Source organism: Oppia nitens, unplaced genomic scaffold (assembly GCF_028296485.1).
Source record: "Oppia nitens isolate AA-2021 unplaced genomic scaffold, nextdenovo-longstitch-racon4-pilon3 scaffold19_pilon_pilon_pilon, whole genome shotgun sequence".
Taxonomy (NCBI): Eukaryota; Metazoa; Arthropoda; class Arachnida; order Sarcoptiformes; family Oppiidae; genus Oppia; species Oppia nitens.
The window spans coordinates 466,567-527,514 of record NW_026533198.1 but is presented as its reverse complement, the minus strand read 5'-3'; the positions used below and the strand labels follow the sequence as shown (position 1 = coordinate 527,514).

Genomic DNA, 60,948 nt, shown 5'->3' with positions numbered 1-60,948 from the left:
AATATCGTTATAATATAATAATCTATAAATGATATATACAAGTAATATAAGTGTTTTACATTAATTTTCAAGTTTTTTTTCACAAAAGTGTTAACACGAAAAAAAACTTTTATTTTTGTGTGTGAAATATCAATACTATTGCTATATTACTGATATCGCGCAGCTAATTGATATCATTTATATATATATATATATATATATATATATATATATTTCCAAGTATTGCACATTAGTTTTTCAAAAAATAATCAAATGATTATTCACACACAAAACTACAGTATTATCGTCAATGTCTTGCATAATATTGGTTTCAATATAAACATACAATATATACAGATATATATATACAGCATATTTGACTATACATACAGAATATTTAGTATATTATAAAAATAGTATTTGACATTTGGGTTTGTTATGTCATATGAAATTTTTTTTAACAACAACAACACAGTGTGTGTGTGTCATCACAAATGCCAGTCTCATCTAAAAAAACTAAATTTTAAATTTATTAATATATAAAAAACAAATTAAAGTATGATATATGATATATATATATATATTAATATAACACATATAAAAAATTATTATTACATATTAGACTTGTTTAAAAAGTTTATATTAAAAAAATGCTATTTTTAGAAATTATAATAATAATAAAATATAATATAATATAAAATCAAGATAGCAAGTTGCTAATAATAAATAATTTATAAAATATATATAACATGATAGTTTATTATTATTATTATTATTATTATTATTATTATTATTATAATAATTGTTATATATCTAAGTTATTGTATAGTTCATTTGTGGAAACTATTTTTTTCATTATTTTTTGATTAAACTCACAAAAAAACTTTTATCAACTTTTTTTTTGCAAATCATAAAAACTTTTTATATTATAGATAAAACAAAACACAAAAAAAAATTCTAATGAAATGCTTTTTAATATTAAGTTATATTAATAAAACTTTTATATTTATAAAACATTGTACACAGGGGTTAAACTCCACATTTATTTTATTTTGTATATTATATATTTAAAATATATATATATATATATATATTAATATACTGTATATATAATTAAATAATTTTTTTATTGATATTATAAAAAATAAACTAAAAATGATATTGAAAATAATGTTAAAATAAATTTAAAAAATAGTAACAAGTTTTTATATAAAAAATTATTATAATTATTTAAAAAAAAAACAATTAATTTAAGTAATAAATGTTATATAAATTTTGGAATTTTTTAGCATGCTCACCCACCTAGAATAATAATAATAATAATAATAATAATATATTATCATAAATTACGTTTTTTAGCGTGTCATAAATAAATACCTACCCACCCACCCACTCACCCAAGTGGGTTGAACATGTTTAAAACAATGTAGATGTAGTACTATGTATCAATGTGTATTATAAACTGTACATATTTTTTTTAAATATTTTAATAAAAACTTATATAATCATGTACACTGTATAGAGTGTTAACTGTAGTAAATAGTAGTAACAACTAGTATTGCCTAGTAGTAGTAGAATAGCTGAATCATATATTTGTTGAAATAGAGGATTTTATACCCCTTTTTATTTTTTAAAAAATATTTTCCTCCCCCCGTTCCCAGAAAAAAAATTATTTTTCATATTTTTTTTAATTAGTAATTGTTTACAGATTTCAATATTAAAGTGTAATTTCTTCTTAAAATTTAGAATTTCATTTTATTTTATTTTTTGTTGTAATTATTTATTATGTCATCATAACATCAATCAGCATAAAAATAATAATAATAATAGTTGGAAAAAATGCAAAATATTAATTTAAATGACTTTTAAAAAAAATTAAAAAATTATTTAATTTCCACACACACACACACACAATAAAAAAATCAATTATATTCTATACAATTACTATACATATATATTATAATATTAAAATTATTCTACTAATTATAATTAATTATTTAATTTAACAAAATTGTTTTATTATTTTATTAATAATTATTATTTCCACCAATACTATAGAAATACATGCATAAAAATATTAATTATTATTATTATTATTAATATTATTTCCAGTGAACTAACTGGACAGTTGGCAATTCTATATTAGTATAACAACTATAATATACAACTATACAGTAGTAGTAGAATTGATGCGTAAGAATGCGCACCAAATACTACACACATTTTCAGAGAGAGAGAGAGAGAGAGAGAGATGACTGACTGACTGTGAGAGAGAGAGGTATAGTAGTAGTAGTACTACACACACAACACAACACAACACAATTGCAGAGAGAATTACAAGTCATTTAATATAATAATACATACTTTTAGTACTGTCTGTACTGTATGTATATGTAGTGTATATGTGACTCAATATATATATATATATATAACAATACATATATATTAAGCATATTATAAAGCATTTGATTGTATACAACACATACACTCAAACACACAGTGTATACACAACAACATCACTGACTGATTGATTGCTTCAGAGACTGACTATCTGTGAGTCAAACAATATATATGATATAACCATTGAATTGATCTGTTAATTGATCCGCCAATTGATCCACCAATTGATCCACCAATTGATCCACCAATTGATTTGTTGTTGTCATCATCCGATTTGAATACCACTAACCATCACTAGACACACACACACACATCATCGACAAGGAAGTGATAATCAATTGATGGTTTGAAAAAAAATAAATCTGCAGACAATTGATGGCTAATAATATCGTTAAAGACATTGCGATTGAATTATCAAAACAACAACAACAACGACAACAATACCAGTGTTGACAACAAATGTCACAAAATGTGTGCTCAAACAACCAGACATCATCATCAACGACAACAACAACAACTACACCAACAAACCATTGTAACCACAATAACCGATTGGAGAAAGAGGAGGACAATAGTGACCACAAACGGACTAATATTATCTCTAATGACAAACAAATCGGCGACAGCAGTGGTCAACAACAACAACATAATTGTTTAGTTAATAGTGATAGTCAGGTAAAGGAGGACATAGTCATCATAGGCGGCAACAGTAGCAGCACTTTCGGTAGTAGTGGTGGTGACAGTAGTGGCCAACAACCAGCCGTACAATTGACTAATTCGGCGTCCGATATGGTTCCGCTAGTGTCGTCCGCCATCGCCGCCGCCACTACCGACAATAACACAGTGGTGGCCAACGGTAATACCAATGGCATGACAAACGGTGACACAAATCAGTCGTCGTCGTCGTCATCGCCGCTGTTTAATGACATTCATCTCATCGACGACAAGAACAACATGAAGAACACTACTATTAATAATATTATTAGTGATAACAATAGTGATCATCATATCATCAGAAACAATAAATTCATTATTCGTAAACTAAATACCATCGATGCTACTAATGAGACCAATTTATGTGATAATATTATTAACAATGATTTAACAATTGTTAAAAGTGATGCTCAACAACAACAACAAAGTCATGTCCACCACAAACAAGAAGAAGAAGTAGTAGAAGAAGAACTGCTGACTAATCATAGTGTCGATAACAATAGTGTCAACAATGGCAACAATAACAACATCAGCGGCGGCGACAACAACAACACTGCCGTCATCAGCAACACCGAGGAGGTGGCAGCGGTGGTGGTGGTGGCCAACAAAGAGGACAAGGAAGAGACAGAGGAGACCGAAGAAACACCGGACGAGGCGGCCGAAACGGCACAGGACTCGTCTCCCGATGATCGGTGGCTAAAATTTGAAGAGATTGGTCGCGGATCGTTCAAAACCGTCTACAAAGGCCTGGACTCGCGGGATGGTGTAGCTGTTGCCTGGTGTGAACTACAGGAACGGCTCAACAAGAACGAGAGGCAACGATTTCGCGAAGAAGTGGAAATGTTGAAAGGTTTACAACATTCAAATATTGTCCGCTTTTTCGACTACTGGGAAGTAAATACACCGAAACGTAAATATCTTGTTTTGATTACCGAACTGATGACTTCCGGAACGTTGAAAACCTATTTGAAACGATTCAAAAAAATCAATCAAAAAGTACTGAAAAGCTGGTGCCGACAGATACTGAAAGGTCTGAATTTTCTACACTCGCGTACGCCGCCGATAATACATCGCGATCTGAAATGCGATAATATATTCATTACGGGAACTACTGGATCGGTTAAGATTGGCGACTTGGGTTTGGCCACTTTGAAAAACCGATCGTTTGCCAAAAGTATTATCGGTACACCCGAATTTATGGCACCCGAAATGTATGACGAACACTACGACGAATCAGTGGATGTCTATGCGTTCGGTATGTGTCTGCTGGAGATGGCTACCGGTGAGTATCCCTATTCCGAATGTGTTGGACCGGCACAGATCTACAAGAAAGTATCGTCGGGTACGCCGCCGTTAAGTATAACAAAAGTCGAAACACCGGAAGTCAAACAGATCATCGAAATGTGTATACAAGTGAAGAAAGAGGACAGACCTACAGTGAAGGATCTGCTGAAACATGATTTTTTCGAAGAAGATACCGGTTTTAAGATTGAATTTTGCGATCGGGATCAAAGTGTATCCAATTGTGACTCAAAAGTCGAGCTCAGACTTCGCGTAACCGACGCTAAGAAACGAAAACATAAGGAGAACGAAGCCCTTCAGTTCTACTTCGATATCGACAACGATTCCGTCGATGATGTGGCCAAAGCTCTGGTCAGTTGAAAAACAATTTTTTTTAATTTATGTATAATTGTCTTCAATATTATTAATATATATTTGTGTTACACTACTATTACTTCCTAATATCAAGTAATACCAGTCCTTCAATAGTAGGGTATTATTATTATTAACTTAAAAAAATTAATAATAATAATAAATACACAGTATATCGGGGACACACAGATTACACACCACACCATCGTTAGTCTAGTTTTGTTTTTTTTCTCTCCTTTTAAATATTATTAGTATTTTTGATTTGGCATTGATTTCGCAATAATAATGATAATCACTTCACTTATTCTCTCGTTTGGTCTAATTATAGACTCTTTTTTTAAATATGTATAGTCTCTCTCTCTCTCTCTCTCTCTCTCTCTCTCTCTCTCTCTCTCTCTCTCTCTCTCTCTAATATATACTGTATATATATATATATCTTTCCTTCCTTATCTCTCTCTTCCTCTCTCTCTCTCTCTCTCTCTCTCTCTCTCTCTCTCTCTCTCTCTCTCTAATGAAACTATAAATTGTATATTTATTTATAAATTCAATGCCCCGAACCCATCACTGCTGCCTAATATCCATGGCTTTACAGTGAGTGAGTGAGTGTGTGCTCACAATTAGCCGACAATCTTGACTTAGATTTATAGTATACTTATATATCATTTTTTATTTTATTTTATTTTGATTCCCCAGTTATTAATAGTCATCAATTAAATTAGTATTACTGTATTTAAAAAAATATTACTGCTATTATAGCTATATTTTTTATTTATTTGTTTGTTAAGTTTAGTTAGATTTGATTATAATATTAAGATTATTGTTTTTTATTATATATATATATTGCTATTAAAATGCATATATAAGCATAAAAACGGGTAAAATATATAGCTGTAAGCCATTGACTTCAATATTATTATTATTATTAGTTTACTGTACACTCAGACAGTACACATTTTTTGAAGTCAATGAATCAAAACATTTACTGTAGTTTTTTTACTGTATATTTTAATTATTTTTTTTCTGTTAAGTGTAAAGGGATTGCAGACATAATATATATATATATATATATATATATATATATATAATAAAATACTAGTTTTTTAAGGGGTAGACGACAGCACACTTACTTAAGTCAGTGTAACCTTAAGTTTGTTAAATAATTTGTTTTTTAAAAAATATATATTTAATATTAATGAGACGCCTTTTTTTACTCTTCCATTGTGTTGTGAACCCCCCTCTCAACTCACCACCCCCTTAAACAACCCCAACAACACATATATATATAAATAGGTTGAAACAGGCTTTCTGAGTACGGAAGACGATGTCCGAGTGGTGGCCCAATTGATCCGCAATAATATCTCCGTATTGCTTAAAGATCGGCAACAATATCTCCTCCAACAGCAACAGTCGGCAACTAATCAGCAAAAGTCGACAAAGTTTGAGTTAATACAGAAACTGAAACAACAGTACAAACACGCAGAAAAAATAACAAACGCCAGAGTCGATGATGTATTTACCGCTATTATCGAGAGGTACGGTATATGAGCGCTGAGCTGAGCTTATGTATAGTGAGAAACATAAAAAACAATTTATTATTACTTAAAATGAAATTATTTATGATATATAAGCAGTGATTTAATGGTTGAGATGACTTGCATAACGACTATGTTTTTTTTAAATGAATGTATTTATTATTATTATTATTTTTGTTGTAATTTTTCTTTTCTGGTATTTTTTTTTCTTATTAGACACGAAAGAGAGAGACGAGAGTTAGAGGAAAGACATTTCCACGAATTGAATCTGTTTTTCCTGAAAAAGCATCACTTGAGTAATGAAAACATTTCAAACGATGACAAAACAAATAGTAGTTCCCAATCGGAGACATCATCGACAACACTGAGCGTCGCACAGGAAGCTCATCGACCTCAGAGTCCAACAACGTCTCCCAGTTCTCCAAATAATGAAAGTCAAACCAGCAGTACATGTATATCGACGACAAACCAATTAAATGATGAGTTGTATAAAAAATTGGTTCAAAACCTGAATCCTAAAGCACTGATTGTTAATAATAATAATAATAATAATATTAATAACAATAATATTATTAATAATACCATTAATAATAATAATACAAATAATACTACAAATAATACCAATAATAATACCATTAATAATACCCTTAACAGCGATGATCTGCATATGGAAGAGCTTAACAATAAGCTAAACAATGTTTGTCCCACTTCTTCATCTTATAGTACCAATGATGGCACACAGCCATCGTCTTCATCATCGGCATCATCGGGAACGGGATGTGATATTAATGTCAACAACAACAACAATGCCAACAACAACAGTAGTGGTGGTGGTAATCAACTATCACTAACTGAAACTCAACAACAATTATTAATAAGACGTTCGTCGAGCTGTAGTTGTATTGATAGTAATGCAGAACTATTGTCACCGAAATACTGGTGTTTGACTAACCAGAAGATTAGATTATCAGATGACAAATCATCGGCGGCTGATGTCGTCATACCAGTTGTCGGTGACCAGTCATCGTCATCGTCGTCATCCACATTGGGTATCATCTATAAGAAGAATAATAAGAAGAAGAATACGCCAATAGTTTCATCGATGCCTTCCGTACTAAAGATTGATTCAATGTCTACAACAACGACGATAACCACACCATCGATAGCAACAACAGCAACAACACCGTCGCCGACCACTACCGCCAACACCACCACTACTACTACTACTACTAGTATATCGACCACTTGTAGCGATTCGGGTGCTTATTATACTACAAGCAGTAGCGGATCCAATGCATCCAATAGTAGTTCATCGACTAATAATAATAATAATAATAATAATAATAATAATGCTATTAGTTATGCCATTAATAATAAAAATACTAATAATAAGACAACAATATTAACAACAAAAAAGTAATGCCATTCCTGTATATTATATGTAAAGCTTAAGACAAAAAACAACACTTTTATTACAATAATTATTATTATAATTATCACTCGTATTGTAAATACATTTATAATTATTATTACTATATTTTTTAGTACAATGTTTTTATTATTATTATTATTATTGATGAAAGCCTTACAACAACAACAAAATTGAAGCTTTTTTTTAATTAATTAATTTATTGATTGTTCATAAAATTGTTTGATTTTTATTTCTGGTCAAAACTTAATGCCTTTTTTTATTTTCTACACAAAAAACTAGTTGTCATTTAATTTTTTTTTAATTATTATTATTATTAAATTATTTGTCTTAATTATCCCTATATTTATATATATATAATAAATGCTTATATCACCCAATTTTTTTTATTAATTATAATTTTAATAACCCATTAGTTAATTTTTTTTATTAATTACTTAATAATAATAATGTAAATTATTTATTAATTTTAAAAAACAAAAAAAAACTAATTTAAATCCCAGTTATTTTTTTTAATAGTTTTAACAGAAAGCAAACATTATGTTTAAAATTATTTTAAAAATTTTTTTAATCAATACAATAACAAAATAAGACATTTATATGATATTATATTACGGTATATAAATATTGTGTACATAAATACATCGATGATATTTACATCAAAAAAAAAAAATTTATTTAAATTATATAAAACATTTTCACACAAAAAACACGAAACAAACACTAAAATGTGTTATCATTTTGCTTGGACTGTGATTTTTATATGTAATATATATATATATACTGTATATTGCTATCCGTCGGGTGTGTGACCATCGATGATGAGCCGGCACTGACCCTAAACTTAGTTATATCATACAGTCGACTGTTATCACTATTATTATTATTATTATTATTTCGCTGATAGACTGAAAGTCTTGAATCGGTTGTTAAAAATGATAAACACGACGACAACTGATGGGTTAAATTGATGACCACATCCATCATCGATACCTATTGCTATCGTTGGCCGATATCATCCATATATTGTCATCCAATTGTGGTTTATATATATATATGAAAACATTATACAACTGATTGTCATTGAAAGAGATGAAGAACTGAAAGCCATGGAAAACAACTCCAGAAGATCAATGGTGTGAATATAAAGTGTGAATAAGTTATGTATCCATTTGATGAACAATCAACAGAACCCGATGGCTTGGATCAGATTCAGTAACGATAGTATCAATGCATACATACATATAAAACGATTGTTTGCCTATTGTTTTATTTATATATCATTCAAAAACAATAAAATTATTATTAATTGGTTATCAAATATCATCATTACATCTATAAGACACTATCAACACAACAACAACAACTAGATCTACCACTACTACTACTACAACAACTACTACTCATTTAATTAATGTGCAAACAATTATTTGCTTAATTAATTGATAATTTTAATATATTCAATATATATATATATAATTTTATAAAATATTATATATAAGTTATGATTTATATTATTAACTAAATATAATAGTCATTACCACACATATACTTTAAGAGAGAGAGAGAGAGAGAGAGAGAGAGAGAGAGAGAGAGAGAGAGAGAGAGAGAGAGAGAGAGAGAGAGAGAGAGAGAGAGAGAGAGAGAGAGAGATAGAGAGAGAGAGAGAGAGAGAGAGAGAGAGAGAGAGAGAGAGAGAGAGAGAGAGAGAGAGAGAGAGAGAGAGAATAATTGATTGATAGAGAGATAGTGATATGCATTAGACATATGGAAATAATTAATTAATTAATAAAAACCAATTAATTGGTCCCGAAGTGCAAAACAAATGTATCGATTGAATGATACCTTATTTTATGCAATTCTGTATATTATTATTAATATTATTATTATTTTATATATACTATAAGATCTTATATTATATAATAAGCTGTATATTATATATACATAAATTATTGTATACTTTTATTATATAAAAAAAATAATTAGATTTTTTTTGCCTAAACTTTTTTATATATAACTTAAAAGCACACTAACTAACTAATAGTAGTATAAATTATGTAATATATAAATATAAAAAAATTGATTTTTCTATCAATGGATTTGTGTGACAAACACATGGATTTGTGTGTTGTATGAACTGTCCATATGTCTGACGATTATTATTATTATTATTATTAGAAAAAAGTGTTAATTAATTGATTGATTTTTTAAAATTAAAAATAATTTGTCTTATTTTGTAACAATAAAAAAATATATAAATAAATTGTATGCAATATATTTGTACAAACATAACAAAAAGTTTTTTTTAAATAAAATTGAGGAAAAATAAATGAGAGGAATAAAGACAAGAAATGTAATATTAATTTATAGATATATTTATATATTATTATTGATTTACTGTATAAATGTCTTATAAATAAATGAAAAAATAATTTCAAAAAATATATATATAATTTGTTAATTCATTTACTGGAAACTGGTATTCATGGATCAAATACAGTGATCAATAAATTTTGGTCACAAAAAATAACTAATATTTAAAATTCTAAAAGAAAATTTAAAATTCACAAAAATTAATAGAATTAACTAACAAAAAATTACTTTATCTTAAATAAAACATTTTAACATCATATCGAAATTATTAATAATTAATATCGATGTCATTTTTAGTTGATATAAAAAGTAATTTAAAATAACTTAAAATTATATAAAGATTCAATTATGTTTTTTAATCATTTTCAAAATTGTATTAAAATCAGTTCAATATCATTCAATAAATTATTAAAATGATATTTAAGATTCTTTAAGATAATTACAGAATACATTTAAAATGAGAAAGTTTTCGGAATTCAAGATATCAAATTCGATGTTAATTCAAATTCGATGTTAATTCAAATTCGATGTTAATTCAAATTCGATGTTAATTCAAATTCGATGTTAATTCAAATTCGATGTTAATTCAAATTCGATGTTAATTCAAATTCGATGTTAATTCAAATTCGATGTTAATTCAAATTCGATGTTAATTCAAATTCGATGTTAATTCAAATTCGATGTTAATTCAAATTCGATGTTAATTCAAATTCGATGTTAATTCAAATTCGATATTAATTCAAATTCGATATTAATTCAAATCCGATATTAATTCAAATTTGATATTAAATCAAATTTGATATTAACTAAGTAGAAAATTTTAAATTTTATAAACTCGAAATTAAAAAATTCTTTCAAAACTCGAAATTCAAAAAATTCTTTCAAAATTCGAAATTCAAAGATTCTTTCAAAACTCGAAATTCAAAAATTCTTTCAAAACTCGAAATTCAAAAATTCTTTCAAAACTCGAAATTCAAAAATTCTTTCAAAATTCGAAATTCAAAAATTCTTTCAAAACTCGAAATTCAAAAATTCTTTCAAATCTCGAAATTCAAAAAATTCTTTCAAAATTCGAAATTCAAAAATTCTTTCAAAACTCGAAATTCAAAAATTCTTTCAAAACTCGAAATTCAAAAATTCTTTCAAAACTCGAAATTCAAAAATTCTTTCAAAATTCGAAATTCAAAAATTCTTTCAAAACTCGAAATTCAAAAATTCTTTCAAATCTCGAAATTCAAAAATTCTTTCAAATCTCGAAATTCAAAAAATTCTTTCAAAATCTCGAAATTCAAAAATTCTTTCAAAATTCGAAATTCAAAAATTCTTTCAAAACTCGAAATTCAAAAATTCTTTCAAATCTCGAAATTCAAAAATTCTTTCAAAACTCGAAATTCAAAAATTCTTTCAAAACTCGAAATTCAAAAATTCTTTCAAATCTCGAAATTCAAAAATTCTTTCAAATCTCGAAATTCAAAAAATTCTTTCAAAATCTCGAAATTCAAAAATTCTTTCAAAACTCGAAATTCAAAAATTCTTTCAAAACTCGAAATTCAAAAATTCTTTCAGACATTTCCACGAATTGAATCTGTTTTTCCTGAAAAAGCATCACTTGAGTAATGAAAACATTTCAAACGATGACAAAACAAATAGTAGTTCCCAATCGGAGACATCATCGACAACACTGAGCGTCGCACAGGAAGCTCATCGACCTCAGAGTCCAACAACGTCTCCCAGTTCTCCAAATAATGAAAGTCAAACCAGCAGTACATGTATATCGACGACAAACCAATTAAATGATGAGTTGTATAAAAAATTGGTTCAAAACCTGAATCCTAAAGCACTGATTGTTAATAATAATAATAATAATAATAATAATAATAATAATATTAATAACAATAATATTATTAATAATACCATTAATAATAATAATACAAATAATACTACAAATAATACCAATAATAATACCATTAATAATACCCTTAACAGCGATGATCTGCATATGGAAGAGCTTAACAATAAGCTAAACAATGTTTGTCCCACTTCTTCATCTTATAGTACCAATGATGGCACACAGCCATCGTCTTCATCATCGGCATCATCGGGAACGGGATGTGATATTAATGTCAACAACAACAGTAGTGGTGGTGGTAATCAACTATCACTAACTGAAACTCAACAACAATTATTAATAAGACGTTCGTCGAGCTGTAGTTGTATTGATAGTAATGCAGAATGATAGTTGTCACCGAAGTACTGGTGTTTGACTAACCAGAAGATTAGATTATCAGATGACAAATCATCGGCGGCTGATGTCGTCATACCAGTTGTCGGTGACGACTCTTCGTCGACCTCGTCGTCATCGACATCCACATTGGGTATCATCTATAAGAATAATAAGAAGAAGAAGAATACGCCAATAGTTTCATCGATGCCTTCCGTACTAAAGATTGATTCAATGTCTACAACAACGACGATAACCACACCATCGATAGCAACAGCAACAACACCGTCGCCGACCACTACCGCCAACACCACTACAACTACAACTACTAGTATATCGACCACTTGTAGCGATTCGGGTGCTTATTATACTACAAGCAGTAGCGGATCCAATGCATCCAATAGTAGTTCATCGACTAATAATAATAATAATAATGCTATTAGTTATGCCATTAATAATAAAAATACTAATAATAAGACAACAATATTAACAACAAAAAAGTAATGCCATTCCTGTATATTATATGTAAAGCTTAAGACAAAAACAACACTTTTATTATAATTATTATTATTATTATCACTCGTATTGTAAATACATTTATTATTATTATTATTACTATATTTTTTAGTACAATGTTTTTATTATTATTATTATTATTGATGAAAGCCTTACAACAACAACAAAATTGAAGCTTTTTTTTAATTAATTAATTAATTTATTGATTGTTCATAAAATTGTTTGATTTTTATTTTTAAAATAATTATTTTATTTCTGGTCAAAACTTAATGCCTTTTTTTATTTTCTACACAAAAAACTAGTTGTCATTTAATTTTTTTTTTAATTATTATTAAATTATTTGTCTTAATTATCCCTATATTTATATATATATATAATAAATGCTTATATCACCCAATTTTTTTTATTAATTATAATTTTAATAACCCATTAGTTAATTTTTTTTATTAATTACTTAATAATAATAATGTAAATTATTTATTAATTTTAAAAAACAAAAAAAACTAATTTAAATCCCAGTTATTTTTTTTAATAGTTTTAACAGAAAGCAAACATTATGTTTAAAATTATTTTAAAAACTTTTTTAATCAATACATTAACAAAATAAGACATTTATATGATATTATATTACGGTATATAAATATTGTGTACATAAATACATCGATGATATTTACATCAAAAAAAAAATTATTTAAATTATATAAAACATTTTCACACAAAAAACACGAAACAAACACTAAAATGTGTTATCATTTTGCTTGGACTGTGATTTTTATATGTAATATATATATATATATACTGTATATTGCTATCCGTCGGGTGTGTGACCATCGATGATGAGCCGGCACTGACCCTAAACTTAGTTATATCATACAGTCGACTGTTATCTGTATTATTATTATTATTATTATTTCGCTGATAGACTGAAAGTCTTGAATCGGTTATTAAAAATGATAAACACGACGACAACTGATGGGTTAAATTGATGACCACATCCATCATCGATACCTATTGCTATTGTTGGCCGATATCATCCAATTGTGGTTTATATATATATATATATGAAAACATTATACAACTGATTGTCATTGAAAGAGATGAAGAACTGAAAGCCAAGAAAACCTGTCTCCAGAAGACCAATGGTGTGAATATAAAGTGTGAATAAGTTATGTATCCATTTGATGAACAATCAACAGAACCCGATGGCTTGGATCAGATTCAGTAACGATAGTATCAATGCATACATACATATAAAACGATTGTTTGCCTATTGTTTTATTTATATATCATTCAAAAAACAAAAACAATAAAATTATTATTAATTGGTTATCAAATATCATCATTACATCTATAAGACACTATCAACACAACAACAACTAGATCTACCACTACTACTACTACAACAACTACTACTCATTTAATTAATGTCCAAACAATTATTTGCTTAATTAATTGATAATTTTAATATATTCAATATATATATAAGTTATGATTTATATTATTAACTAAATATAATAATCATTACCACACATATACTTTAAGAGAGAGAGAGAGAGAGAGAGAGAGAGTAATTGATTGATAGAGAGATAGTGATATGCATTAGACATATGGAAATAATTAATTAATTAATAAAAACCAATTAATTGGTCCCGAAGTGCAAAACAAATGTATCGATTGAATGATACCTTATTTTATGCAATTCTGTATATTATTATTAATATTATTATTATTTTATATATACTATAAGATCTTATATTATATAATAAACTGTATATTATATATACATAAATTATTGTATACTTTTATTATATAAAAAAAATAATTAGATTTTTTTTGCCTAAACTTTTTTATATATAACTTAAAAGCACACTAACTAACTAATAGTAGTATAAATTATGTAATATATAAATATAAAAAAATTGATTTTTCTATCAATGGATTTGTGTCACAAACACATGGATTTGTGTGTTGTATGAACTGTCCATATGTCTGACGATTATTATTATTATTATTATTATTAGAAAAAGTGTTAATTAATTGATTGATTTTTTAAAATTAAAAATAATTTGTCTTATTTTGTAACAATAAAAAAATATATAAATAAATTGTATGCAATATATTTGTACAAACATAACAAAAAGTTTTTTTAAATAAAATTGAGGAAAAATAAATCAGAAGAATAAAGACAAGAAATGTAATATTAATTTATAGATATATTTATATATTATTATTGATTTACTGTATAAATGTCTTATAAATAAATGAAAAAAATAAGTTCAAAAAAATATATATAATTTGTTAATTCATTTACTGGTATTCGTGGATCAAATACAGAGATCAATAAGTTTTTGTAGTTTAAAATTTGTTACCAAAAATAATAATAATAATAATCTTTAAATAAAATTTGAATTACTTTATCGATATCACCATGGACATTTATCTATCTATCTATTTGTGTCAAACTACCATGATAACATTTTTTTGACAATATATTTTTAAGGCAATGATTCAAAAAAATTTTCTACTCTAAAAAAATCTTTTATATATAATTAAAAAAAAATTACAGTTAAATAATAATTTCAATTTAATTTAGTAATTAAAATAATGATATTTTTATTTACTAATTTTAGTTTAGAAAATGTTTATATAAATATATTTATTTATTTTTTAAAATAATAATATGTTTGAAAATTACACACATTGGTATTAGCCATTATTTTATTATTTTCAAATTTTTAATATAATTTAAATAATAGTAATTTAATTACGGTATTATTTTTATTACAGTATTATTATTAAATTATTTATCTTAATTATCCCTATATTTATAATAAATGCTTATATCACTCATATTTTTTATGTATTAATTAATTTTAATAAACCATTAGTTAACATTTTTTTTTAAAAATTAATTACTTAATAATAAATAATAATAATAGTGTTAATTATTTAATTACTTTAAAAAAACAAAACAAAAATAATTTAAATTTACAATAGGTTTAAAATTTGATTGTTTAAAAACTTTTTTTTTAATCAAATACATTAATAATAACTTAATAACAAAAAAAAACATTTATATTATATTAATTTATAATATATTATATCATGAATATTGTATACATAAATATATCGATAATATTTACATCAAACCAACAAAAAATTTATATAAATTATATATACATTTGAATCGAAACAAACAAACAAAAAAATAATTTAATTTTCAAAAATGTGTTATCATTTTGCTTGGACTGTGATTTTGTTGTTGCTATCCGTCGGCGTGTGTGACCACCGATGAACTGGTACTTGACGTCGTAAACTGAGTGCTCTCATACAGCCGACTGTTATCACTATTATTATTATTATTATTACTCCGCTGATAGACAAAGTCTGAATCGGTTCTTAGCGACGAACACGACAACTGATGAGGTAATTGATGACGACATCCATCATCATCGTAGACATCATTGCCGCCGATACCGTTGCTATCGTTGGCCGTCTCGTCGATATTGTCGTCCAATTGCGGCTTATATGAGAACATTATCACCGATTGTCGCTGAGAGAAGAACTGAGCCAAAAACGTCCAGAAGACCAATGGTGTGAATAATGTGAAATAGATATAAGTAGTGACGTCGACCATACATAGGCCGGCTATGTGTCCATTGAAGAACAATGAACTACCGATGGCTTGGATCAGATTCAGTATCGACAGTATCAACGTATAGATATAAAACGATTGTTTGCCTATTGTTTTATATATAAATTATTCAAAAAAAACAAAACAAAAAATTAATTAATTGGTTATCAAATATCATCACTACATATACTTTATTAGACATCACAACTATAGCTACTACTACTACTACTACTACTCATTATTAATTAATTTGCAAACAATTATTTGCTTAATTAACTGCTACTTTAATTTATATACTGAATAAATAAGATTTATTTATAAAAATACATTTGTTTCCTAAAAAAAAGTTTTTTTTGTTTAGTCACAAAACTTATGATTTGTATGAGCTTTATATATATATATATATATATATATATATATATATCTGATTAATATCTGAAATGTTTTTTTTGAAAATAAAATTTTTGTCAAATTTTTTTCTTGTAATAAAAAAATAAAAATAAATTGTATGCAATATATTGTACAAAATAAACAAACAAAAAATTATTTTCAAAAAATGAGAGGAAATAAAGATAAGAATAATTTATAGATATTTATATATAAGATATAAATGTCTTTTGAAAAATAATTTTTTTTAAAAATAAATAATTAAAAAAATTGTTAATTCAATTACTCGGAAGTGGTATCCGCTGTCGGCATGGAGTCCACGGTAACAGAAACACTGCAATATAGACGATGGCAAATATAAGACACGTACAAAACCAGAATATCATTCCTCCGTGACTGAACAGATAGTATTCTTGTTCTTCAATATAAAACGATTCATCGGGTGATATAATCTCCAGACATCCCTGACATATACTGTAGGCCAGAGATATGAACGACGTAACCAACAGTACCCGTCGGATGGATGTCTGTGAGTCCAGATGGCCAAAGGCTAAGCCAAACACCAGTACTGATGTTTCGGTTGACAATAGAAAGAACCGAACGATAACCCAGAATACCTGAACCGAGGGATCAAATGATAAGATCAATTGAATAGTTTTTTTAGTCTTATAATTGTCACCAAAAAAAAAAATTAATTAATTAATTACTTTATCGGTAATATCACCGGCAGGTGAGGTAACATTGATTAGCATTGAGATAATACATCGCAACAGACTTGTGATGACATTGATCCAAACGAGTAGATAAAATGTGGCAAATATTGGCGAAGTTGTCTGTCGTAGCTTTTGTTTGGTAGTCTTCAGTCGAAGCAAAAGAAATGCCATAAACAGGACGTTCGGTACTAATATGATTGCATCCCAATAGCGAAGTCTGATCCCAGAGGACGAAGAAGAAGAAGATGATGAAGAAAAATCATATCAATTAAAAGATAAATATAAATAATTAAAAATAATTAAACAGAAACTAATCCATTGATTATATATCAATAGATTGTAATAAAAAAATTTTAGAAATGGATGACCACTTTATATCCGATCGGGTCACTCGTATATATATATATATATCAACCAATTGGTTGACAAAAAAAAAATAATAATAATTAATAACCAAAAAAAAAAATGTTTTAAAACAAAACAAAAATCAAACCTCGAATTTGCAATGTCTTCGTATAAAATCCTTTTACACCAATGAATGCTAGCATTGGTTATCACCGTATGATTGGTATCATTATTATTGATGGTAACGATGTCCGCCATAATGTTTGTGTCCACTAAAAAAAATCCCGTTTTTTTTGTTGTTAAGTTAACAAACAAAAAAGTGGATCAATAAAAATGTGACAATCAATCAATCAATTTTTCTTCAGCATATATATATGATTGATCCACTAATTCTTCATCAATGGTACGGTTGACTATACTGTATATATATATATATATGGATCAACTGATATCATCTAATAATAATAATAATAATTAACACCTATTTGTTTAAAACAAATTTAGTTTAAGTGGCAGATAATGACTGTGCGATTAATAACCAAAAAAAACAAAAAAAAACAAAACAAAACAAAAACAATGTTTACATAAAAACCATTGTTTTTAATATACAGTAATATTAATAATAAGTCATATACAGTAAACATTTCTATTTATGCAGTATAGGAGTGGGTACAATAAAACCTAACAACTAATACAGTAATATATTAATTAATTAATTAACTTAATTTGTTTCAAAAATTAAATTATTATTACACCATATAATAAATAAATATTAAAGTGTCTTAAATATTTAATTTTCTGATAATTTAATGCAATTAAAAATTAACAAAAAAATTGACGGTTGGTGTAACGTTATCAGGAAATTTAATGTAGCTTTATTATTAATAATTAATAATCATCCTGCAAATTATTAACACTTAATATTTATTTTGTTATTTGTTTTGAAATCTGTTTTAAGTATTATTTTAAATAATTCTTTTCTAACTAAAATATTAAAATTAAATTTGACTGAAAAATGTGATCTAATTATTTAAAACATTTTAATTTTTATTTATAGGTAATGTATTTTAGTAACTGTGTAATTATAAAAATGCATAAAATAATAGTTATGAAATCATTAAAAACTAGATTATAAAAATAATTTAATTAATAAAATTAAATAAAAACAGTATTTTTTAACTACTTTTATCACATTAATGCTTATAATATAATTAAATTTATAGACATTAATTTTAATAATTCGTTATTTTTAATTTAAATATTGTAATTTTAGTTAAATTTTGTTAAATTATTTATAAGATATTAGTTTATAATAACATTATTTTTAAATTTTTGAAGTTTAAACAATTAATATGAAAAATTACTTAATAAAATAAATCATTTTGTCTTTGTATTTGTTAATGTATGTAATGATTATATTTTTATGAAATATTAATAAACAAATATTTTTAAATACTTGTAGCAATCTAAAAATTAATAAAGTATAAAATTATTCCATTATTTATTAATTATAACAAAAAATATTACTATTTTAATTATTTCTAATTATACATTATTTTTATTTTTTAATTTGAATAAATTGAATAATTTGGTTAAAAAATTAGTTGATAGAATTCAGACATATTTAGTTATTATTAAAATTTAGTTATTATTAAAATTTAGTTATTCTTAAAATTTAGTTATTATTAAAATTTAGTTATTATTTATATTTAGTTATTATTTATATTTAGTTATTTATATTTAATTTGATTTTTATTTCCTGATTGCGATGCACAACCTTATTAATTAATTAGTGATTATAGTTATTATTATTTTTAATGTTTATGTTATTTCTTAAAATAATCTTTATAATTGATATAATATTAATATAATTGATAAATTAAAGATTAGTATAATATTAGTTAATTTGAAAATAATATTTTTAATATTTAATAAATTTGTTTATTTTAATGAACTTTTAGTGGATTTCATATAAGCATAGTATAAACAGTGCTTTCCTATACTGCATAAATCGAAATGTTTACTGTATTATAAACACATTTACACTGTTATGATATACAGTACTGTGTATAGAGTTTAACGTATTAATACATTTACATTAATAATAATAATAATAATATCATATCATATGTTGACGTCAAGTGTGTTATATGTTTACTATTAATATATACTTTTAATTTATATGTATTTATATTATAATAATAGTAATGTTTTTTTTGACAGTAAATGTCAGTACAGTTGTTGTAAAACATATATATATATATATAGTGTGTGGTAACTGATACACACCTACTGTTACTTCTTTCAAACAGATCCAACTCAACCAACCCAACCAAGTGATCAAATGAGACAATAATCCACAAGTGTTTCATCGACGACAACGACGACAGCTAACAACACAAACTGAAGACATAGACATCAAAGACCTCCCTCTAGAGCTCTCTCTCTCTCTCTCTCTCTCTCTCTCTCTCTCTCTCTCTCTCTCTCTCTCTCTATCCACTGAAGAAGTGGTCGTATAATGAATGGTCTCGAAAGGGAACCATTGGTAACATCTAATAGACCACTGTTTGGAGATGGATCTCATCATAGGGTTAGTATATAAGATGGATATTATCTGAAAATAACACTTCTTTTTTATTTATTAATTTATGTCTTCTTGACCACCATATATGGTAGGATCGGATTATCAATATATCATTATTTTCGTTGTGCGGTATTCTTCTGCTGATAGCCATCATTACATTGTTGACCATTCAGTTCAGTGCCATTAATCTGATAACAATTGTAGTCATCCTGTCGTTTGTTGCCTCACACGCACTGCTCATCCAATGGTATCGATTAGGTATTAAACTAAAAACAATTAACAAATAACACGAAGACAACAATCGGATTGGCATTTGGATTGTTGTCACGATTTTTTTGTGTTTAATTTGTATTTTCATTTGTTTGTTTGTTTGTCATCTGATCTAACAATCATTTTATATTTTATTATTTTGTATATAATTTACAGGCGATTTAGACCCGAAATTTCGTTACCTATTACTCTGGAATTCAATCAACATCTGTGTCCTCTGTATTGTTGCCATTGTCTACTATCACCGAAACAGTAGTACTAAGTGACTGTGATTGTCTAATCAATCATCATCACCATCACCACATCCATTACTACTACTACTACTACTACTACTACTACTACTACTATGAGGTTACTGTCTTAATAGATCCTATTAATCACATCATATTAATTGTCAATTTTTTTTTAAAAATTTAAATTTCACATAATTTTTTTTAAAATAAACAGTGATTTCAAAAACATTTCATCCAATCATCCGCTTCACGCTTACCGCAAATGTGTCGACCATTTTATGCCGATTGTCTATAATAGCAGCTACGATGTCTACTTCTTCAAAATTGAAACTATTCATCCGTTCGATACGAAAAAGTGGTCAAAAATAGCGGCAAATCTTGAAGAATATTTCAAAATTGTATTTGACATTTGTATTGTTTATATATACAGTATATTATATTTCATCTAATTGTTTGGTAATTTTCATCAAAAAAAAATTTGTTTTCTTTACCGAAGAAATATCCGAAAGGATCCTCCCATGACATCATCGACAACAACAACAACAACAACAACACACTAACATATTGTATATCTCCATCTCATTACATAACCAAAGATGAACTATCATTAGTTCATACAAGAAGTTTTATTTGTCGTATGCATTGTTCGCCACTATCGGTGGCCAAAGCATCGGAAGTTTGTCCACTGGTTTTGTGTCCGATATGTATAACCGAACGAAAACTATTGCAACCAATCAAATGGCAGACCTCTGGTTTGTGTTTGTCATAAGTTTTTTCATTTGAATTAGTGGTTATAATTAATTTACAATAATTTTTTTTGTTGTTGAAATCTATCGGTTGAAATATTAGGTTCAATTTTGGCCGGTTTTCTGGCACTTAAGTACGGCTGGGCTATCAATATTGGCGGCGGTTTTCATCATTGCAGTGCTAACAGTGCTCAAGGTTTGTGTCATATTTTTTTGGTAATATTTTTTTTTTAATTACCGGTAAATAATTTATTTTTGTTTTGTTTATAGGTTTCTGTTTGTTTGCTGACATTACGCTAACCATTCGCTATCTATGGCAAGAAGTTAGCGACAGATTAAACATTTTGATTGTCGACTGTGACGTACATCAGGGTAATGGCTACGCACGGGATGTCCTATCTATGAAACCGCCGGAACAGTTAGTATACAAAACAAATAGATTATAATAACATTTATTGTTGTTTTTTGAAATTAAATTTATTTTATTTTTTTTTAATAGGAAAAGGATATACATATTGGACTTATTTAACCCGAATATATTTCCGGGCGACACAATCGCCGAGACGGCCATCAATCGTGTTATTTATCTCAAGTCAAAGATCGACGACAAGGAATACTTATCATTACTTGAATTGTATGGATATTATTATTATTATTTATTTATTGATTTTATTTTGTTTCTGATAGTTATTTAATTATTTTTTTAAAAAAATTATTCACCAAAAAATAATTACCGATATTTTTTCCGTGTAGTCATATGGAGGCCATATTAACTACCGATCATTTTAAGCCCGATTTGATTATATATAATGCCGGAACTGATATCTTAATTGGCGATCCATTGGGTCGGCTAAGGATATCAGCAAATGTTAGTTTTGTATAGTATTTAATTATATATATAATAAAAATTATTTATTTATTTATTTAATAGGGAATTACAAAACGCGATGAAATTGTTTTTAGTTTTGCCAAACAATATAACATTTCAATAGTAATGCTATTGAGGTATAAATTATTATTTATTATTTGTATTATATTTTTGAATTTTTTTTGCTAATATTTATTTTTTTAATATCTTATTAAATGTCTTCAAACACATCCAGTGGTGGTTATCAAAGAAGTAGTGCTCAAGTGATAGCCCAATCAATTCGCAATCTGTTTGATAAACAAATATTGGATGTCATCAACAATTGATTAGAAAATTGCGATTATTATAAGTCAATTAATAGCTTTATTTTAAAAAAAAATATATTTGATATGATAGCTAATAATAATAATAATAATGATAATATAAAGATTATGTTAATTATTTTATTATAGTCTATAAACAAATGGATTTTATTATTTTACTTATTTTTGTGCATAATTTATAATAATATAGTTTGTAAATATTAAAAAATTGTTGTTTTAAAAAAATTGATAATAAAAATGTTTTAATTTAAAAGTAAGTACTCCTATCCATCACTACATGGGATGTCATACTCCCCATCTAACCATAACTGCTATAAAAATAATAATTGTTATTAACGTTATATTAGTACTCTATATAATCAACAAAATTGACCTTGATTCAGCTACTTTTATAATAAATATAAATAAATTGTTTTATTTTAAATATTTAAAAAACAATTAGTAAACAATCCAATGAATTAACTATAAATATTTAATTATATAATTAATTTTTCTAAATAAATTTTATTATACAGTATTCAATATATCTTAAATTTTTTTTAGTACTTATAAGATATTTTTTTATGATTACCGTAATCACTAATACTTGTATATTTCATTTGATAATGAAATGACATTTTTATTTATTATAATAAATTTATTTCACAGTATATATATACTGTATATCCCATATATGTACTAAAACTCATATATATGTATAAAAAATAGTATAAATTTAATAGTAATTATAATAATAATTCCTATTAATTAATTATATACCGTATTATACAATACAAGCCTAACATTACAACAGTATAACTATATATATATTTTTAATGTAAAAATGTCTGACAACTTATCGGCAGAATTAGTGTCCAGTTCGGCCTGTTTTGGCGGCCGACAGGAAGTCTACAGTCATCAGAGTCGCGAATGTCAGTGTCGGATGAAATTTTCCATATATTTACCGCCAAAAGTTGTCACTACCGACGGCAGCAATACCGGTGGCCAGAAAGTGCCGGTCATCTACTATTTGCCGGGTCTGCATAACAGCGAACAAGAGTTTATTATTAAAACCGGTTTCCAGAGATACGCTGCCGAACAGGGAGTGATAGTGGTCGGTACGGATACCAGTCCGCGTGGCGTCGACATTGATGGCCAGCACACGGATCCCGATTTTGGCAGTAGTGCCGGATTCTATGTGGACGCCACCGAACCGAAATGGCGCCAACACTATCGTATGCATTCGTATATTACCAAAGAGCTGCCCGAAGTTATTGAACATAATTTTCCGGTTATTGTGGGTTTGAAATCGATTTTCGGTCACAGTATGGGTGGTCACGGAGCACTGGTATGTGCATTGAAAAATCCAGGCCTCTATAAATCAGTATCAGCATTGGCACCGTTAGCCAATCCGACTAAAGATGGATGGAGTAAAAAATGGTTATCCGGTTATTTGGGCGATAATACGGGTAATGTTTGGGAGGAATGGGATGCATCGGTATTGGTTACCAAATACCGGGGTCCAGCACTTAATTTGCTTGTTGATTGGGTATTATTATTAGTAGTATTAGTACCTAATCTATACACTACTAAAACAATTATAAGGATGTATATCAATATATTATATATTTTTTGTTGTTGTAGGGAACTGTCGATCCATATATGCCGGCACTTCGGTGCCAAAACTTTGTGGACGCCTGTCTATCGGCTAATATACCGATTGACTATCATTTGCACGATGGCTACGATCATTCATCATTTCATGTGTCCACTTATATTGGCGAACATATTAGACATCATTCAACTATATTGTATGAATTGTTAGCTGAAGAAAAATAAATTAAACCATTGATGACTAACTGACTAATTGATGATTACTATATATATTAATAATTTTGATAATTTAATTAATTATTTAATTTTTAGTTTATAAAAAAACTAATAAATAAATTGAACACAATCATTAAGTTTAATAATGTAATGTTAGCTAGATAATTTTTTGTTGTTGATGATATTATACTGTATATTATATTTAAACATGTACTGGTAATTCAATTAATAATATATAACAATATATGAATAGGAAATTTTTTAATTAATTATTTATGATTTTGCATTATTATTATCATTAATTTTTGTATAATTATTATTATTCTACTGTACTATCGATTAAAAGTTTTTATTTTTTTTAAACAATAAATTTTAAATCAGAGAATTAATACATTTTGCTAAATTATATTTTTAAATATATATATTTTTTGTATAAAAAATAACTTTTTAATAACTAACTCGAAAAACTATACTATAAATTATTAATTATGAAAATTAAAATTATGAATACAAAAAAAACTATAAATAATTTATTTTATTTTTAATTAATAAGATATTTTATGTCTTATATATATAGTTATAGTTAATTTTTGATTTTAATAATCATTTAATTTATTACTTTTAAAAATTTTATAATTTTATTTTTAATTGCATATTAAAACTTTGAATCCAATAAAACAAATAAAAATAAAAAAAGTTATTTTTCAATGAATTTATATACATTTAAATGATAGTACTATTGACGTAAGTTATGCCTTAAAATTAAAGTCTAAAAACAAAAGTTTATTGTGTTTTAGTTATTAATAATACTTTTAAAAAGTTTTTTTTTATAAAAACATTTATATTATTTTTGGTGGGAAAACACATGAAAACATATGTTTTTATAGTATTATTATTTGATTTAAATATTAAAGTAATTTATATAAAGTTTTTTTTTTAAATATCAAACCAATTGATTGGCAAATAATAATAATAATAATAATAATAATAATAATAATAATAATAATCACAACAAACAAAAACAAACAAAAAAAGTTTTACAGAGAAGAAAACTAATGATAAAATCAATGGATCAGATGATTGTGTTTTATAAACCATTGTTTGGATAATTAAATGTCTAATCAATTGATTTGTCTTAAGATTATTAACCGATAACTAATTGGATTCAATTCGTTCATTCATTCAGTCATTTATAACTAAACAATGAAATCAAATCAAAGAGTGAAGAAGTTGTTGTTGTTATCGTCGTCGTCGTCACCGTCGCCGACAAAGACACCCAACAAGACATTGTCGTCATCGCCAACAATGATAACAAAGAAGACGAGGTCGTCGACGACAAAGACACCAAAACAGTTGTCGTCGCCGACAAAGACACCGAAGAAGCCGTTGTCGTCGCCAACAATAACAACAAAGAAGACGCGGTCGTCGACGACAAAGACACTGAGGAAGAGGTTGTCGCCGCCGCCGACAAAGATACCAAAGAAGAAGCTGTTGTCGTCGCCAACAAAGACACCAAAGAAAACGCTGTCGTCGTCGCCGACAAAGACATTAAATAAGACATCGTTGTCGACAAAGACACCGAAGAATAAGAATAAAAAGAAGACATTATCAAACAAAGAGTGTCTAGATTTGGCTCTTCAGAGATTGTCGTCCAATTCGACTCCCGAATCGCTTCCGTGTCGTGGATCACAATTTACCGATATATTCAATTATATCGAGAATAAGCTCATCGAAGGCAACGGAGGGTATGGATCTGATATCTTAATGAAAGTGATTGATAACGACTGATAACTGTTTTTTTGTTTTGATTCTACCGATGATGACCACTACTACTTCTAATACTTGATTGATTTTCAATCGACATCAGATGTATGTACATATCGGGAGTGCCCGGAACGGGAAAGACGGCCACTGTTCGCGAAGTTAAACGCAAACTGGAAGCCGACAGCAAATATCCGGCGTTTAAGTGGATCGAAGTCAATGGACTTAAACTGAGTGATCCGTATCAGTGTTATGTCCATATTCTTCACGTATGCGATTGTTATGATATGATTGGTTAATATATCTAATGATTATGTTTTTTCTTGAACTCAAAATCTTATACAGGAATTGACGGGCGAAAAGAGATCATCGGAAGCAGCGGCCGATACACTGAACGACCGATTCTCTGACTGCGATCCCGATCACGAGTTTGTCATCTTATTTGTCGACGAACTGGATCTGCTGAGGACACGCAAACAAAACATTTTGTATCATCTGTTTGATTGGCCCACTCGACACAATTCCAAACTAATAGTCTTAGCCATTGCCAACTCAATGGATTTACCAGAAAAACTAATGATAAATCGTGTGGCGAGTCGTATCGGACTAACTCGACTAGCATTTCATCCGTATTCGTGGCAAGAACTGGAATCGATTATCACTTCCCGATTGACTGGACTGTTGCATGTTTTCGATTCGGATGCACTGAAACTGATCAGCCGAAAAGTGGCTGCCGTTTCTGGCGATGCTCGCAGAGCGCTGGACATATGCCGTCTGGCTGTTCAAACTGCACAGTTGACCGCCGCCGCCGCTGCCGATGATGAAGATGACCAGCAGCAGCAGGAGCTACAGTCAACTGTTTCCATGGAAAGTGTCGATCAGGCACTGAAAGAGATATTCAATTCGTTGAAATTGGTTCGCATACGTCTGGCACCGCTGCAGGAACAGGTGTTTCTTCAGGCCGTTTGTCAAGATTTTCGGATATCCGGTGTCGAAGAGGCCAACTTCATAGATGTCTATCAACATCATATCGAAATATGCCGTTTCGAGGGCCACTACATACCCAGTACTGTCGAATTGGAGAAAATTGCCTACAATTTGCATACATCGCGACTGATAATTGTCGAAAAAAGTGTTTCACATCTCTTCAAGAAAATTCGTCTGAATATATCCGTCGATGACATTAATTTTGCACTGAAGATGTCTTGAAAAAAACAAAATGTTTTTGTTTTTTAAATACTTTTTTTAACACACTTTTTATTAATTAAATTATGTATTAAATTCATGTTAACTATTGAATTCAAAACAACAACAAAAAAATCAATACTTTCTATAGAATATTCTTGATTTAATTCATCTAATGATCTCATTAGACAATAACATGGATTTTAATTTTAAAATACTTACTATTAATCTATGATTAGATAAGTATTTAGTATTTTTATATCAATAATTTTTATGATATATTTTTCAATGTGTTTTTAAAATTATTAATTAAATTGCACAAAACAAACCAAAAATTGTTATCAATTATTAAATATTATTATTTTTTCTGTATATAAATATTTTTTTTATAATCGATTTAATAAAATATTTGAATATTGCATAAGAATTATTTAGTGTAAATAATTTTGTTTTATTTTTGAATACTAATATTGAAAAATAATAAAATACAATATAATTTTTGAAAAATTATTGAAGTATTTTATATAAAGTATTGTTAACTTTCTTTTTTTTATTATTTTTTTTGTTAATGTGTTTTTAATTTCATTGGAAATTTGGTGCACTTTTTGTTAGTTTTATTATTTTTATTTGTAAAGTTATATCAAATTTATATTTAATATTACATTAAACCTATAATTTATTGCTCAATACATTATTATACTGTATTTAGTCAATAACTAAAAACTAGTTAAACCCATAATTATAATTTTTGAAAGTTATAATACTATACTATGTAGTATTATTATTATTATTATTATTAACAAATTCAATTCTTGCGAAAGTTATATACAATATTAATATAATAAATATATATAATATAATATATTATATATACTGTATATAAAACATGTTATCAATTCGTCAATTTTATTATTATTATATTATTATTAAACTTATTTATAATTTATAATTTGATGTTTTATTTGATACACATAAATACTGTATAAGTGTTAGTAGAATATAAGATAATATATATTTATTCAAATAGTTATGTAAATATTAGTTAAAAAGTTATTAATTAAATTAAAAATATTTATTGTTTTATTTTATGTTAAATTATTTTTTGATAATTTTTTTAAGTAAACGATATTAAGTTATATATATATATATATATATAAATATTTGTATATTTTAATTATGTATTTTAATCACTAAATAATTTATTATATAAAAAATGAGAAAATATTATTATACAATAATAATATTAATATTATTAGTTTATTATATATGTATCAATAAAAGTGAATCAGTGTTTATTGATAATAATTTTAATGATTTTCTTAAAAATAAAATCTGTTTTCATTCAATCAACAAAACACATATATTTTATACAAATCTATTAAATCAATCGTTGATTAGTAGATATTTAAATGAAAATTCATGCTATTGTCTGATGAGATCATTAGATGAACTAAATCAAGAATATTCTATAGAAAGTAGTATTGATTTGTTGTTTTTTGAACAAAAAGATCTCTATTTGATAATTGAATTCAATAGTGAACATGAATTTAATAATAATAATAAAATTACTGATAATTTATTTAACAATCATTTTTCAATGAATATTAACTTTATTATAGTATTGAAAAGTGATTTACTTCCGGATCTCGAGTTAAAAATCTATCACAAGTTTAACAATTTTCGTTGTCTTATCATTAGATATGTCAGTGATTTGACTGATGTTAAGGTTTCATACATCAGACCCGTCATCAATGGTTGTCATTCATATAATGGTATATTGTATTCAATGGATCCCAATGTTAGACAAATGTTGACATCAAGTGTTTGCAATCTTAATGGTACTCAACTCAAAGTTGCTGTCAATATTGTAAGTATTTTATTAAATTTTTTAAAAATTATTTTTTGCTGTGAATCCTATGATATAATAATTTGTTGTCTAAAATCATTAAAAAAGGATTTGCCGTATTGTGATCTGGGATATGATTCCGATGGTAAATATGTGATGAAAAAATCAATTGAGTTCAATATGATTAAACTGATGGCCAACCGATTCAATTTTACCATTGAATTGGTTTACGCCAACCAAAGCTGGGGTAGTCTACAGAATGGGGTTTGGATGGGAAGTGTTGGCCATCTCTATAATAAAGTATTTTTTATTGATTTATTTGATTAACAAATTAATTAATTAATTAACTAATAATAGACTGCAGACTTGGCTATCTGTGACCTGACCCGCAATAGCGAACGGTCAAAGGCCGTAGACTTTACCAAAGCCTACATAACAGTTCCCGTAACGTTTGTGGCCACCAAACCGGGCCTGAAGTCGCGCACATGGATTACAATAACACCGTTTTCGACTAATGTCTGGCTGGCCATAGTCATGACATTTATCATAACAACCCTATTCCTACAGTACATCTATCGGATCAAACATCCCGGTGCTAATCGGGTCGACTCGATATCCATTACCCTATTCGGCACACTATTACAGCAATGTATGACCAAAAAATATATATATATTAATTTACCGGTAATTGTATTTAAATTTTATTTTATTTTTTGAAAACACGCACATAATTATAGCCATAATAATAATTGATTCAAAATATCTGTCGTTACGACTGATAATATGTCTTTGGCTAATGTCGACAATGATACTAATGAAAACCTATTCGGGAATATTTTTCTCAATACTAACTGTTCCCGAATATGATGAACCAATTGAATCGCTAGATGATCTGGTCAGGGCCAGCAAACTAGCCGATCGCTATTCAGTGATAACGGTTCCCAATTCGGCTTATTTCGATCTGTTTGTCCGCAGTTCGTGTTGTAGCGACTATTACTATATCGGGAAAAATATTAATAAGACATCCCGCGAACTACTGATGCCCGGCTCGACCAATACGGGTATCGATAGGATCAATGAAGGAGGAGGAGGACAGGGAGCAGCCAAGAGGAATGTCATATTTATCTATACATCGGTTCCCATATTCTATGGCATACGTAAGTACGCCAAAGTCGAAATGCATGTCTCGTCTGAAACATTGATGATGGATCAGATGGCAATGGCCCTGCAAAAGGGTTCACCATTGCTCCGGTCGATGAACAAGGCGTAAGTACAGTATATACCGTAGAAGCAAAACATTTTGTTTATTAATTTAAATATATATAAAAACTTTTTTTTTATTTAATGGGAACTACTTTTTCCAAAAAAAAAAGTATTGAACAGTTCACTGAAAATGGTTTATTTGATAACTGGATGACTGAGACAATGAATGCCGTCGGTGGTGGTGGTGGTGGCGGCGGCGGCGGTGGCCATACAGACAACAACTCACCGATAGTTTTAATAAAACAACTAAAACTAGAAGACATACAAACAATTTTCTACATTTGTCTAATTGGTCTCTTTATTTCAATCGTTATATTTTTCAGTGAATTATTAGTTAATTTACAAAACAAATCAATTAGATTAAGACAAATCAAATTGAGAGCTAAATACTTAACAAAACAATTATCGCGTATAATATTATTATAACAACAAAAACAAAAAATTGTATAAATCATTAAAAAAAATTGTTTATAAACTATATTTGATTACAGCTAAAAAGCTCATTAAAAAAATTTATAAATTAAATTCAATAAAAAATAAAATCACTAAAAAAACTTATTAAAAAAAATTATACACAAAAAAACTATATAAATTAATATAAAATTTATAATTAAATTATTGATATACAGTATAGATATACAATTTGTTATGATATTGTGGTTCAGTTTAATGATGGCAGTGATCGATGGGTTGGCTATCATCTTAAGTATTATCATCTCCTCCGTCATCATCATTATCATCATCAGAGGACACACTGATGCAATGGACAAGTGTCGCAATAGATAATCAGATTGGACTGAAACATATTGAACTGAGGGAACCGATCAATGCAGCCGCTCATCTGATGATAGTTCAAGATATCGTACAATCGTTGAATGATCTCATCGATGGACAGATTGGTTTCGAAACGAATCAAACAGGAACTACATGTCAAATAGCCGGCCGATAGTTGTAATTCATATGTACGACAATAGGGACATAGGATGGCATGTCTTGACTGAAGAACATTCAAAAATTTCAGACTTTTTTGCTGGTCTTCTTTGGTTTGTAAGCCTTCCCACGATTTGTTTTGTTCTTCAAGAAATTCTTGTTTAACTTCTTCAGTTAATTGCTGCAGTTCTTCGCCGCTGATGTCGTTCATGTTGTCGTCGTTACGGATGATATGTTCCAATTCTGTATCGACAAAGTCTTCGTCGACAGTCATACCGTTGCCGTCGGTGTCATCCAAGTCTCTGATATTGATTTTCCTCATCCGATCCACTAGTGATGATCGCATTTCGTGGCTTTGTTTCAGTCTAGACATCAGCCGATCTCTGCACAGTTGTCTTGTATTTGGTGAATGCCATCGACTCATCTGTTGGTGTCTATCGGCGACGGCTGCTGCGATACCACCACCACCATCATCATCGCCGCCGCCGGTGGCCATTGTAGTCATAATTGTCGTCATCGGCTGTTGTTGTTGGTTAACCAGACACGTGTCGATCAATAACATGTCTTTGGACATCATTTTAATATTACAATCAAGAAAAACAATTTGTGGATCAATTTGTTTAAAAAAAACTAAATTAATCTTCAAGGAGGACAAGGAGGAGGAGGAGATCCACACGTGTTTTATTTTGTTAACACATTTGGCGCGCCTTTAAATGGCAAACGCGCGGATTAGGCAATCATTTTCATATACACAGTGGTCAACATCGGCGACGGCAGCGGTAAATCTGATGACGGCTTAGAATTTGATTGTCCACTCGAAAAATCAATCAATCAATTGATCACTCAATCGGTTCCCATATTTTCATTGATAGGTCTCAACACTACTATTACTACTAATGTATAGCAAAAAGCCTTCAAATAAAACTTTTTTAATTACTAAACGATCCCTTTTTTGTACAGTCGTTGTGTAATAAACTCATTGACTGTCAGTCTGTCAGTCAATGTCTTCAACAATAAAAAAAAATTGGACAACAATTTGATCCCATTTTTTTTGTTTTCTTCGACCACCGAAACGATAATCTTATCGATCATTTCTATAGACAATGTCTTCGGCATTGGACTTACTGGAGATGCGTCTGAAGACACTCGAGGATCGGCTATTGAGTCAACGAAACAATGGCCAACAACAACAGTGTCTTACGGATCAATTGCTACAAATCGATGGCAAACTCAAAGAGCTAACCGCTGGCAAAGACAGGTTTAACAATTGCTATAAAAAATGTCGCCAATTGGACAAGTATTTGGACACGGAATACATTGATCGATTGACGGCAACTGATTCATCAAAACTGGAACAAATTGTCAACTTTGAAGACCAGATCAAAGAAGAATCAACAGGTTTGGAACGAGTGGATCAATTGTCTTCAGTTATCGATTTGCCACATCTACGCGATTTCGATAAGTTTGACAATAAACTCAATGGTATTCGTCTGATTGGTTTAAGTCAGAGCCAGGAGTCGGCAAAGATTGGCGAAAAAAGTAGACAATTGCTTCTGACGTACAATGAATGGCTCGATAATATCAAACAACAACTTCAGTACTGGGATCAAGTGATCACCGATCTGGAGGTCAAACACAAGAGTCGTAATAATACTAAGCGATCGTAACTTTATTTTTAATAAAACTTTTTATTAATTATATGATATTATTTGGATAATAAAAAAAACTATTATTTAATTTTTAAAAAAACAATTGATATCTATTTGTATATTAAATTAAATTATTTTATATAATGATATATCATTATCATCAAGAAAATGATGGCCAGAACGGGTGTGACTGACTATACTATAAATGTTTTTATTTTACCGCTATTTCTTCGACTTATCGTTGTTGGGCTCTTTAGATTCGCCATCGGTTCCCAAGACATTCCTATCGATCTCCCAGATGTCGATCTTTTGTTCAGTCAATGCCTTTTTCACACAACTTTGATACAGTTTGAACAACAGCTGACACGGTTGGTCACCGCCGCCGTCGGCTACGGCCACACCTTTCAGATATTTGTCGGCAAACCAGCCGTTAAAACAGTTTTCGTATTGTCTTTTCAGTTCATTACAGTCTTTGCCAATGCTGTTCATCGCCGGTAATATATATGAAGAAATAATAACTAGTAATCATCGGTTGGCAGCAATTAATACATACATTTAGTTTACAGTAAATATAAAATACATATAATTGAAAAATAATATATAAATAAATTTATATTCAAAAATAATATCAATAATAATAATAATAATCGACTAAAATATTGCAATGTTTTACATATAAACACATGCATTGCATTTGAAAAATTATATATATCTAAAATGGGCCCAATTTTATGTACCTATTTGTTCCTATTGATTGGTACTTTTTGTATTATACTAAAATATAGTAAGGGGACCGATTAGCAAGCTAAATTTTGTTTGTTTTCAGAAACTTATTAATTGAAAATAAAATTATACAGGTCAATTTTTTAAAAATTAAGTTAATTAAAAATAAAATATTTATAAATTAAATTCATGTTAAATATTTGTGTAAGTTTTATGGTAATTGTATTGTTTTTTTTATAAATATGAATTTAAGTTAAAAATTATTTGTTAAATTATTATATATTTATTTAAATTAATTATGTTTTAGCAATGAATTTATACAGTGAATCGATGTCTAATAAATCCATATAAATAAGTGAAATATTTGGCTATTATTTTATTATTTTTAAGACAACTATTTTTTTTTATTATTATTAATTAAAATTATTGCTTAAATTTTAGTCAAATATTTCTATATATATAAAAAAAATTATAATATAAAATATACAAACAATTTATATATGATATAAATTATATAAATATATATTCATTCAAAATAGTTGTCAACTAATGGTATTAATTGTTTGATTTTATCGAAACACTTGGCATCGATGATACCCTCAATAAAACAATTGCTTGATTCAAATCGTTGGACACGAAATATGATCTCCTGATCCAATCGGATGTATGGCATCACTAGATTTTCATCGACATCGTCGCCCATATAGATAGTGGCATCGATACAGCCGCCAATCATTGTACCGCAATATGACGATCCCATCCTATTTCAAGAAAAATCAAACAAAAACAAACAGTTATATTAAATCAGATACCAATCCCCACAGTAGTAGTAGTAGTAATATCAGCAAAACAATCGGTTTTAAATCAAACAGAAAAAAACTAATTACTTATTAATTTTGCCCCGAATTAACTGTCCGTCGATAATATTGGATGTATTGAAATGGGCGCCAATTGTCCAATAGATATACGGCTGGTCATCGATAATACGGCCCAAATCGCTGACAAACTTCAAGTGACTGTAATCAAGTAAAATGCCTTTAAGTCTGAATGAAAAAAGAAGAAAAAACAAATCAATTGATGACAATTGTCTTTCAAATGATGGTGAAGAAGAATAAGAAGATGAAGACAATACTAAACTCGTTATTGTATTTGTATTTCATATTATCGACAATACGATGAATGGCACGCTCTTCGTTGCCGATAAACTTGGGATCCAATGCAATCTCCAGCTCCCGATAGATGGTCTCAAAACAGCAACTTTCGTCGATAATCTGGTCATCGCCGCCACCACCGCCGTCATCGTCGGTGCCGCCGCTATTCATTGTCCTCTACAGACAATATTAACTTTTTTTAATTATTATTATTATTACTTTTTGTTTGTTGTTGGTCTCATCAAAGAGTTTTCATCGATGGTTATGATATCATATAATTATTTCGTTTAGTATACCATTTGTATTGTTAGATATATTTTTAATTAATTAATTGTATTTAAAAAAAAAAATTAATAATTAAATCCAAATAATAAAACTATTGATTGATTTTATTTCATCTGTTTGTTTGTCTGATTGTTTCGTATAAAAATTAATTAACATTTTTATGAGAGAGAGTGTGAAAAAAAATTTCAAAACAAACATATCAAACACGTGTTATATTTTAAGTTAGAGTTGAGGCTATTGAAAAAAAATAGTAGGAAAGTTCCCTTAAAAGTTCCTTACAATATGTGATGGATAATTAAGGAAAATATTTTTTAAGTAGATTTTTGTCGGGGAATATATAACTAAAGTAATCAAATATTAATTGTATGGTAAAAATGTAATGCAGTGAATGTGTGTGTATTTGTGTGTTTGTAATGCAATGCTATGACAACTGCATAGCTATTATTGTTAGTATTAAACGTTATAATAATAATAATATTACTGCTATTATTAAAACATTGATTATTATTATTATTGTATTACATATTATTAGTTAAAAACATTGAATACAAATAACTATATTTTGTTTTGTTTTTTGTTGACAACAATTAGTGATCAGTTTAAGTGATTGATTGTCATTGCATATGATATTCAAAGACAATATATCAACAAATATTTAGTGATTTTTTTATGTAATATATTAATAAATTACAAGATATTTGATACAAAAAAAACTTGATTTTTATTTTATAAAATATATTGTTTTTGTTTTGACAATCATTTTCTACAGACTGAAGATTATTATCATCAGTGATCACACCGTTTGTTTGGTAAGTTTGGTAACCATTGATGTCTATTGATCTTAAGATATCTTAAGATAACATTAAAAAATTATTATTCAAATTTGATTCCCTGTGCCAATGGTAACTGTTTGCCATAGTTGATAGTACAGGTAGATCTTCTCATGTATTGTTTCCACGAATCGGATCCAGATTCCCGACCACCGCCCGTATGCTAAAAAAACAAGATATTATTAAAATCAATTATCACCAATCAATTGATCCTATCATTTCATATATCCTATACATATATATCACAGACAACTTCAATTGTCATTTACCTTTTCGCCGCCAAAAGCGCCGCCAATTTCGGCCCCATTGGTCGGTATATTGACGTTAACTATACCACAATCAGATCCTTTAGGTCCCATCCACTGGTAATCAGAGAGAGAGAGAGAGAGAGAGAGTGAGTGATGATAATCAAAGTGGTTAAGACATTGATTGATTGATTTACTAGATTTGATGAAATACCTTAAAAATATTGCCGATATTAGCGGTAAATAAACTGCTGGACAATCCTTGTTTGACTTCGTTGTTGTAGGCGATAGCTTCGTCCAAATCGGTAAACTTAATGGCATAGACTATCGGCGCAAATGTCTCCGTCTGGACCAACGGTGAGTCGTGTTTGAGGCCAGCAATGATTGTCGGCTCTACGTAATTACCGGAGCGATCGATACGTTTACCGCCGCACACTATAGTACCGCCAGATTTGATCGCTTCGGCGATTACCGATAGATAGGCATCGACTGCACCAGTTGTATGCAACGGTCCGTACAATACATTACTGTCCAATGGATCGCCGACTCGGATCTGTGCAAAGGCTTTCTTGAGTCCGTCTATGACTTTGTCGTAAACCTAATTATAATACACAAAAAAAGTGATAATTATTTTTATCAAACGATTTCAATGACTGATCCAAACCTTTTCGTGTAAAATTAGTCGTCGAGTTGTTGTACATCTTTGGCCAGCAGTTCCAGCGCAGGCAAAGACTGCGGCTCTGATAGCCATTTGAATGTCGGCGTCTTCGCAGACAATGATTGCATTATTACCGCCCAATTCCAGCAAACTTTTACCAAATCTTTTCTGAACAGTCTGACCGACCAATTGGCCGACTCTTGTACTACCAGTAAACGATACCAATGCCAGTCGTTCATCGTTGGCAATGGATTGGCCGATATCCGAATCGCCGCACACTAGCGAACATATAGCACCGGGCAATGAATTGGCTTCAAATATTGACGATACAATCTTAGTGACGGCAATACTGCACAGTGGTGTAGTCGGTGCCGATTTCCAGACCATTGTATTGCCGCAGACCAGAGCCAGTGCATTATTCCAGCCGTAAACGGCAACCGGAAAGTTAAAAGCCGTTATTATACCAATACAGCCCAAGGGATTCCAGTTTTCGATGAGTGCGTGATCTGGTCGTTCCGATGGCAATACCTGTCCGCCGATCATTCGGGACAAACCGACTGCATAGTCGCATATATCGATATACTCCTGTACCTCACCTTCACCTTCACTCAATATCTTTCCCATTTCAAGTGACACTAGTCTTCCTAAATCTGATTTCTTTTGACGCAACGCATCGCCTATTTGTCTGACTATTTCGCCTCTTCTCGGCGCCGGTAGGTCTGCAAAAATTTTTAGAGATAGAGAGAGAGAAAAAAAAATGTTAATATCCTAATTGTCGGACATATCCTTAATAACGGTTCAATAAATACCGGCCCATATTTGCCACGAATTTTGTGCCAACTTTACGGTTGTCTCGTAATCTTGTAGATCACCAGTCAGTACTTCGGCAATAACTTTGTTATTTGATGGACATATCGATTGGATTACCTGTCAATGAATGATTGATTGAATGAATTGTTTAAATAATTTGATTATAAAATTTTTTTATACATACCTTTCCATTGCCCGACCATTCATTGTTATAGACGCCTAAATTTTTTCGCTTAATACCCAACCGTTGAAGGAAATCATATTTACTATTATCGTCGACCAAAAATGTTGAGCTCATGTTTCTCCAGTGTTTAGTTATCGGACTATAAGTTATATTATTAATAATAATAATGAAATTAATATTCAATTGAAAAAAATGTGTTTTCAATTTTTATATATGATATATCAAAATTCAAGGATAAAAGTTTATATATAATGAAAAATATACTATACTTTCTTAGTTGTCTTAAAAGTTTATTATTAATATTATTAGTATTATTATTATTGAATAGACAAACAGTTTTTGTCAGATTATAAAGTTTGCTAAAATAGACTGTTTGATTCATTTAAAATAATTATAATTTATTACATTTATATCATTTAAAGTTGTTTTTTTAAAAAAATATATATAATTAAAAATTTTGGTTGTTTTTTAATGTTATAATAATTATTATATTATTTGTTTACTTTAAAACTATTCAGTGGTGTGTCTCCAACTGAATGATAAAAATAAAATTTTAGTCTTTTTAAAAATAAATTGAAGAAAACATGTTATCTCTAAAATAAAAATACAGTATTACTGATAATAAAAAAAATTTAATAGCAATACCTGCGCCCATGTGTTTGCCCGGGGAGCTACGTATATTGAAATATTTATGATGGGCCCATAGCTTATTTAAATAATTATAATTATAAATTTTATAAAAACAAAATTTCAACTATATTACACATTAATTTCATATATTAAATTTGAATATTATTTATAAGTTTTAAAAAAATATTTATTACTAATAAAATTATTAGTCATTATTTATTTGATAAATTTTACATATTGGTAATAATGATAACAAAAATTTGTAATTTATTATGTGATTAGTTTTTTTTGACTGTGCATATTTAGATTATTAATATATATATATATATATATATTTATAAATTTATTATTGTTAAAAAAATTTTAGTTTAATATATAAAATACACTGATAAAGAGTAATATTGTTTATTAGAGATTATATTGTATTATTAATTTTATTTTATTAGATAAGAAAAATTAATATAAAAAAAATTGTATTATAATATATTTATTTTTTTTGTATATATTTTTTTAAAAAAGATTCAATTGATTGATCCAAATGGTCAGATTAGCCGGCGGTGGTGGCGGTGATCGCTATGAATACGATACAAACCGTTTGTCTTGGAGGACAACAAAAACATGGATTGAACTGCTATTGGCACCTATTATAGTAATAACCGCATTATATACGGCATCGATCGGACCGATCTCAACATTAGTAACATTATTGGCTGTTTTGCCGACAATCATATACAGTGCCCGAAGATATTATTTAACTATTAATCGATTAACGCAAACAAAAGTTAGTGTTATTTTTGTTGTTGATTATTATTATCTCAAAAAAAAAGTTTTTTTTTCTGGCTTTTAATGTTTTCGTAATAACATTATTGATATTACAGTATTACTGTATTATTATTAGTATAACATATATACTGTATATAACTTATGATCATTACTTTAAGTGATAAATTGTTATTTATATAAAAGAGAAAAAAAATTGAAGTTATTTTTTTGAAATGATTGTGTTTGCGATAATTAATGTCTAAATATATTTTTTTTAATTTTTATTTATTTTTATAGTTTTTTCTATCGTGGAGTATATCAACTCTTGTGATTCTTATGTAAGTTATATATATATAAATAGACAATAATTAATAACACAATTAACTTAATATATATATAATGTTTTTTATTTTATTTATTTATTATTTTATTAATTATAATTAGATCTGTCTTTGAGTTGGAAGTAGTGCCATATCTTGAGATATTGATTGTCGAAAATTTTGTACTAATATTGTTGACTTCATCGGCAGTTATATTGGTTTTGTTTATCCGAAAGAATCAAACAGTAGATAATAACAGTAGTAATAGTCTTATTCAAAGTCATATAATTACAAATTGTGATCAAATTAATTGTAATTATAACTATTGGATTCAATCGTATATATCAAATAGATTTAATAGCATTTATCTAATAAGTCAATTGTTGACATTAATGGCACTGATATATGGATCTCAGCTAACATTGACAACAATATGTCATTCAAGTCTTATGTATCAAACAATATTGATTCCCGAAGACTGTTCCGATGTCTACTTTGACAGCGAGTATGTTATTGTTATTTCCGATTGATTTTATAGTATAATTAATTTTTATTAATATATTTAATATAAAACTTATATAATTGATATATAAAAATAACAACAAAAAAATATAAATAAATAATTCATAAGTCATTTAATAATTTATATCTATTGATATACAATATATTATTGATTTATTTTTTAGTTGTTGTCTATAACTCTATTATATATATAAATAACTTTAACATAAATTGTTAGTTTGTGTATATAATATTTAATTATTAATTAATTAATTATTTTAATTATTATTATTATCTTTTTCAGCATTAAATTATGTTTTGTATCATCGATTTACTCGCTATTAATCGCCGCCTGTATTATACTATGTCTATCGAAATCATTGATAAAATTGTGGTTTTTTAAAAAGCAAACTCATGTCAAATATGTACAATTAAATAAGTTTATTGGTGATAATTAAGAAAAAAAATGTTATTGTTAATTATTATTTTTATTATTATTATTTAAATTTAAAATTTTGTTAAACATATTATTTAAAACTGATAAATTTACTCATTATTGGTAACTTATTTTATGTTTGTATGTTTTAAATAATTATTTAATACTTATATATTATATATTTTTTTTATTTAAAAAAATTGATTTTGTTTATCGGTAACTAAATTATAATAATTATGTTTTTAAATTTATTTATTTATACATTTTTTTGTTGTTGATTATTTGAATACTCATTTTTTATGTCGTTGTTGTTGAAAAAAATCAACAAATTTCTAAATAGTTTTATAAATTTAATAGTATTTATAATTTATTATTAATAATATTGAATTTATATAATTATCAACAAATTTTTTTTCAAAGTAAACAATAATTTGTAACAAATTATATATTGTATTGGATTGAAAATTAAAAACAAATTTAAATATTGAATTATATATAATTAGATTAATTTATTTACTATTTTATTTTAACTAAATATTAAAAAAATAAAATAAATAAATTTTTATAAATTGATGCTATATGGTAAAATTTATTTTGTTTTAAACAAAAATTATTATCCAGAACAATTATTAAGTTCAAGGTAAAAACATGTCCAAGGTTTAACCAATATATATATATCAATGCGTATTATAATTATTATTATTAAACAATTATTAATTAAAAATAAAATAAAATAAATGTTGTAATAGTATTAAATAACTAATAATTATTATAGTATTATATATAATACGTAATATACAGTATATATTTTTTTCTCATAAATTACTAAAATATACTATTAATATATTTTTTTTTTAAAAATAATCTATTATTTCTATCAATGATGCAATAATAATAATAATCATACAGCAACTTTCCAGGGAAATTTTTTTTATATAAAAAAAAGGTTAATTATTATAATTAAATTATTATTATTGTTAGATAGATAAAAAAAATTTAGTATCCAGGACAGTTTTTTTATATAAAAAAATCTAGTTATTAAATTAGTATTATTATTATCACCAAGCTTATTAATATTAAATTTTATTTTATAATAATTATAATTTATTAATTAATTTATAATTATAATTTTATAAATACCAGTACATACAAGTGCTTAACAACTATAACTGGGTAAATGATGACACCTATTGGTGTTGGCCTACAAACTACATGTGCGCCATAAGTGTTGGCTGTTTTTATGGTATGGTATGGTATGTGTATGAGCTGTGATGGCGTTGTGTTTGCAATAATAATAATAATAATACAAACAAATATAACAAACAGTATATTACTTACACTGTATTTGTATTGTCATTGAAAATAGTCAGTCATTTCTATACTACAGTAATCTCTCAGTCATAGACTCATTGGTCATACAGTTGTATGAATTAAATAATAAAATTTTTTCACAGATATTATACATTACATTAAAAAAAAACCTATTGTTTAGTATATATATTAACTATTAATACATTATTTTTAGTCCTATTTTATCATCAGTTCAGTCGACTTGTGGGCAGATTTTTGTCTCTCTCTCTCTCTCTTAACAATCATATGATTTGACTGACTCTTTGAGGTTAACAAAAAACCACTGATTTTTTTTTTGATTGATTTATTGTTTGTTGTCGTCGTTTAAGACATCCATTTGTGTGTATCTCTTGTTTTCATAATAATAATAAACTGATTGGATTGGATCCCAATTGATCCCAACCAACAACAACAACAACAAATGGCATCGCGAAAGAAAGTATTGCTTAAAGTAATCATTTTGGGTGACAGTGGGTAAGTGTGTCTTAATATATCAATATTGATTGACCACCGATGATGATGATGATGGTCTCTCTCCTATCAATTATCAATTGGTTTTTATTTATTAATCCATGTCCTCCTATTTCCTCCACAGTGTTGGCAAGACATCGCTGATGAACCAATACGTTAACCATAAGTTCTCCAATCAATATAAGGCTACCATTGGTGCAGACTTTCTAACCAAAGAGGTGGTGGTCGACGACCGACTGGTCACTATGCAGGTCACTATCACTATCGTTGTTGTTATCACATCCCATATTGTCTTCAAACAGAAATGCATGTCTTCAATGATAATGTTGTCAATCATTGATTTTTTTTGTTTTGTTTTTTATTTGTTAATAATTTCCTTATATTTTCTGTTATTTTTATTTTTTAATAATGCGTTTCATCTGTTTATTAGTCATAACGACAACAAACAAACACAAGTCGTTTAGTTTTGTTTTAATTAAGTAGTAGTAGTAGTAGTTTATATCAATTGTTATCTAATTTTTTTTAGTTAATTATATTTATTACTACATTATTATATCATATGTTTAGTTAGTTTCATCATTTGATAACATTATATAAAAAAATTAATTATATTTAAATAATTAGAGACACAATTGACAAGTGGGTGTCAATTGTTATCGTCAATTGATAATAATATTTAACTTTATTATCACTTAATTAATTGATTATTAATTTACGTAATTATTTTTTTTGTGGTCAGATATGGGATACCGCAGGCCAGGAACGGTTCCAGTCGTTGGGCGTCGCTTTCTACAGGGGAGCCGACTGTTGTGTATTGGTGTTTGACGTAACGGCGCCCAATACGTTCAAATCGTTGGACTCGTGGCGGGACGAGTTTCTGATACAGGCATCGCCCAGGGATCCCGAAAATTTCCCGTTTGTCGTAATCGGCAATAAAGTGGATTTAGAGAATCGAGCCGTTAGTTTTACTATACAATAGATACAATACATTATGTGATAGTTAGCTAACTTATAGCTTCTCTCTCTCTACACACACACAGGTGTCGACCAAACGGGCACAGGGATGGTGTCAGAGCAAGAATAATATACCGTACTTCGAGACCAGTGCTAAAGAAGCTATTAATGTCGAACAAGCATTTCAGACGGTAGCCAAAAACGGTTTGGCACAGGAGACTGAAGTTGAATTATATAATACCGATTTTCCCGACAAAATCAATTTAAACAATGATAATGCTAGCAATAGAAATGACAGCTGTGCCTGTTAGAGAGGTATGTCCACCACCCACCCCACCTCCCCTATTATCAAACACACATACAAATGCCGGGCCACAGCACTTGTTGTTTATTATAAAAAAAAATACTAAAAATAATTATAAAAACGAAAAACACTTTTTAATAAATAAATAAAGTAAACAAACAAAAAAAATTACACAAAATTTAGCTCAAATCTTATCTATATATATATATATATAAACAAAATAATTATTTAAACATTTTTATGCAGTAAGCGACTACACACTAATCGACTTACCGTTTGATTACCGATTTTATTATATCAATAATAATAATAATAATAAACTTAAAGATTTGAGTAAATATATCTAAATAAATAAATCTATATATATTTAATACAATTATGTAATGATGTTATAATTATAATCAATCACTATATATACATACTATATGCTTTTAGTATATAATATATTATTATTATTATAAAAATAAATAAATAAATTTAATATCATTTTAAATGTACAGTTTATCCCAAATGTTAAGTATATATATATACATATATAAATAGATAGACATTGTTAGTAGTGTTTTATTGTCCTAAACTTCCCCCCCCCATTCCTTTATATTAAATAGTATATAAATTTAATTATATTAATTAATTTGTTCGTATAATTACATCGATATATATATATTATTTAATCTTTATTTTTTTGGAATTAATAAAATCTTTTTTTTAAAATAAAAAATATTTTTATATATTATATATAATAAATTAGAAAATAAAAACTTTATTTGCAATATAATTGTATAGAATATTAAATTATTTTATTAACTAAAATATTTTATATTTAAAGTACAGTATATATATATATATATATTAAGCGCACACTAGTTGTTAATTGTTTGAAAATTTAAATTGTTTGAAAAAAAAACAAAATCTAATCAAAATTATTTCTGACTAATTAATTGATTGACTGATTAAATATCTATTGTATTTATTGATATTGAAATTTATATATAAAACATATAACAAACAGTTATGAAACTAAATAATTTCATTGTATTGATAATAATTGTCGTCAAAATAATTGTTATATTAGTGACGGCGGACGAGTCATCCGTACTGACTATTATTAATAGTAATAATGATAATAATAACAGCGCTAATAGTTATGATAATTATAATGATAATAATTATTATATGTCGACCACTACTACTACTAGTGGTACAATTGGTACCAAAAAACATGAGATCAAAAAGCGAGACAATAGTAATAATCAAAAGTAAGTATTTGTTTGATTGATAGATAAGGAGAGAGAGATAATACTTACCGTAAATCAATTCAAACCACAGCTATACAGTGGCAGACAGTGTACTACAAACTACCGGTGCTTCTAACCCCTCAGCCTCCTCTCTATCCCCATCCTCGACAGCACCTATAGATAAGACTACACATCACTCGGAAGCTACCACCGATGTTGTTACAACATTATCATCCAATTCAATGACAGAAAAGACAGATCCGTCGGCCAATCAAAGAACACTACCAGCTTTGGCCTACATATTCATCGGTGTCCTAGTGATGGCGATTGTGGCTCTTGGCTTATGTTGGTTAGTTTAATTTAGGGGGGGTGCTGGTGGTGTGAGAGACTACCTGTTTTTTAATTTGAAAAATAAAAACAAACAATTTTTTAATCACAATTAACATTTTTTAGGCTAATTAGTGTCTTATATAGTCAATGGTGTGATAGTGAAGGGTTGGCGGCCGTCAAACGTGAACAACAAAATTTAGGTAATAATTTGACCAAAAAAAAAAAATTTTACAATAGTTATTATAGTATTATTAATTTAATTAACTAATTAATTAATTAATAAAAAATACATTTTTTTGTTTTAGCAAAAATAGAGTTACCAAAACGGGATCCGTCAGATCCCGATTACAATTCAATAACAATGACAACTAATAATAATAATACCGGCGCCAGTAGCCCAACATCGGGATCAGCGTCATCATCATCATCATCGGTACCGGTAGTAAAAAATACCGGCGCCACCGTAGTACAGCCGCCGCCGCCGCCGTTACAACCGATTGTCGATACTAAGCAACCGCCAGAACCGACAGCAGCTATAGTATCGGCCAATTATGCGGCCAAAAATAACTCATTAATGGCCGGGACCACCACTAACGATGATCCGAACCGCGTGGATGACAAACGCCTGTCGGACAGCAGTATCAACATTGAAACCGATTTGATTGACGCTAACTATATAAACGTCAACAACAGCGACAAAGTTACCGCCAGCGCCGCCGCCAATAAAATCAGGCCGATGTCCATCATTACTACTGAAGCACCGACACGTGCGGCGGTCGTAAGTCCTACTAATCCTACGGTAACCGATAATAAATACAACTTAACCGCCAACCAGTCTGTTAAACAGTGAATTTGTTTTTTTGGTTTTATATTTTTTTAAAAATACACAATAAGTTTATCATAAAAAAAGTTACAGAATTTGTTTGTTTGTTTTGTTTAATTATTATTATATTTTTTACTAATTGTATGATTTTTATATACAATATACAGAAAGCAATAATAAAAATTTTAATTACGGTAATTGTGTTTTTAAAAAAATATTAACAAATTTATTAATCACAAAACCAACCAAAGAAAATCAAAATCAAAAATCATTTAAAGTAATAATTTTTAATTTCCGACACCAGGTCTACATCGAAGTTGTTTTGTTCAAGTCTTTCGACAATTTGTTTAACGGCTATAATAATGATAATAATCAAGAGATCAGATATTAGTGATAATACAAAACTAATGATTTGATAATTACTTAGTTTATCCGTTTGAGACATAAATAGCGCTATTGTATCAAATCGGGGAGTTTTGGCCATTTGACTCAATACAGTATAGACCAATCGATGGTCATTACTAGCGGCTATTGTGGACAACAATTCGGACATCATTTCCGGTTCCAGACAAGTCGTCTGAAACAGTGTCTGCATACGATCGGAACCAATCATTTCTAGATAATCGCACCGTAGATGATGTTTTCCGTCGCCATCATCAGTGTTGTTGTGTCCATCACTTAGTTGACGCCAATCGCATTCAAATTGATAATAATTTTCTGGCAATTTTGTCGGCAATTTCATTGGTAAACCAATTTTTATCTGATCGCTTAAAACATCGGTAACATTTAATCTGACCATTGGTTTAGCCGATCGATATTCCAGGGGCTTATCAATTGGTCGGATATCGACAATGGCTTTTTGGTTGATAAGATCGGTAATGGCTTGAAGTTCACGTTTGGCTTCTTTGTTGTCCGGATCTAAACCTAGGACTTGTTTGAAGTCATCGATGGCCGCTAGGTATCGGTAAAGACATTTGTTGGCCATTGCTCGCCGATAGATAGCTTTAATACATTTGCTATCTATTTCGAGAGCCTTATTGCAATCGTCCAGCGCTTCCAGTGGTCTGTAAAACAACAACAAAAAACTTAATCAATTAATATCACCCCCAGAAAAAAACAGTCAAAAATATATACCGCTGTTTCTTAAGGTAAGCCATGGCTCGGTTGCAGAAGATTAAGACATTTGAATCAAACAAATCGATAGCTTTTGTATAGCAATTGATTGATTCATCAATATTACCACTTTTGAAGTGTTTGTTACCCTTTTAAAGACAAACAAATTAATAGACAATTATCTTAATATATTAAGATATTGATGGCAATAGTGATGGCCATCACATCATCATCGCATACAATGTCCTTATGATAGTCGGCCTGTCTTTTCAATTCATTGTTCACATCTCCAGACATTGTTGTCGTTGTAGTTGTTGTTTGTCTCATGTCTTCACTATTATATGATAATTAAGTCTTCAGTTAATAAATAAAAACTTTTTGTTTTTCCGACCATTTATTACATCATTTGATTGTTTTGTTTATAACATATTAATGTTGTTTTTATAATGCATTTGTGTTTTTAGCATAAATAATGTCATATTATTATTAAAAAAAAACTAAACTTTTTTTTTTGTTTGTTTGATTATATCGTTAAAACAAAATCAAAAAAAAAAATTTATTAATTATTTTTTAGTAATAAATTAATTGTTTTTATAAAAAACAAACAAAATTTTCCGGTGTTAATTACCGGTAATTAATTTAATTGATATTTAATTAAATAATAATAATTATTATTATTATGTAATACATTTAATAATACATTGTTTTTTAGGTTTGTTTGTTGAAAATACAATTTACAAATTACTAAAAAAAATAATACATTAAATCGCAAATTGCATACAAAATATTATAAATTATTATTTTTTTTAAATAAAAAAAATGATATTATGTACAGTAGTAATGATATTGTTTGATAAAAAAATTGATTGAAATATGACAATGAATATGATATTAGTAATTAAAAAAAAAGTCTAAAATTAGTTATTTTTTTTTAAAAATTGTAATAAATAGTAATTAAAAGATAACTAAAATTATGGGATATTACCGGTACTTATGGTAATACAGTTAACAACTAAAAAACTATTTTAAAAAATAGATCAACAATTGAATGATTTAAAACAATCAATAATATACTGTATAATAATAATATTATTATTATATATGAGTTATTTAATTTGATTAAAAAACTATAGCTCCGAAAGTTTCGGACCGAAACTATAGTATTGTTTGTTTTTTTTTGTTAAAAAAATTAGTAATAAATTATTTCAAAATTATTAGGTAATATACTGTCCTAATAATACTGTCCTAATAATAATAAATTATAATAATTATTTAAATAACTATATATATAACCACTATATTAGTATTATTATAATTATTAATAATAATTTAGTGGTATATACTAGTATACAGTAGTTATGTATAAATTATGTTTAACAACAAAGTCATTGGCTTTTTTTAAAAAAGTATTAAAAAAGTATAAAAAAGTAAAATAATATATAAAACAAAAAATTTGATAATATTTGATAATTCAATGTACGGTACGGTAAAAATGTTTTTAAAAAAATAAATTAAAAAATGATTTTAAATCATATGACAGACAGACAAACAGAGAGACAGACAGACAGACAGATAGACAAACAAACAGATACTCTTGACTTAAAGATAGGACACTTCGTCATTGATTTTGCCATTCAATTCGTCGTCGATATAAAACTTTTCGCACAATTTGTCGATAATTCGGGCAAATAGTATGGACTCTATATTTTTGCTCAACTTTTAAAACAAAAAAATATATTAATAATTAATTAATTAATTAATTAAATTATTTGTCTTAAAATTCAAATACCAGTAATAGTTTAAACCAATCGTCGAGTTTGAGACGTGAGATCAGACGTTTGGTTTGGTATTCACTAGCCGTTAGTCGTGACTCTGTGAGCCGATAGCGGTAGACATAGTAACGAATTTGTGGACAACAAATCAATAGCAGCCGAAAGGCAAACACAAAACTGGTTACAATGACCAGGAAGTAGTACCAAAACCATAGGAACAGATAGATCTTTTGGTTGAATATATTGACAGATAGCAGACAAAGTGTGTCCAGTCTTTCGACACTACCGGTCGAACCGAACCGATTCAATTCACATTTGCTTAGTATTGGAAATATCTGTTTTTTAAAAATAAATATATTAGCGGTAATTAAAAAAAATAAAAATGATTTTTTAAAATCAAAATTATTTACTAACTTTAGACATGGGATCCACTTTGACGGTCGGATCGGATGTCAGATAACGAAACAATCGGAAGCCATAATCGTTGAACTGATGGCTCAGAAAGATATCGTTGGCAACGATTTGTATGATAACATTGATTAGCGATAGGACTTCGCAAAAGTAGTACTTCAAGGCATACCAATCGTTAATACCATTGATTTTATATAAATAGTCGACAATTAGGTCGACTTTCTTATCGATTACTTGACTATCGGATGAAAAATAGTTTAAATCAGTTACCAGTGAAGATATTTTATTGGCTTCGAAGCACTTCCATAGCCAATGAGGAAAATAAAAACAAATCGCTTGAATGAATAGCATCAGCCAAACCCATTGATAGTAATAGTGGTAAATAAGTTTATGATCGGATCCATAGTGTCCTAAGCCGTGTCGTTGAAGGCGATTATTATTATTATTATTATTATTGTCCGCGGATTGGTAGAAGTTGACAATAAATTCGGGATCAATTGAATAGGTCGAGTTGACAAAACAATAGGTATTAATGAAACTTTTCGACACAGTCTTGTCATTGATTTCGCAATCAATGGGTTCGCCGACCAATATTTTCGATGATATTATCACACAAAAGGTGACCAACAGTATGACAGTCAGCTGATAGTGACAGCGAAATACTTGGCCATCGATACACTGTTTACGTGTTTTGACCAACGATGCCAACGATGACAACGACGATATCATTATCAACTAACAAAACTTCTTCTTCGGTCTTCGGTATAGATCGCTATAGATTTCAGATAATTATAATTATTATTAAATAAATCATCACTGATTGGATTCAATTTGGATGATCAAACTATTCACTTACCAATGATGATGACCACCGACTATCTGAAGATATGTTAGTGAACTGAAGAGATCAGTCGCGCGCCAAATGTGTTGCTGTCTTTCAAATGGTTTTCAATTGTATTAAAACAAAAAATAAAATAAAAACTTTTTTTTTAATTGTTTTTTGGTTACAGTTTTTTTTAAAAGTTTATTGCAATAGTTTTTTTTGTCAATCAATTGGTTATTATAATCTCTAATGCAATGTATTTCCTATACATTTATTACTAGTATCTCATTATTAATATTATTATTGCATATAATTTTTAATTTAAATAAATTTCCAATAATTTTATTGTTCACAAAAAAAGTTTATTTATTTAAGTAATAAATCAATCCATCAAAAAAAAGTTTAATTAAAATTTGACAAAATTATTGAAATACTACAGAAATACTATTAATTATATATAAATAATTTTTTTTATTTGTTTACTAATAAGTAGTTTACCGGTTAATTATACAATAATTAATTAATTAAGTAATTATTTTTTACAAAACATTAATGATTTTTTTTGTTTTGTTTAAATATACAAATATAATACCAACAAAAAAAACAATCAAAAAAAAGTTTTAATAAATTTGATTAGTTTTTTTTTTGAAATCATTAACTTATTATTCAATCAAAACAAAACAAAATTATCGAAATATTATTGAATAAATCAATTGAGAGTTTTAATTAAATTATAATTAATTAATTTTGGGGTTTATTTTTTTTTTAGAGGATGTGCTCAAAATAGTCACAAGTGTCACAATAGATAACCAAATCATTGGTTGAAATCCAATCAATCTGTAGTAAACCACAATCGCCATCGTCATCATAGTCATCAATGTTAAAGTGTCGCTGACTTCGGTCATGATTGGCCACTAATTGTCTAATCTTATGGATTATCATATCGATGGCCATACCCTCGGGTGTATCGAAGCGTATACCGCAAGACATACAACCCAACCAATCGGTAGTCGAAGCGGACGAAGCCGACGGCGACAAATATGTTTGTCGACAATTGGGACAAATAATCAGATCCCTATTCAGACCGGACAAAAAGGCCACACTCTTGTCGTGATCATGTTTGGTGGGCAACCCTTCCCAATATCTTTTCATATCAGAGTCGGCCCTTCGTTTCAGCTGCTCTTCTCTCAGTTTGATCTTTTCGTCGATGTCTTTGCCAACAATGGTGGTGGTTGTGGTGGTGGTGTTGTTACCATTGATATCGAGTATACCATTCATAACATCTGCCAACGCTTCCAACTCCATGTTTATATCGTTCACTTATATATATATATATAATTCACAAAAAAAACAAATTATTTTAATAATTTTTTTTAATAATAATCAATAATTTTATTATTATTATTATTATCAATATAACTGGTAATTACTTTCTCTCTCTCGTTAATTGAGGACAATAATTATAATAAATTAATTAATAAATTAATTATTATATGACTACAACAAAAATTATATATGAGATTAATAATGTGAACTATATATATATGACATCTAATAAAATATAATAATATATTGAATATTAATGGTACAATTGATTGCAAATTTTGACACATAAGTCATATAATCAAAATTTATACACTGGGTCATATTTCTATATATATATATATATAGTATATTCAATATTAATATAATTTTATCAATAGGGTAACCATTAATTGACTTTTTTTTAAAAAAATTAATCAAAAGTTTAAAGTTTTAAACTCATATCATATTACGATTGGTTACGATTATTTTATAATTATATATTTAATAATTATAGAGTTAATAATATATTTTTTTAAATAATTATTTTACTTAAATGCTTAACAATTTTTTTGTTTTACTATTGAGTTTATAAAAATTTTTATAAAAGTTTTATAAAAAAAAATTCTCAACAGTGACTCAAAAGTTATTTAAATTAAATAATAAATAAATAAATAATTAATTAATTTCCAATTTATTAATATATACAGTGATTTATAACAAATTACTATATTATAATTTATAATATTAGTTCAAAAAAAATCTAATAGTTAATAATAAGTAAAAGTCATTATATTTATTAGTATTGAATACTACGATATATTCAGTATATATATATAATTAATACAATAATAATATTAATAATTATTATTATTATTAACTCATTTGTCAATATTTAAAACAGTATTTTTCTTAAATACATTATTATAATAATTAAAATTAAATATTATTTTGAATAAATAGGAAATTTTTTTCATTTTATAAATCAATTTAAATAAGAATATTCTAAATGAAAATAAATTCAATTTATAATAAATAATTAATTCAATGATTAATATTAATATAGACGATAGCATAGTAACTATGGATATATAGAAAACACTTTGAATATCTTGAAGTTTGATTGAATTTATTGAATCGATCGGCGATTGTTGTTGTTGTTGTTGTTGACCAACTTCGGGACTAACTTTGACCGTAGAGTTGCGCAATGTTTCGGTCATCCAATGATCGTAGAAACCATTTTCCGAAAAACGGGTAATACTGATGACGGACGGAATCGGGTTATTCATTAAAAAAAATAATAAGTTTTGATTATCATATTTAAATTATTTAAATTAAAAAAAATATTATGAATTTTTTATTTTTCGAAAACTATTTTTTTTAAAAAAATAAAAATCTTATTTTTGAAAAACTAACGCCCAATTCATCGGTCGAAGTAATGGCGATCCTTTTGGCAAAGCCATTGCCATCTGATCCATCATCAGTGTCTCGGATGAGATATGCATTTCGCGGGTTGCGTACTGATGGACACCAAAGTTTAGTTGACTGGCAGTCATTATGTAAGCAATTTTTGTATGACGTTTTCTCCCGTGATGTTTGCTATTAGTTTTATTTGTTATTAATTCAATAGCTTTTCGGGTATTTTCGGGTATTTCATTTACCCGACTCATCGATCGGTTAATATTTTGTCCGACATAATAGTAGGCACTGCAACACCCGCTGTCGCTAAACAATTCATAATAGTATGAGTTTGGCTGAGTTAGTACTGAATATTCGTCGGTAATGGACACCCGCATCAGGTCGTCCAATGTTTCCACTGGCGGCTCGTTTTCGGGAATGGCCAGTATTGATGAAAATTTTGCCGAATACAGTGTCATCAGTATTAGCGATGACATTAGCCATAGACAAACCATTAGACGTATTATCAAGTATTTGGATTCAAGTATTGTTATTGCTTTAGATATAAGGATAGAGAGAATAGGAGAGAGAGAGAGAGAGAGAGAGAGAGAGAGAGAGAGAGAGAGAGAGAGAGAGAGAGAGAGAGAGAGAGAGAGAGAAAGAGAGAGAGAGAGAGAGAGAGAGAGAGAAAGAGAGAGAGAGAGAGAGAGAGAGAGAGAGAGAAGAGAGAGAAAGAGAGAGAAGAGAGAGAGAGAGAAAGAGAGAGAGARAGAGAGAGAAAGAGAGAGAAAGAGAGAGAAAGAGAGAGAAAGAGAGAGAGAGAGAGARAGAGAGAGAGAGAGAGAGAGAGAGAGAAAGAGAGAGAGAGAGAGAGAAAGAGAGAGAGATTATTTGAATATTAAATATAAATTTATTTATTTATTTTGTAATTAAATACAAACATTGTTGTAATAAGGCTCCTATAAGTCTGATAGATATGCTATCAATACGATTAGTATCATCAAAATGTTTCAAACGATATACTTGTTGTATAGATATTGTTGTTAATATGAATGCCATTAGTATGGCTATCCATAGATTGGTGGAAAACGGTGTTACCGTAATCCATGTCCGGGACTTATGTCCCGGTTTTATGGTTACAAATGTTAGCGGATCGTAGATATAGGCTTTGGTAAAGTCGGCCGCTTTGAATCGGTTTTCATTTAGTGTTACCACACAAATGCCAATATCTGCTGTCTTTAAATTAAAAAATATTATAAATTAGTTTTTATTATAAATTAATTAATTATATTTTATATTACCGTACAATACAATATACCGGTAATAATAATAATAATAATTATTATTATTAGTTATAAATACCTTATTATATAAATAGCCAACAGTTCCTATCCAAACACCATTTAGTAGACTACCCCAGCTTTGGTTGGCATAAATTAGTCGGTAATTAAAATTGAAATGTTTGGCTAAAAGTTCAATCATTTTCCCTTCAATTGATTCATTCATTATGTATTTTCCCGATTCATACACAACATTACAATACGGCATATTCTTTACGAAATTAATTAATTAATTAAATAAATAATTTATTTTTTTTAAAAAGTTATCAAATATAATAAAATTGTATATTAAAAAAATCAATTTAATTAAAAAAAAAATACTTACATTATTGACAACAACTTTTAGTTGAGTACCATTAAGATTGCAAACACTTGATGTCAACATTTGTCTAACATTGGGATCCATTGAATACAATATACCATTATATGAATGACAACCATTGATGACGGGTCTGATGTATGAAACCGTAACATCAGTCAAATCACTGACATATCTAATGATAAGACAACGAAAATCTTTAAATTTTTCATAGATTTTTAACTCTAGATCCGGAAGTAAATCACTTTTCAATACTAGAATAAAATTAATATTAGTTTTCATTGAAATATAACTGTTAAATGTAATTATCAATAATTTTATTATTATTATTATTATTACTAAATTCTTGTTCACTATTGAACTCAATTATCAAATGAATTTTTTTCACATTATTATTAAAATTATTATTTTTAGTAACTTTTAGAAAATTATCAAAATTTAATTTATCTAAACTATATGTTAAACAATTATTATTATTACTATTACAATGATTTTTAAAATATTTATTAATTAATGAACTATTAATTAGATTAGTGTATAGTATTTCTTGTTGATTATATGTTTGGCAAACTTGGTTCAAAAAAAATTCAAAATTTTTCTCAATATAAATTTGTCTTGATAATTTAAATAAAATAGGTAAAACAATTAAATTTTTATACATATTTAATTAATTAACTAATTAAAAATATTTAACTTTATTTTATTTTATTATATATTTCAAGTCAACTAATGTATTAACAACTTATTATTGCCCCGAAAATAATACTAATAAAAATGTAAAAAATTAATATTGTATAATATATATATATATATATTTATATAAATTATATATCAATAAAAAATTAATATTTTATAATATGTATAAAAAAAGTAGTTATATATCAATAAAAAAATAAATTTCTATAAATAATAATATGATTATTATTTATGATCACAAATAAATTAATAATAATAATAATAACAATGTAAAATAATATATGTTACAAATTATATAAATTAAAATTATATATTTACATATTATTATTTTTATTATATATATTTATTGACAAAAAAATCGATAATTATAATTACAATACAGTGAAATAAAATACCACAAATTCATTGACTAATAATAACTAAAATAATAATAATAGGTTTCTTTAAATTTATAGATTATTTTTTTTATTATTAAACAATACTATACTATAATCACTATGCAATCATATGTAAAGTTTTTCTATTGAAAAAAAAAAAATATATTTTGATACATATATACTATAATAATAATTATTATAATCAATTTGCTATAGAAAATAAACTAATAAAAATTATAAATTATTATTATTTTCTAACATATAACAATAACATTAAAATACAATACAATATTAATTAGATAAATCAATAAAAAATATTATTATTTTTTTAGCTATTTGAACAACGATGTCGTAATTCTAGACATTCAAAAAAAAATTATTGGTAATATTTATTTAATATATTAATTTTTTTTAAAAAATAAAAATAATTATAGACATTTATACAGTATGTATATTTTTTCAACAACAAAAAAATCAATTTTAATTATTCAAAATATTTCTTATCAAATTAAATCAAATTACATTTATTATTATTATTATTATCTTTTTTTACGGCAATTGATATTACGGTACATAATTCACACACAATAGTTTGGCATTTAAAAAAAATAACAATATAAACAAAATTAACAATTTTTAGTTATACATGCATAAATATATATATATATAACTATAATATAAAAAAAATACAATAAAAACAATCAATCAATCATTTTTTATGGCAATGTATGGGTTGCACAGGCAATGGGCCAAGTAATGGGTCCCTTAACTACAATATCGTTGATATCATTGCGTATACTAATGAAATGTCTTTTAAATTCAATTCCGTTGCCCTTTTTTTTTATTAACAAAACAAAACAAACAAACAAAATGTATTAAAATTTTTTAATTACAATTACCATTAAAAAAAACAAACAATTAATTTCATTTCAAAAAAACTTACTTTCATTAAACGAAAATCTACTAATATATTGCTCGGATTCATCTCAATAATGTTGGCGCTAAACACTAACGGCATTCCTCTCTTATCATTAGTCGATATAGTAAACTAGTAGTCAATAGGTTTATAATAATAAATTTAAAAAAAACTATAATTTAAATAATTATTATTAATATATTACTTGTGTTGGTAACGGTGTCTTTAGGGTATAATTTCTTTCATCGAAAACATGTTTCAGACGCCGGAATGTCTGATTTGAATCCCTGTTCGTAAAGAAACGGGTCATCCGTTTGACTAGTCTCTGGTAGACACTCTGCGAATTGCCGAATGGTGTCAATTGGGTATTCAGTATCATATTGTCGACGGCTGTCGGCTGTGAAAACGACTTGTGTTTGTTGTTGTTGTCTTTGTTGGTCATCCACACCGATAGTTGACTGTTCATTAGGACATCGCTCGGTTGGGAGACCGATGAGACTACTGCCGTCCCCGCCGTCGACACATCAGAGTCGGCTAAGCGCCGTCTTTTATATCCCTGGCCGTCGCCGTCGTCATCTAATTGGTGATTCTCATTATTTTTCGACCACTTCTTAAACCAGTGATGATTGCGGATTTGTGTCAGTGTATAGCGTTTTGTAACATTTGGACACAATATCTTACGCAGTAATGCTATAAAATAATTGTTTAAAAAAAAAGTTAAAAATCGGTAATTATTAAAAATTATTGAATCTCTCTCTCTCTCTCGAAAAAACACTCACACAATACTAAGCTATCGATTTTATTCCAGGGATACGATGTTATATCCGAATCAATCCAATCCCGATAGGCTTCGCAATCGTCGGTCGGCTGATCCCATGGAAGTTCGCCGGCTAACAGAGTGACCAGTATTACGCCACAACTCCAACTACAATATATTATATATATATATATATACATATATATCGGGATATATATAAAAAACAAACAAACAATTGATTTTTAATATGTATATAAAGTTGACCGAAAAAAAATAAAAATAAACTAACTATCGCTTACATATCGATCGGTGCGGCCTTAACTTGTTTTTGTGTAAATATTTCGGGTGCCATATAGGGAACTGTTCCGCTAGTGCTGTTCACTAGACGCTCGACACCCGAATATAGGAATAGTGTAGACATTTCAAAGTCACATATCTTTATGTTATCTAATTTTTTTGTTGATAACAAAAAATATTTTTAAAAAAAAATTATATACTGTTTATACGATACTATAATGTGATAATTATTAAAAAAAATATCATTTCAAACCATTTTCATCGAGTAATATGTTTTCTGGTTTAAGATCTCTGTGAACAATACCTATAAAAATTTTGTGGATAAGACATTATTAGTTTTTAAAAATTAAAAAACAAATTATTTTAACTATTAGTTTATTTTTAACGGATAATTAATTACCCTTTGAATGCAAATACTCGACTCCGGCAATGATCTGTGCGAAGAAACGATGGGCTAAACTGGTGTCCATTCCTATGTCGGGCTCTGAAAGTTCATCCCGTAATCATTAAACAAACAAACAAAAAATTTTCGGTTAATAATTACCGTACAAACAAAAAAATAAAACACATATATATATTAACGATAATTATTACCAATTCGGTCAAATAGTTCGCCACCGGAGGCGTACTCCAAGAATATATATTCAATAGTTTCGTCGGTTCGGTGGCCAATAAATTTGATAATATTCTCGTGATTTAGTTTCTTATGAAAACATATCTTAAGATATAATTGGGGATCAAATCAAACAAACAAAAGTGATAATTAATTAGTAAAAGACAACAAAAAATCTATACAATAATAGACAGTAATAACTAACTTCTTTGGTTAAACTAGTCTTGGCTTCGGGATGTTTGCTTAAGTCAATCACTTTGGCGGCCACACACTCGTCGGTTTCGTTGTTGACCAGTAGCCAAACTCTGCGGTCAAACAAACAAACAAAAACAAAACTTATGTATAGTTTTATATATCATAAACTAAATCATTAGATCCTTATATGATATCATAATAGCAGCGATTGGTAATCAATCAATTGGTCCCATTGATCGGTAATCATCGGCGGACAACGACTTACTGGCCAAAGTGTCCTTCGCCGAGTGGTGTCGACAATATCCAGCCTTTGACAAACTCGGTGGACATCGGCGACGACTCGGTCATCATTGTCATCATCGGTGGTAATGACGGCCAACAATAATATATAGTAAATCAATGTCTTTGTCGATGAATCACTTCAATCAATCCAATTGATCCAAACAATTGGTTTTTTATATAAACAATAATAACTATTAATTAACTTTTTTTAAAAATAAAACTATTGTTTATATAATAATTTAATACTTAATTAATTAATTAATTAAAAACACAATAAAAAAACTAAACATTTTATTTGCCGCTAATTATTATTATATAATACAAGTGTATATATAATGAAAGCCAATTGAATGACCAATCAGATGATAGATTAGACTATTGGGTGACCAATCAGATGAATGCATTTGTTTTTTTTTATTTAATTCAAATGACATCATTGTATTTTTAATATTAAATAACTAATTTGTACAGTAATTACGTCCCTATAATTTATACACTCTGTGTGTGTGTATGTATGTGTGTGTTATTTATAGATAATACAGTAATAATTTTTGATGACTAAAAAATGTACATGTTAATTTTTGTTGTTGTTGAGATAATTTAACAATTTAATTTTTATTTAACAATTAATAATTTATATTTTAATTTTTATTTAACAATTAAAAATTTATATTTTAATTTATTTTAATTAAACAAAAAATTATCGCTATTTTAAGCAACATTTTAAATATATAGATATCAGTATATAATTTTCTATAAAAAAAAATTGTTAATTTTTTTTAAATAATATGATATGATATTAATACATACAATAATATATTAATATTAAACATAACATGTACATTTTTTTGTTAATCTAATTTTTTTTAAAACTATTAAATGATAAAATTTATTTGATTAATATGATGATTCATTTTTTTTTACAGTATAATATAAACTAAAATGTTTTACTTATTTATGATATATACTTGAATTGTTTTTTTATTTATTTTTGTAATATTTAATTGAAAAATATTATTGAAAATTTTCTCTTTTTTAGTAAATAAAAATAATCATTGTATATAATATATATTAATTTATATATATATATATAGCAAATACGCACACGCTAATTAAAAAATAATAAAATAAATAAACCCTAAAAATATTTACGCATAAATTAAAAATAAATTATTGTGCTAAAAAAATAAAAAAATAATAAATTTTATTTTAAGCATGTCAATGTTTTTCTATTATTATTATTATAATTATTTACTATTTATTTTTAAGTTTCAAAATTTGTTTTTTCAATTTCCAGTAAATATATTTATTACAAATATAAAGTGTAAAAAAAAAATTTTTTAAACAATTTTTTTTAAATGGTGTAGTAATACATGTACTGTAAATACAGTGTATATTTATGACACACACACACACAGTGTGTTACTTCATTGAAAAATATACAGTGAATGTGACGTCACTTAATGTAAAAAATTAAAATCTATAATATTATCCATTATTTTATTGTCTAAAATACCGGTTAAATGTACTGTACATGTAGTGCAATGTTAGGTATGGTTGGAAAAATACAACTAAAAATAAATTTTATATTTCCAATAAAAATTAAATAAAACAATTATTTAGAAAATTTCTAAAAAATTTATTTTATTAATAATATGATGATAATTGATATCATATTGAATTTAAAAAATTCATTTTTTTAGGGGGGTGTTCTATACTTTTAGGTCCCACATTGTTGTTCCGCTTAACCTAAACCTAATATAAAGATATAATTTTTATATATTTTTTTATACATAACATAATGTAAATTATATCTTTATTTTTCTAAAAAAAAATTATTAGTTTTAAATTATGTTTAGATTAATAAATCCAAAAGTAAATAAAACCCTATAATTGTTTTTTTTAAATAAAAAATTAGAAATAAAATATACAAAAATAAATATGTTTGAAACAAATAATTAATCATTAT

The 60,948-nt window shown here is 27.4% G+C and overlaps 19 protein-coding genes across 19 annotated transcripts; 11 read left to right on the top strand and 8 right to left on the bottom strand.

The window, feature by feature from the left end:
• Positions 1–2,421: 2,421 nt before the first annotated feature.
• LOC128966008 (serine/threonine-protein kinase WNK-like) lies at positions 2,422–8,023 on the top strand. Its single transcript, XM_054312806.1, has 3 exons — positions 2,422–4,746; positions 6,037–6,278; positions 6,495–8,023. The coding sequence occupies exons 1-3, from the start codon at positions 2,839–2,841 to the stop codon at positions 7,696–7,698; spliced, it is 3,354 nt and encodes a 1,117-aa protein (XP_054168781.1). The 5' UTR covers positions 2,422–2,838; the 3' UTR covers positions 7,699–8,023.
• Positions 8,024–8,869: 846 nt separating this feature from the next.
• Positions 8,870–14,042, top strand: LOC128966128 (uncharacterized protein DDB_G0271670-like). Its single transcript, XM_054312942.1, has 5 exons — positions 8,870–8,922; positions 11,647–11,883; positions 12,067–12,293; positions 12,369–12,743; positions 14,014–14,042. The coding sequence occupies exons 1-5, from the start codon at positions 8,870–8,872 to the stop codon at positions 14,040–14,042; spliced, it is 921 nt and encodes a 306-aa protein (XP_054168917.1).
• A 1,928-nt stretch (positions 14,043–15,970) lies between these two features.
• Positions 15,971–18,497, bottom strand: LOC128966022 (transmembrane protein adipocyte-associated 1 homolog). Its single transcript, XM_054312823.1, has 4 exons — positions 18,045–18,497; positions 17,546–17,768; positions 17,125–17,455; positions 15,971–16,558 (listed from the first exon to the last, which is right to left on the bottom strand). Exons 1-4 carry the CDS (start codon positions 18,152–18,154, stop codon positions 16,083–16,085), a joined length of 1,140 nt encoding a protein of 379 aa, XP_054168798.1. The 5' UTR covers positions 18,155–18,497; the 3' UTR covers positions 15,971–16,082.
• A 1,671-nt stretch (positions 18,498–20,168) lies between these two features.
• On the top strand, positions 20,169–21,016 carry LOC128966021 (transmembrane protein 243-like). Its single transcript, XM_054312822.1, has 3 exons — positions 20,169–20,486; positions 20,573–20,738; positions 20,907–21,016. The coding sequence occupies exons 1-3, from the start codon at positions 20,415–20,417 to the stop codon at positions 21,014–21,016; spliced, it is 348 nt and encodes a 115-aa protein (XP_054168797.1). The 5' UTR covers positions 20,169–20,414.
• Positions 21,017–21,051: 35 nt separating this feature from the next.
• On the top strand, positions 21,052–22,923 carry LOC128966127 (histone deacetylase 11-like). Its single transcript, XM_054312941.1, has 9 exons — positions 21,052–21,101; positions 21,198–21,381; positions 21,480–21,735; positions 21,833–21,925; positions 22,000–22,147; positions 22,229–22,363; positions 22,483–22,597; positions 22,661–22,734; positions 22,833–22,923. Exons 1-9 carry the CDS (start codon positions 21,097–21,099, stop codon positions 22,921–22,923), a joined length of 1,101 nt encoding a protein of 366 aa, XP_054168916.1. The 5' UTR covers positions 21,052–21,096.
• A 746-nt stretch (positions 22,924–23,669) lies between these two features.
• On the top strand, positions 23,670–24,782 carry LOC128966033 (S-formylglutathione hydrolase-like). The gene is made up of 2 exons (XM_054312834.1): positions 23,670–24,448; positions 24,544–24,782. The coding sequence occupies exons 1-2, from the start codon at positions 23,744–23,746 to the stop codon at positions 24,736–24,738; spliced, it is 900 nt and encodes a 299-aa protein (XP_054168809.1). The 5' UTR covers positions 23,670–23,743; the 3' UTR covers positions 24,739–24,782.
• A 977-nt stretch (positions 24,783–25,759) lies between these two features.
• Positions 25,760–27,699, top strand: LOC128966026 (origin recognition complex subunit 1-like). The gene is made up of 3 exons (XM_054312827.1): positions 25,760–26,474; positions 26,597–26,759; positions 26,836–27,699. The coding sequence occupies exons 1-3, from the start codon at positions 25,933–25,935 to the stop codon at positions 27,697–27,699; spliced, it is 1,569 nt and encodes a 522-aa protein (XP_054168802.1). The 5' UTR covers positions 25,760–25,932.
• Positions 27,700–29,461: 1,762 nt separating this feature from the next.
• Positions 29,462–31,170, top strand: LOC128966126 (glutamate receptor ionotropic, delta-1-like). Its single transcript, XM_054312940.1, has 6 exons — positions 29,462–29,542; positions 29,630–29,821; positions 29,879–30,170; positions 30,259–30,787; positions 30,895–31,015; positions 31,144–31,170. Exons 1-6 carry the CDS (start codon positions 29,462–29,464, stop codon positions 31,168–31,170), a joined length of 1,242 nt encoding a protein of 413 aa, XP_054168915.1.
• Positions 31,171–32,808: 1,638 nt separating this feature from the next.
• LOC128966125 (dynactin subunit 3-like) lies at positions 32,809–33,381 on the top strand. The gene has a single exon (XM_054312939.1). It carries the CDS (start codon positions 32,818–32,820, stop codon positions 33,379–33,381), a length of 564 nt encoding a protein of 187 aa, XP_054168914.1. The 5' UTR covers positions 32,809–32,817.
• A 160-nt stretch (positions 33,382–33,541) lies between these two features.
• LOC128966042 (TP53-regulated inhibitor of apoptosis 1-like) lies at positions 33,542–33,922 on the bottom strand. The gene has a single exon (XM_054312844.1). It carries the CDS (start codon positions 33,850–33,852, stop codon positions 33,586–33,588), a length of 267 nt encoding a protein of 88 aa, XP_054168819.1. The 5' UTR covers positions 33,853–33,922; the 3' UTR covers positions 33,542–33,585.
• Positions 33,923–34,612: 690 nt separating this feature from the next.
• LOC128966124 (DNA-directed RNA polymerase I subunit RPA43-like) lies at positions 34,613–35,534 on the bottom strand. Its single transcript, XM_054312938.1, has 3 exons — positions 35,224–35,534; positions 34,974–35,129; positions 34,613–34,847 (listed from the first exon to the last, which is right to left on the bottom strand). The coding sequence occupies exons 1-3, from the start codon at positions 35,406–35,408 to the stop codon at positions 34,613–34,615; spliced, it is 576 nt and encodes a 191-aa protein (XP_054168913.1). The 5' UTR covers positions 35,409–35,534.
• A 691-nt stretch (positions 35,535–36,225) lies between these two features.
• Positions 36,226–38,676, bottom strand: LOC128966078 (putative aldehyde dehydrogenase family 7 member A1 homolog). Its single transcript, XM_054312888.1, has 7 exons — positions 38,519–38,676; positions 38,250–38,388; positions 38,065–38,182; positions 37,262–37,974; positions 36,812–37,195; positions 36,622–36,714; positions 36,226–36,515 (listed from the first exon to the last, which is right to left on the bottom strand). The coding sequence occupies exons 1-7, from the start codon at positions 38,629–38,631 to the stop codon at positions 36,396–36,398; spliced, it is 1,680 nt and encodes a 559-aa protein (XP_054168863.1). The 5' UTR covers positions 38,632–38,676; the 3' UTR covers positions 36,226–36,395.
• A 550-nt stretch (positions 38,677–39,226) lies between these two features.
• LOC128966123 (uncharacterized) lies at positions 39,227–41,542 on the top strand. Its single transcript, XM_054312936.1, has 6 exons — positions 39,227–39,274; positions 39,399–39,660; positions 39,939–39,979; positions 40,086–40,466; positions 40,767–40,909; positions 41,520–41,542. The coding sequence occupies exons 2-6, from the start codon at positions 39,418–39,420 to the stop codon at positions 41,540–41,542; spliced, it is 831 nt and encodes a 276-aa protein (XP_054168911.1). The 5' UTR covers positions 39,227–39,274; positions 39,399–39,417.
• Positions 41,543–42,273: 731 nt separating this feature from the next.
• On the top strand, positions 42,274–44,285 carry LOC128966073 (ras-related protein Rab-7a). The gene is made up of 5 exons (XM_054312881.1): positions 42,274–42,722; positions 42,844–42,970; positions 43,459–43,677; positions 43,760–43,988; positions 44,224–44,285. Exons 1-4 carry the CDS (start codon positions 42,670–42,672, stop codon positions 43,982–43,984), a joined length of 624 nt encoding a protein of 207 aa, XP_054168856.1. The 5' UTR covers positions 42,274–42,669; the 3' UTR covers positions 43,985–43,988; positions 44,224–44,285.
• Positions 44,286–45,094: 809 nt separating this feature from the next.
• LOC128966122 (uncharacterized) lies at positions 45,095–46,395 on the top strand. The gene is made up of 4 exons (XM_054312935.1): positions 45,095–45,236; positions 45,307–45,564; positions 45,669–45,745; positions 45,851–46,395. Exons 1-4 carry the CDS (start codon positions 45,154–45,156, stop codon positions 46,393–46,395), a joined length of 963 nt encoding a protein of 320 aa, XP_054168910.1. The 5' UTR covers positions 45,095–45,153.
• A 241-nt stretch (positions 46,396–46,636) lies between these two features.
• On the bottom strand, positions 46,637–47,906 carry LOC128966121 (RNA polymerase II-associated protein 3-like). Its single transcript, XM_054312934.1, has 4 exons — positions 47,722–47,906; positions 47,503–47,630; positions 46,792–47,432; positions 46,637–46,722 (listed from the first exon to the last, which is right to left on the bottom strand). Exons 1-4 carry the CDS (start codon positions 47,806–47,808, stop codon positions 46,637–46,639), a joined length of 942 nt encoding a protein of 313 aa, XP_054168909.1. The 5' UTR covers positions 47,809–47,906.
• Positions 47,907–48,966: 1,060 nt separating this feature from the next.
• LOC128966039 (innexin inx2-like) lies at positions 48,967–50,617 on the bottom strand. Its single transcript, XM_054312841.1, has 4 exons — positions 50,521–50,617; positions 49,668–50,436; positions 49,271–49,588; positions 48,967–49,197 (listed from the first exon to the last, which is right to left on the bottom strand). The coding sequence occupies exons 2-4, from the start codon at positions 50,391–50,393 to the stop codon at positions 49,081–49,083; spliced, it is 1,161 nt and encodes a 386-aa protein (XP_054168816.1). The 5' UTR covers positions 50,394–50,436; positions 50,521–50,617; the 3' UTR covers positions 48,967–49,080.
• A 568-nt stretch (positions 50,618–51,185) lies between these two features.
• LOC128966066 (uncharacterized) lies at positions 51,186–52,034 on the bottom strand. Its single transcript, XM_054312872.1, has 2 exons — positions 51,918–52,034; positions 51,186–51,806 (listed from the first exon to the last, which is right to left on the bottom strand). Coding segments are annotated over exons 1-2 (555 nt in total). The 5' UTR covers positions 51,919–52,034; the 3' UTR covers positions 51,186–51,252.
• Positions 52,035–56,635: 4,601 nt separating this feature from the next.
• On the bottom strand, positions 56,636–59,127 carry LOC128965999 (serine/threonine-protein kinase Chk1-like). The gene is made up of 10 exons (XM_054312797.1): positions 58,963–59,127; positions 58,708–58,807; positions 58,484–58,607; positions 58,290–58,373; positions 58,143–58,193; positions 57,892–58,039; positions 57,615–57,760; positions 57,041–57,525; positions 56,863–56,967; positions 56,636–56,752 (listed from the first exon to the last, which is right to left on the bottom strand). Exons 1-10 carry the CDS (start codon positions 59,055–59,057, stop codon positions 56,636–56,638), a joined length of 1,455 nt encoding a protein of 484 aa, XP_054168772.1. The 5' UTR covers positions 59,058–59,127.
• Positions 59,128–60,948: the final 1,821 nt, after the last annotated feature.

Bases quoted from the DNA above. Each gene is read 5' to 3' on its own strand.
- LOC128966026 (XM_054312827.1), top strand. From the start codon at position 25,933: ATGAAATCAAATCAAAGAGTGAAGAAGTTGTTGTTGTTATCGTCGTCG. The intron at 26,475-26,596 runs GTATGGATCTGA...AATCGACATCAG, and splicing joins CTCATCGAAGGCAACGGAGG to ATGTATGTACATATCGGGAG. The intron at 26,760-26,835 runs GTATGCGATTGT...AATCTTATACAG, and splicing joins GTTATGTCCATATTCTTCAC to GAATTGACGGGCGAAAAGAG.
- LOC128966127 (XM_054312941.1), top strand. The intron at 22,148-22,228 runs GTTAGTATACAA...TTTTTTTAATAG, and splicing joins TCTATGAAACCGCCGGAACA to GAAAAGGATATACATATTGG. The intron at 22,735-22,832 runs GTATAAATTATT...AAACACATCCAG, and splicing joins TCAATAGTAATGCTATTGAG to TGGTGGTTATCAAAGAAGTA.
- LOC128966121 (XM_054312934.1), bottom strand. From the start codon at position 47,808: ATGAGACAAACAACAACTACAACGACAACAATGTCTGGAGATGTGAAC. The intron at 47,631-47,721 runs GTATGCGATGAT...TGTCTTTAAAAG, and splicing joins CCGACTATCATAAGGACATT to GGTAACAAACACTTCAAAAG. The intron at 47,433-47,502 runs GTATATATTTTT...GTTGTTTTACAG, and splicing joins GCTTACCTTAAGAAACAGCG to ACCACTGGAAGCGCTGGACG.
- LOC128966039 (XM_054312841.1), bottom strand. From the start codon at position 50,393: ATGATATCGTCGTTGTCATCGTTGGCATCGTTGGTCAAAACACGTAAA. The intron at 49,589-49,667 runs GTTAGTAAATAA...TTTAAAAAACAG, and splicing joins AAGTGGATCCCATGTCTAAA to ATATTTCCAATACTAAGCAA. The intron at 49,198-49,270 runs GTATTTGAATTT...TTGTTTTAAAAG, and splicing joins ATTGGTTTAAACTATTACTG to TTGAGCAAAAATATAGAGTC.
- LOC128966022 (XM_054312823.1), bottom strand. From the start codon at position 18,154: ATGGCGGACATCGTTACCATCAATAATAATGATACCAATCATACGGTG. The intron at 17,456-17,545 runs GTAATTAATTAA...CCCTCGGTTCAG, and splicing joins CCGGTGATATTACCGATAAA to GTATTCTGGGTTATCGTTCG. The intron at 16,559-17,124 runs GTAATTGAATTA...ATAAAACAATAG, and splicing joins ACAGCGGATACCACTTCCGA to GCAAACAATCGTTTTATATC.
- LOC128966008 (XM_054312806.1), top strand. From the start codon at position 2,839: ATGTCACAAAATGTGTGCTCAAACAACCAGACATCATCATCAACGACA. The intron at 4,747-6,036 runs GTCAGTTGAAAA...ATATATAAATAG, and splicing joins ATGATGTGGCCAAAGCTCTG to GTTGAAACAGGCTTTCTGAG. The intron at 6,279-6,494 runs GTACGGTATATG...TTTTCTTATTAG, and splicing joins TTTACCGCTATTATCGAGAG to ACACGAAAGAGAGAGACGAG.
- LOC128966042 (XM_054312844.1), bottom strand. From the start codon at position 33,852: ATGAACAGCATTGGCAAAGACTGTAATGAACTGAAAAGACAATACGAA.
- LOC128966021 (XM_054312822.1), top strand. From the start codon at position 20,415: ATGAATGGTCTCGAAAGGGAACCATTGGTAACATCTAATAGACCACTG. The intron at 20,487-20,572 runs GTTAGTATATAA...CATATATGGTAG, and splicing joins GAGATGGATCTCATCATAGG to GATCGGATTATCAATATATC. The intron at 20,739-20,906 runs GTATTAAACTAA...TATAATTTACAG, and splicing joins CATCCAATGGTATCGATTAG to GCGATTTAGACCCGAAATTT.
- LOC128966123 (XM_054312936.1), top strand. From the start codon at position 39,418: ATGGTCAGATTAGCCGGCGGTGGTGGCGGTGATCGCTATGAATACGAT. The intron at 39,661-39,938 runs GTTAGTGTTATT...TTATTTTTATAG, and splicing joins ATCGATTAACGCAAACAAAA to TTTTTTCTATCGTGGAGTAT. The intron at 40,467-40,766 runs GTATGTTATTGT...TATCTTTTTCAG, and splicing joins GATGTCTACTTTGACAGCGA to CATTAAATTATGTTTTGTAT.
- LOC128966033 (XM_054312834.1), top strand. From the start codon at position 23,744: ATGTCTGACAACTTATCGGCAGAATTAGTGTCCAGTTCGGCCTGTTTT. The intron at 24,449-24,543 runs GTATTATTATTA...TTGTTGTTGTAG, and splicing joins TTAATTTGCTTGTTGATTGG to GGAACTGTCGATCCATATAT.
- LOC128966078 (XM_054312888.1), bottom strand. From the start codon at position 38,631: ATGAATCAAACAGTCTATTTTAGCAAACTTTATAATCTGACAAAAACT. The intron at 38,183-38,249 runs GTATGTATAAAA...ATTCATTGACAG, and splicing joins AATGGTCGGGCAATGGAAAG to GTAATCCAATCGATATGTCC. The intron at 37,196-37,261 runs GTTTGGATCAGT...TATTATAATTAG, and splicing joins GACTAATTTTACACGAAAAG to GTTTACGACAAAGTCATAGA.
- LOC128966124 (XM_054312938.1), bottom strand. From the start codon at position 35,408: ATGAATAGCGGCGGCACCGACGATGACGGCGGTGGTGGCGGCGATGAC. The intron at 35,130-35,223 runs GTTTAGTATTGT...TTTTTCATTCAG, and splicing joins AAATACAAATACAATAACGA to ACTTAAAGGCATTTTACTTG. The intron at 34,848-34,973 runs GTAATTAGTTTT...TTCTTGAAATAG, and splicing joins ATTCGGGGCAAAATTAATAA to GATGGGATCGTCATATTGCG.
- LOC128965999 (XM_054312797.1), bottom strand. From the start codon at position 59,057: ATGATGACAATGATGACCGAGTCGTCGCCGATGTCCACCGAGTTTGTC. The intron at 58,808-58,962 runs GTAAGTCGTTGT...GTTTGACCGCAG, and splicing joins GGCGAAGGACACTTTGGCCA to AGTTTGGCTACTGGTCAACA. The intron at 56,753-56,862 runs GTAAGTTTTTTT...ATAAAAAAAAAG, and splicing joins TAGATTTTCGTTTAATGAAA to GGCAACGGAATTGAATTTAA.
- LOC128966125 (XM_054312939.1), top strand. From the start codon at position 32,818: ATGTCTTCGGCATTGGACTTACTGGAGATGCGTCTGAAGACACTCGAG.
- LOC128966073 (XM_054312881.1), top strand. From the start codon at position 42,670: ATGGCATCGCGAAAGAAAGTATTGCTTAAAGTAATCATTTTGGGTGAC. The intron at 42,971-43,458 runs GTCACTATCACT...TTTTGTGGTCAG, and splicing joins ACCGACTGGTCACTATGCAG to ATATGGGATACCGCAGGCCA. The intron at 43,678-43,759 runs GTTAGTTTTACT...ACACACACACAG, and splicing joins TGGATTTAGAGAATCGAGCC to GTGTCGACCAAACGGGCACA.
- LOC128966122 (XM_054312935.1), top strand. From the start codon at position 45,154: ATGTCGACCACTACTACTACTAGTGGTACAATTGGTACCAAAAAACAT. The intron at 45,237-45,306 runs GTAAGTATTTGT...TTCAAACCACAG, and splicing joins GACAATAGTAATAATCAAAA to CTATACAGTGGCAGACAGTG. The intron at 45,746-45,850 runs GTAATAATTTGA...TTTTTGTTTTAG, and splicing joins ACGTGAACAACAAAATTTAG to CAAAAATAGAGTTACCAAAA.
- LOC128966128 (XM_054312942.1), top strand. From the start codon at position 8,870: ATGTATCCATTTGATGAACAATCAACAGAACCCGATGGCTTGGATCAG. The intron at 11,884-12,066 runs GTATAAAAAATT...TACCCTTAACAG, and splicing joins AACCAATTAAATGATGAGTT to CGATGATCTGCATATGGAAG. The intron at 12,744-14,013 runs GTTATGCCATTA...AACAATCAACAG, and splicing joins TAATAATAATAATGCTATTA to AACCCGATGGCTTGGATCAG.
- LOC128966126 (XM_054312940.1), top strand. From the start codon at position 29,462: ATGGATCCCAATGTTAGACAAATGTTGACATCAAGTGTTTGCAATCTT. The intron at 30,788-30,894 runs GTAAGTACAGTA...CAAAAAAAAAAG, and splicing joins CTCCGGTCGATGAACAAGGC to TATTGAACAGTTCACTGAAA. The intron at 31,016-31,143 runs GTTTTAATAAAA...CAAATCAATTAG, and splicing joins CAGACAACAACTCACCGATA to ATTAAGACAAATCAAATTGA.